The sequence below is a fragment of the Cavia porcellus genome, unplaced genomic scaffold (assembly GCF_034190915.1).
Source record: "Cavia porcellus strain 051 isolate PalLab524CR breed Dunkin Hartley unplaced genomic scaffold, mCavPor4.1 scaffold_22, whole genome shotgun sequence".
Classification (NCBI taxonomy): Eukaryota; Metazoa; Chordata; class Mammalia; order Rodentia; family Caviidae; genus Cavia; species Cavia porcellus.
Window position 1 is genome coordinate 23,221,441 of NW_026947505.1, and position 63,023 is coordinate 23,284,463.

General features: G+C 35.2%; 1 protein-coding gene across 1 annotated transcript; it reads left to right on the top strand.

Annotated features, from left to right (window-relative positions):
• The first annotated feature begins 1,483 nt into the window (after window positions 1-1,483).
• Oprm1 (opioid receptor mu 1) lies at window positions 1,484-60,324 on the top strand. The gene is given in 4 exon segments (NM_001172738.2): window positions 1,484-1,860; window positions 42,396-42,748; window positions 43,545-44,065; window positions 59,922-60,324. Coding segments are annotated over 4 exon segments (1,203 nt in total). The 5' UTR covers window positions 1,484-1,570; the 3' UTR covers window positions 59,961-60,324.
• The last annotated feature ends 2,699 nt before the right edge of the window (window positions 60,325-63,023 follow it).

Consider the following 63,023-nt stretch of genomic DNA (forward strand, 5'->3'; position numbering starts at 1 on the left):
CCACATCAAATTGACAATATGCATTTTAAATATTTGTGTTTAAAAAGTAAAGATATTCACAAACACGTACATGCAAAGGAATGAGAATTACTTGATAATTAATATTAACTATTTAAAAGCATTGCATTTACGAATTGGTTTGTAAAACAGAAGCATTTGTAAACTTAGAAATTAAATATACAGTTTTTAAATGTATCAGTGTCCCCCCAAGGACCACTTCAACCAGAGATACAAAGTCCTCTAAGAATTCTACACACTCTTCAGCGGTTTACTATGCTAATAAATGTATGAAAGATAATACCCACCACTTTGAATACTTCTTGTAACTGTACAAGCCAAAGTTAACTTGTATTAATCTTATGATGTCTCAATAAATTTAGTATTAAAATATTTACTCATTTTTCTTTTTTTCCTGAGTTCTGGGGGCAATATTGGTGATTTTTAGTGTAGAAATTCCAAGAGAAACTACATATAAAAATCAGACTAAAATGATGCAAGTTGTGTTTGGTTTTAGCAGCGTTCTTCTCAGAAACATGTGTCTATCTAGGAAATTAGAAGATAAAAAAGGTAAATAATTCCAACCAGGTCTATGAGGTTTAAGTTATGGAGGAATAATGTTATATTTAGGTGGTTTTACTGGATGTCAAAATCTGCTAATTTCTGCAATCAGTTCTTATGTTCTACTTAAGATAAGGTCAAATGGAAACAGACCTTTTACTTTAAGAGAAAATGGGGAAAGGAATAAAGAAAACAGGTTTATCTTACAAAGTTTGTTTCTTTTTCTTTCCTTTTTTTTTACAGAAAAAGAATTATTTTTCTTTTCAGACAGATCGTAAAGAATTTGAAAAATCTCTCTCTCTCTCTCACTCCCTCCCTTCTTCCCTCCCTCTCTTTGATGTAGAGAATTGAGGGAAAGAGGGCTACAAAAGAAGGGTCCCATGCCTCCAACTAATTGCAGTTGGCAATTGAAACGGAAGAATGTCTGAAGTTTCAGGATCCTTAGGGTTGTATCAGGACAATGTCTTTCCTGACAGATCACGAAGAAAAGGGAGCTGGAAAAATGAGATGATGCCAGTCCCCTTTGTAATGCTTTACTGCTTCCCAAGAAACTAACTCTATTTTTCTCCACTCTGGCTTCCAGACTACCCTCCCCATTGGGTCCTTACACACCCCCCTCCCTCCCCTCCCGGAGAGATGTGTTGCACAGAAGAGTGTAAGTGAGGAGATGGACTCCTTGAATTGCTTTGCGCAAAATCCACCCTTTCTCTCTCCTCCCCCCTCTCCAGACTCCCGCACAGCCCTGTCTCCTCCCCTCCCACAGCGTGGGGTTGGAAATGTGCCTCTGTGAACTATTAGGGTGGGAGGGGGGTACAGGCTGAGGATAATGTCAGATGCTCAGCTCCCCCTTCTGCCGGACGCTCCTCTCTGACTCCTCCAGGGTTGGTTTTTGTGAGAAATAGCTGGGGCTGGGGCTGTGACAAGCGGAAGCGGCTGAGGCGCTTGGAACCTGAAAAGTCGCGATCCTCTCTCAGTTACCTCGCATCTTGGTGCCCAGCAGGCCGTCAGCACCATGGACAGCGGTGCCGTGCCCGGGAATGCCAGCGACTGCACTGATCCCTTTGCGCAATCCACTTGCTCCCCAGCACCTAGCCCCGGTTCCTGGACCAACTTATCACACTTAGATGGCAATCTGTCCGACCCATGCGGTCCGAACCGCACCGATCTGGTAGGGAGCGACAGCCTATGCCCTCCGACCGGCAGCCCCTCCATGATCACAGCTATCACCATCATGGCCCTCTACTCCATCGTGTGCGTGGTGGGGCTCTTCGGAAACTTCCTGGTCATGTATGTGATCGTCAGGTAAGGACAGACGGCGCCAGAGTTCAGTGGCTAAATAGGGTGACAAGGGAACACCATGCCAAAAAGTGGAAGGAGGGCAAGAGGGAGATAAATGGGAAAACGGGGTGATAGTGGACAGATGGTTGTTTGTGTTTGAAAAACTATTTTCCATTTTCTCTTCCTTTGATAAAGAAAGAATCCCAAATTCCAAAAACAGGGAAATTTCTTTGATAAAAAGCCCTAAAGGTCTGGAAGGGAGGAGGAGCTGTTTCTCGGAGCTGTCTCTTATTCTGAGTCAAGAAAACTCTGGGTATCCTGCTACAGTGTGCTACACTCTGTTTCTCTGGATGAGCTATGGAAGCAATAAGTTATGGATGGGGGTAGCTATTTTCCCTAATTGATGGTCCAAGTCTTCTCTCTGAAGAGATGAGCCTTGTAACTTTCCTCCACCTGCTGGTTTAGGCTGTACCACAGCCCCACCCCTTCTCTTCCCTTGACATAGCAGCCTCTACTCTACTCCTCCTTCCTTCCCCAGGCCACACTAACCATAGAGAGTTTTCCTGGCATCTTCCCTGGAAGTGCTATTTGCTGTTGCAAACATGTTCACTGTGCCTCCCAGAATTGTTTGCCATTGGTAGCTGCAGATTTTGAGTTTCACATACTGCATCTGGAAAAGATATAGTGCTTCAGGGACTCTACAGGACACGACTATGTTGTAATGCCTTCAAAAGTTATACTCAACTAGGAGTAACTAAAAGCAACATAATTCTGTATTAGAACTATTATTTGGAAAGTTGTAACCAGTGCTGTGCAAGGAGATAGAGGGGAGAGACAGGGACAGAGAGAGAGAGGGACAGAGAGAGAGAGGGACAGAGAGAGAGAGAGAGAGAGAGAGAGAGAGAGAGAGAGAGAGAGATGAAAACTGAGCGTTTGGTCTACTTTCTGTTTACCCAGATGTTCCAGATGTATTTGGTCAAGAGTGTGCAAGCTCTCAATTTTGTAACTGAAATTAATTGTATGACACTGATGGGTGTGTTCAAATACTAGGTGTGAATGCATAGTGCTATATATTCATTTTTTATTAAAGCAGGTAAATATTTTAGTCCTCAATCAGATTATATGTGCACTAGGAGCTTTTTCTTCAATAGTGTTATATGTACATTGTGAACATGACATTTTCATATTTAGTTACAATATTTGCTTCATCTATTCAGCAAATATTACAGGTTTTGATAGATCTGAATAATTTGACAATCATTCTCCCTTTTATGTTTTTATTAGCAAGGTGCTACAAATTGCTCATGATCAAATCTTTTTAATTTCATGTCTGTTTCTTTAATTAATGATTTAAAAGAGTAAAGTTAATGTCTCTGATCTTTTTCATAAAGAGTAAAATCAGTAATGTCTCTGAGAAAAAAGCACCATCTATTGTGAGGAAGGCTAATAACAGAAGGAAAGATACAGGAAGGAAATCAATGAAAGAATTTATATTTGGGACTGTACACTTTCTGTAACTCAACACATAGATTCATTTCACAGATATAAAACAAATCTCATTCTGCAGCTACAACAATATCAAGCAGAATTAAGAGGCCTGCCTTGTAAAGGGAAAATATGTATCTCATTTTTCCTGGGGAAAAATTAGAGAGTCACAAACTTATAGAACTATAAGAGACTGGACATTATCTATAGTGGATGAATGAGATGAAGTACAGAAAACATAAATTATTTGCCTGAAAACAAATAGTTCATTAGTTCAATATGAACGAACCTCCTATTTTTTGCTTATTAAAGTGGCAAGTTGTGAATGACTTAATTCAACTACAAGACTGACAATGTAGGTTTAAATTTCAGTAATTATGTGGAAATAAAATGTTACCGTAAAATTTATACATAGTATCCTGGATTTTAAAAGCTTGTGTTAGAAAAATCCAAAGCCTCTAGAAATCCTGCTTTCTGAAACTATTTTTATTCCTTTTATTACTTCTCTTTAGCATTTTTCTTCCTAATTTCTCTCTCCTTCTGTTTACATTTTTCTATAAAGAGTCAGTTCGGCAGACAAATAGCAGCCTGATGTTGTCCCAGTGTTTAAGAGGGTATCCGTTGGATAAGTTTAAAGGTCTTACTTCCCAACTATTGTTCACTTGAAAAAGCATGGTGACATTACATCTCACTGAGAACATATTATGCTTCACTCTCTGCAATGAAAGTTCTGGAAATGTGCAGTACTATTTGAAAGGTCAGCTCAAACATCTACTTGTTCAGGTCAGCTGTTTAATTCCAAGGTTGGAGAACCCTCTAGGAATGTGACTGTGAAAGAGATAGAAAGTTCCATGACAGATGAAGTGATGGGGGAAGAACTTGAGGATTGCAGAGACTATATCTCTTTAGGTGGGGCTATGTAACTGGCTGCCTCCGAGCTGGAGTGATTCACCTACAAAATAATCAGCTCAAGAACATTGTTTCTCTGTTAATAAGATGGCATAAGTCTGTGTCTATTAAATGATAAAAAGCGATTCTTACTTATTAATGCTATTTAAAACTCAGCAAATATATTGAAGGGCCAAGCAATTACAACTTTCTGGCCAGATGAAGGTAGTGTCTGTTAGAATGTCTTAGTACACTGAGGGAATAGTGAAGCTCAGATGACTATGGCAACAACCAAATTAACTGGTACCACAGATTCCATTGTCAATGTTTCTCTGCTCTTTGCCTCCTAACACCATCATCACACCTTCATCAGCACAGTTAAACAATAGTCTACTTGACATTCTTACACAGTGCCCTTTTAAGGAATGTGAGAGAGGATGGGATACTGTCATTATGATATAAAGACTTAAAATCCAAATATTGAACAACAGAAACGTTACAAGCTTCATCTCCAGCAAATATTCTTGGTTATAAAGAAGAAAAAAAGTTTTCAGAGTAATAATATTATAAAAATCATAACAAATATTCTGGAAAATATAACTATAAGCATATTTCAAAAGGCAATGATTATTTGAAATGGAACAGCATTTTGTTCTTTAGAATCTTACAGAGTAAAAACCAAAATAATGCACAAAGCTTTGATGTTTCACTAACTTAAAATATTTGACCAATATGTAGAATGAATCATAACTGTAAAAACTAATAGAATACAAATGTACTTGTCTTATGAGATTTCTTTGGTTCCTCAAAATTTGTTTACACAAAATAATACTTTATGTGCAGACATTGTTGAAAAGTGGAGGTCTCAAAACTTTTAGAGTCCTGCAGGCTGTGTAAAGGGCTGTTCTGATAAAGCTCTAGTCAAGAGTGCCATACGAGGCCTGGGTATGGCTCAAAGGAAGAGCACTTGTGTATCCTTGGTAAGGGCCTGGGTTGGGAAGAAAAGATTGCCAAATGATGTGCCTTCATTTTTAAGATTATTAGTAACTTGATTGAATTCTCGATGTGACTAAATAGCAGAAAAGAGTATTAAGAATATGTATGATTTTTCTTTCCCAAAAACATATTTGTGATTTTAGCAAAAGCTTTTTTATTTGCTCCATATTCCAAATTTTTTCTCAGTTTTAAATTATACAATGATCAGTTAAGCATGACTGGGACAGAAATACAAGGTTCAGACTTGATAAAGATTTATATAGGTGAGAATATAGGATTATAATGTTTTTCCTAATCTAAAGATAGGTGATAGACAGATGATAGATATAGAAACATGTGCCTATACATGTTTACAGATACATGTTTATCTGTAAACATGTAAATGTATATTTAAGTTCATTTAAAAATACAGATGTTACTGAATATGGCCACTAATAATGTTAATTAAATAAAAAGACAATAGCATTTATAAATTAAATAAAAAGACAATAATATTTATAAAAGCAATATGAAAGATGTTTACTTTTATGTTTTAGATGATGAATTTTAAAGGGAAAAAACCCCTAAATCATATTTTATCCTTAATAGAATGGTTTACATCAAAATATACTAACTTAATTCCTATTTTATTTAGCAATGGACACCTTCTGCTACCTATTACACTTTAAACTCTGTTATTTCTCAAGAAGATGCTAGTGCTGTGGGTAACACCTCTTTGTATGTATCTCCTGAAAACACTGAACAGCTTTTACTCTTCTGGGCTGGAAACTGTGACTGTTATCTGCATGGAATTGTTACTGAGTTTTTAAAGTACTGTTCTCTCTCTTTTCTTCCTCGAAAATATGATCTCATATTTAATGAACAGTTTCCACCATAAATGAAAGTCTAATTGTATAATAATTTTTCTCTATTAAAATTTATGCATTTTTGAAGCGGAGGCCATAGCTCAGTGGTAAATGCATAAGGGCCTGGGCCCCCAAAAATTACATATAATTTTAATAAATTATGCATAAAGCTACTATTTATATTTTCATATATATTTATATATATGTTGTGCACACAAGAATGAATCTTAGAGAGTTTAAATCTATTCTCTGTTCCCATTACCCTCTTTCCTCCAACACTATCACTATTATGATTTTGTTGTTTATAAATTTTTACTGTATATGTGCATTGTTACAAATGAAATGTCTTTTTCCATGTTCTTATAACTTCTTATAGTTAGTATTACATTATATATTAAAGTTAATAAATGTAATCACTATTTACCACAAATTGTTCTATTTCCATTAGGGCAGTGATAGAAGCTACATGTCAAAACAAACATAAACACAAACCAATGAGCAAATATTTTGGTTACTTTCCTCAGTATTCTTAACTGTTGTAAGAGAAAAAAGTTTACAAAGGTTTGTTTGATTAAGTCTTGTAGTCTCTGTAGATTTGGTCCTCTTTTTTAGTTCAGCCAATTGGTATACAGTGGTTTGTGCAGGGATAACAGGATGCCACAACTACCTGGCACAGATTTTGCTGGCCGATTTTTCCTACATGGTGAGGCCCTGCATTCTGGTTCACAGGTAGCTTTCTTCTCAGTAGGGTTTTACAGGGAAAATGTGGTAAAAGATTCCAGGGCCTCTTTTCTAAAAGCCCTTTTTCAAAGCAGGAGAGCACCACTCTCACGATCTTATTACTTCCCAAAGCAACTACTTTCAAAAAAATAGCTGGAGCATTTAGTTTTAGCATTTCTACTCTGAGGGGACATATATTCTGTCCAGAGTAATAGTTGTCCTAAAGTGGTTACAACAGTAGTCTTTCATATAGACTAAAAAATATTGTCATAGCTTAGTGTATAACCAATAAGATCCTTTCTAATAAATTTCATGTTTATCTTTTCTATAGTTTTTCTCACTCTGTGTCAACCTTCTCATCTCTTTGCTTCTTTTTCTATCAGAATTCTTGTTTGTCAAGTCTTGGTGTAACCTCACTCCTTACATATCTTCCCCAAAGTACTCCTATAATCACTTTCCTACTGTACACCCTAAAATACATACAGCTACTGTGAAAAAAAAATCTATCTGTAAAATGTTACTTGATAGTGTCCCAAGATTTGAACATCTGTCACCTCATTTCAGCTAAGAAATTCAATAAATTGACCAACAGAATTTTACAGCTTTAAAAATAAGTGTAATTCAATTTTATTCTCCCAAATAACCTCTTTGTTCATAGATATTAAACTTTTTCACTTATCACAGCAAACAAGGGATACCACACAATATCAGCAAATTATTGTTATAAACACACACCTATCTATCTATCTATCTATCTATCTATCTATCTATCTATCTATCATCTATCTCCATAAACTTTGAATAGGTATTATTAGAGTGTTATTGTTACTTGAAAAAATAAAACTTGCAGCCTTTGCAGCAACTAATTAATGCATACACTTGTTTTACATGCATGTGTTTAATTATGCTTTATTTAATAAGTAGTAGATTCAGTAACACTGAACCCACATTGAATAGTTCATGTCTGAATTTATGCTTGAACAAAGCTTATCACTCAGGCTTTCTATGCACATACACCATAACTTTCTCATGCTTAGGGACACTAAATAGCACTTTAGCATTATGCAAAAGTAGAGAGAATGCTTTTGAAACAGTGAAATCACAGTGAAAAAGTGGAAAATTGAAAGCAAAGAAAAAATAGATTGCAGAAGGAGATTCATTCACAGCATGAGGTGAAAGTGGAAGACAGAGCATCATCTGGCCTGGCTTCACAGAGAGCACTTCAAACTTTTTAGGACTCTCATTCCATTCAGAGCCTTTGACTGAATACAAAAATCCTTAAGTATTATTTTAGAAGTTAGAAATAATTTTAGTCATGTCAAATTAAGAATTTTCATTATACAAGGACAATAATAAACAAACAAATAGATTTACATGTCTTTATCCATGGAGGAATGGTTCCAAAACCCCTGTGCATACTAAACTTCTCAAGTATTCAAGTTCTTTACATGAAATTATATTACATTTGTATATAATTTACATATATCCTCCTGTATATAGTAAATTATCTCTACAATACTTACTATATACTCAGTATGATATAAATACCATGCATTTGTTACACTACACTATTTAGAGAATAATAGCAAGAAAATGTATGTACATTTTCTGTATAGATATAATTTTTAATTATTGTTTCATAAGTTTATTTTCAAACTGTCAATTGCTAGTGCATGAATAACTGATTTTTGAAAGTCTAATTTATTGGTACATTTTATATGCACATAATATCACACTCATCCTAGGGAACTGGTACCTGTACATGATGGATCTTAATTCTTTTCTTCCTCATTCCCCGACCCTCCTTCAACCCCCTCCCCCTCCCATTTACAAAAGTTTTGTTTCCTTATTTTATTGTTTTACTTTTCCTTTCCTTCTTTTCCCTCTCCCTCTCCCTACTTCCTCTTCCCATTTGAGAATTTTCTCCCTATTTCATAATATATAGCACACATTTTGGTTCTTCTTCATACTTTCAATTTCTCACACCAAAGGAACAATGTGATATTTATACATGTGTATTTGATTTTTTTCACTTATGAGTATTGTCTGGAGGTGCATTCACTTAACTAGAAATGCCTCAAGTTTGTCCGTTGTGGTTGAATAATATAAAAATAAACCACATTTTTTTATCCATTCATTTTTGTTCCATTGAGTTATCCATTCATTTTTGTTCATTGGGTATTTGGGTTGTTTCCAAGATTTATCTATTCCAAACTGCTGCTGTAAACATGTATCTGCATATATTGCTGCAATCTTAATCAAAATGCAAATAGCATGACACACAGAATTAAGAAAAACAATCCTAAAATATATTTGGAACCAGAGGAGATCTAGAATAGCAAAAACAATTCTGGACAACAAAGGCAAGGGAGGAAATACCACAATCCTTGACTTTAAATCATACTACAAAGATATTGTAATAAAAACAGCATGGTACTAGCCAAAAAAAATCATGCCTGAGGATCAGTGAAACAAATTAGAAGATGCAGATACAACCCACTCAGCTACCTTGTCTTTGACAAAGGGCAAAACATGCTCACTATAAGCCTTTTTAATAAATGATGCAAGAAAATCTGGGTTTCCACATTCCAGAGATTAAAACCAGATCTTTGTCTCTCATTATGCACTAAACTTTAATCAAAACAAATCAAAGATCTCAATATTAAAACAGAAATACTAAGTCTACTGGAAAAGAGAACAGATAGAACTCTTGAAAACATAGAAAAGTAAAGATTTTATGACCAAGCCCCAACTAAAGAAAGAATCAACAATGGAGATCTCATATTACTAAAAAGTTTTTATACAAACAAAGAAATCATCAACAGAGAAAAAAATGCAATCCCCAGAATGCAAAATATCTTTGCCAGTTGTTCCTCAGACAAAGGACTAATATCTAGAGTATATAAAGAACTAAAAACAATCATATTCCCCAAACTTAAAGACTCAGTCCAAAAATGGGCATCTGAAATACGTAGGTAAATAAGTATATGAAAAAAATGTTCGACATCACTGGTCATTCAAGAGAGGCTAATTAAAATAATGCTAAGATTCCATCTCACTATAGAGACAATGGCTTTGATCAAGAATTCAACAAGGAACAAATGCTGGCAATGCTGTGGGGGGAAAAGGATCCTCTACTGTTGCTGGATGCATAAACTGCTGAAGCCACTATGGAAATCAGTGTGGAGAATCCTTAAAAGTCTAAAACTAGAGGTTCTGTTTGACACAACCATTCCTTTTTTGGTATCTTCTTGAAAGAATTAAAAGCATAATACCACAATGAAATGTACAGTTATAATTTTGTTCCAAGAAGTTTTGGTCCACAGTTTGATCTGCAGATGTGGAGGAACCCTTGGATATGAAAGTCTGACTTCATTTTAAGGACACAGCAAAAGAAAATCAAGAAGCAATGTTTGATATTAAATATAGCCAGAAGTTCATATATAAAGACAAGGCTTGTGTTTTTCTTGTCATTTGTTACAATTAGTCGAAATAGTTTGAAAACAAAATGAATTTTCATATAATTCACTCATCAGTTTGTAACCAACACATACTCAAGCACACCAAACAAATTTAGAAAACATAGAGGACATATTTTATTTTACATATGAAAGTCAAATTATCAAAATAAGGTGTATTCCTTGTATTTATAAAGCTAGAAGTTTAAATAAAATGATAATTATACAATGTTAGTATGTGAATATCTGGATTATATTGTACTTACAATTTCAGAATCAGTTGGTTGTTTTAAGTCTTAATCTCTAATTTTTCATAAAGTTCTAAACTATACAAAGTAAAATTTTGCCTAATAAATAATAGCTTTACTATTGCTATAGAATCACAATCACTTGAAACTTACATTTAGCAAATTTTGAAATAAGTTTTAAACAACAAAATCTTTACTCCAGTTTTCATATTATATCAAAAAGGATTCTACCTACAAGTAATGGCCCAGATAATTCTGGAATACTAAAAACTATTTTATATCCAAAATGCTTTTATTAGTTCAAATAAAGTTTGGATTTAGGTTTTTCCTGGATTCCTGCCCCATTTTACTACTCTTTGATGTATACATACCTGATATTCATTAGGTTGAGTTCTCAGTTTTCTCCATCTTTCCAACAAAAGATCAGAAAGCTACATATTTCAGGTTTTTGAAACCACATTATCTTGTTAGAACAACTGAACACTGGCATGGTAGTGCACAGGTAGCCAAGTTTATCGTGTAAGTAAGCAGGCACAACTATATTGCAATAAAAATTATGGACCTAGAAATTTGAATTTCCACATAATTTTCATGTCTCGAAATATTTTCTTTGTATTCTCTTTTTAACCACCTAAGGTTCTAAAAGTGTGCTGATCTGGAAAGCCATAGGAAGAAATGATGAGCTAGATTTGGCCCACAAACTCTCATTTGTCAAATGCTGGTACAGAGTACACTAAATAAAATTTATAATCTTGCATCATACATGAAATAAGAACACAACTGTGTTTTTGTTTCAAATTTTTGTTGCAAATTTAATGGATAGAGACAGAGAATTTTGCTAAAACAATCACATAACAACTTGCAGTATTTTTCAGCCTCAGAAAATAAATGTGATGTTAATAGAAACCAGCACAGTTGCCACAGACTGACAAAGGTTATCATTTTTTCTGGAGCTGATATTGAACTATGGCTCTAATACTAATCACACAAGACTTTCTCTCTATGTCTCCTGGTCCTCATCTCTACCCCCAAACTCTTTATTTGCCCACTTGACCAGCAATGTTCATTATCACTCTTGGAAAAAACTTTCAAAAGGGCATTTATGAAGAATTTTTCTCTTTCAATATGCTTGATGGTTACCTTGATTCTGTGTAATTTTCTAGACTTTCTCATAGTATTTTCAGCTTCAATCATTTGGAAGCTTTTAGAAGAAAAATGAACTGTGATGCTGTTTGTATTTGCTTCTTAGCAAATATGAGATGCCCTCAAAGCCACCTCCGTCCACATAGTGGTCAAGTTGCTCCATCACATGAATCTGGATGGTGAATAGTAAGTGGCAGCTTCATTTTGCTTAATCTCTTCTTTTTAAAATGCCATTTCAAAGCCAAAAGTGCATTGCCCAGGAAGTTTTGTTTTGTTTTGTTTTTCCTTTCTGGCTTACATAAAAGTAGTCCTCAAAGTTGCTTTGAAAAATGTTGTTACTGCCTTTTAGCGCTCAGATTGTCCAGGTGGAGAAAAAAAGTAGCACCAGAGTAGAGCAAGGTAAACAGAATGCATGAGTTCACAGCTTTCATCTATGGTTGTGTTCATCAGCTTCCTAAAGACACTGAAATCCCCTATCTGACTCCTTATCATAATACAGTCACCACCTATGCATTACTTCTTCTGTGATCAGTTGTGCTCAGGGAAAACCTTCTGGCATGTACAGGAATTCTTTAGATTAGACAGATGGCCATGAGGCAGAAGATTTCAAGAAAAATCAAGCTGAAGCAGAGATTTAATTGACTATCCACTGAAAAATTCTATTTTTTCCCAGACTCTTTTAAGCAATACTTGAATCTAAATTCTAGCAAGGAACTCACTCTTGGTTGCCTTTCCTTCCAATGAACTCATGGAATTTTTGAGCTATTGTATAAATCCTGTGGCATGCTTCAGATCAACGGTGAGGCTCTCCCAACTTTCTAGAATGGTGATTCTCCTGGATGTATATCAGCATTATCTTGGAAGGTTTTATAAAAAAGGAAGCCTACCTCAGCATATTAGGTCAGCCTCTCTAGGAACAGCTGCTGGATTTAGGAAGGTATAAGAGCTCACTGCTGATTCTAACATGCCAACAGGATCTTGAAATATAGGTCTGGCCTACCAGTATCCATTTCATGGATGAACACACTAAATCCATTTGTCAAGGAAGTTTAAAAGATCTAACAGTATGTTTTACTTCTCTGAGCTTTAAGAAGTTGTTTAGAGAACACATAGTAAAATTATCTTCCACAAAAGCTAAAACTCAAAATGTTTCTAAAATTTCCCCAATGTGATCCATTGACTGTCTCATAATAGGCAGCACAGAGTGAAAAAAAACATAAAACTAACATGAAAAGACGTTTGGATTTCTGCCCATGAATAACTTGTAATACTAGTCAACTAAGCTATGCAAAGCCCTTACTCAAGCCTTAATAAAGGAGTAATAACCATATTTGATCTCACCTGTGTCTTTTGGATTCAAATTAAGATGTGCAAAAATCTGTAGCAATTCAAAAATATTTTATAAAAGGAAAGAATTTGTTATTTGCTCCCAAATTGTCTTCCCTCCAGCTGAATTCACATCATCACAATCAGCATTTAAACATTCACCAAGAATCATTGCCTCCTCTGGATCAGGTTTATCACCTATTATAATAGTTTTATCTTTTCAGGGTCACAATTTCTACAAAGACAAAGCTCTGCCTTTTGTCATTTTTCTCCTCTTTCCTGCCAATTCTTCTCCTAATGCACTGGAATATTTGAAAACTACCATATTGGTGAACATGATGAAATGAATTAATTCTAAAGATGAACAACTAAAATTTATTTGATTCTTTATTGATGTTTTTTATATTGTTGGATAATTCATGAAGGAAAGATAATAATTATTTTGGGGCAAAGTATCTACTTTTTAACTTAACTGTTTCACCATGTGTATGTGTGTGCATGCATGTGTGTGTGTGCGTGCGTGTGTGTGTGTGTGTGTGTGTGTGTGTGTGTGTGTGTGTGTATGCATCTGTGTGTGGTACTGGGGACTGATTCCATGACCCTCACAGTAACCTACATCCCTACTTCTTTTTCGCTTCGTATTTTAAGACAAGGTCTTACCAAATCACTAATTTCCAAGTACTAAATTAATTATACTTTTAAATTGGCATTATGGTCAAAGAGTGTAAAGCAGAATCTAAATCTAAGAGTTGACAGTGTGGGATAAAAGTCCTATTCACCAACAGTACTATTCAAATCAGAAAAAAAATACTACAATGCCATCCTCTGAACTCTGGATTTGGAAATTTAAAATGTGTGTCAGAGAAGACTCATTTGAACCCTTGTTAAGTGTGATTTTCTAATCAAAATAAAATTGTCCAAAAGATGGAGTTCTTCGTGAAGGATTCATTAGAGGTGACTTAGTAAGTCTCTGTGTGTGTGTCTGACCATCTCTAAGCCTCATAATAGAATTTTCCCAGAGTTATAAAGCAATATCTATCAACTTCCAAAATCAGAGCAATGAACTCTACAGATAAAGCACACACAGGGTATAGTAGAGAATAATACCCTTGAGGCTTACAGTGCCCTCTAAGAACTAAAACTCTTCCAAGTACAGAAGCTGTGAGCAGTAAGAGATCAATGTAAGACAGGGCCTTCTTTATTTTCCAAAATTTTTCACTGAAATGCTGAGTTCACTCCCAGTGAGAGGCTAAGCATTTTGTGAGGGAAGAATAAATATTAGTTTAAAAATGTTGCCAGAGTATAACCTGAACATCAGAACCTGAACGTTCTTACCAAGAAGAGAAGGGAAATTATTAAAGACATTAGAATTTCATATTTAGCCCCTCTCAGTTCTGGGGAGAAAATCACATGACTTGAATGATATTAAACACAAGTTTGTTTCTTATGATGATGGTGTTTGAAGACCACTAAAATAAGTGATCTTATTAAAAGTAGACAACACTAATTGAGAGCCTTCAAAATAACCTTCCCTTTTAATGACAAAGGAACTTTAATTAACTTCTTCACAAAATAACAAAGCCTTTTTCCAGGGACTAAAAATTCTGTCTTCAAATTTTATAAGCCTTTAAATTTTTGATTATGTTGAATAATTTGATTCTCATAAAAAATTTTGTGACTATACTCAGGGAAGAAAATGTTAATCAGAGTAACATTAAAAAAACAAATACATTTACTACATTTGTTGAGCACTAGCTATATATGGACCACTCTCCTATGAACCCCAGACACAGCTAAAAGCAGACCAGCTACAGTGCTTTCTAAAAGTTCAGCTTAGTGAAAATGGTTAAACTATTTCATCACTTAACAGATGCCAAAAATAAGACTCTAATGAGCCTTGTCTTCTTTCAACCATACTGTCAGGAAAGCCCTGTTCTCAGTGTTTATTATAATTAATTACCATACTTCCTGTATAACCAAATTAATATAATGAATTACCATCTTACTTTACAGCCAAACTCATCAACAGTACAACTCCTGGCTTAAGTCTTTGCTACATTTTCCAAATTTTGTTAAAGATATTACTTCAATGTTCGAGACAAAGTAGAGAAAAATAAATAGAAAAGGCCTTTGTTTTTATAAAAGAATGAGAGTAAATATGTCAACCATAATTTATATTTTCTCAAAGTAGCTATCATAAACATATTAAATTGGATATTTAATAAAATAATAGAGTTCTGAATACATGGTATTCATAAGAAACAAACCCAAGAATCATTCTTATATAATCATTAATATGTCAGCCTATTGAAATAATGAGCGGCCTACTTATGAACAACTTGGAAGTCAGATATGAAATTCCTGCTTTTTATCAGTATTATAAAATTTAAAAGCTGAGAATTTTTAAGGAAAAATGAAAATATCTTTCTATAAAGGATTAGTGTTCTTAACAAAGGAGGAATGTCCCCTATGTAAATAAATATAGCATATTTCCAAAAGCATTGTGTAATAGTGTCACAAATGATACTCAAAGCATAATGATTATTTCCGTAAGATTATTGTTTTATAGGCAAGAAACCCCAAATTATATTTGGAATGAAGGAATTAACATGCCCTCTACACATCCGTGCTTTTAGGTACCTTTAAAATATATTTGATATAAAGATACATGGTATACTTTATCAAAAATTATATAACTATAGTACAATGATTTTAAAAAGCATACATTGGTGTAGCTGACATGACTTGTTCACACAGTTATTTGAAGTAAAGTTGGTTTTTACAAAGCAAAATGTTTATTAACATTCCAACTGAAATAAATGAAATCATGGAATTCAAAAATTTAAAGTATCTTTGGAAAGATGAAAAAATATTTTGAAAACAGCTGTGTTTTCAAACAATCAGAAGTTAGGATGCATCATTATCTTTCACACACATGACAACATCTAGTAACAATGTGCAATTGAAGCAAAAGCAATGCTAAATGTAAATTCTTTACCTTGACCCATATTCTAAACACAAGTATAAATAAAACAGAAAGATTTCCTAGCCATTTTTATTGAAGAACTATTGTCTATCTTATTAAACTTAAATCCTATTGCTAGCATCATAATTAACATCATCATTACCATTACCATTTATTGGAAGTTACTACATCTCACACTCTGTAATAACAATGCTCATAAAACTATTGTTTTAGAATTTTTCATCCATACAATTAAGGAAAGTACTAATATTTTCCAGTATTTGTAGATGGGCAAAATGGGATTAAGGAAATTTAAGAAACAATTCAATATCTGCCTGGCTAGTAAGTGACAGAACTAATATTTTAATCAAAAATATATATGATAATTAAATCTGCTGTATTCAATTAAATCAAGGAGTTATTTTCAAAGCAACTAAAAAAGCTCAGCTGCATAGCTGCTTCTAAATGTTATAAGGATATCTTCTATCCCTTATCTATATCTTATTCTCCAGAGTGTTCCTTAATAAGCAACCTATTCATAACTTTTCCTTTATTGATAGATTCTGCTTCATAGACATGAGAATCAGTCTCCATAAGTCTCAGTCTGGGCCTCCACCTGCTGGGCACTGCCACTGGAGTGCCCCTTCCTGTGGGCAGTCAGTGCTGGCAGAGAAAACCAGCAGGTCCACCTCTGCCTGTGGGGCACCACCACTGAGGGCTCATTCCTGCAGGCAGCCAGAGTGGGCAGCGAGAGCCAGAAGATCTGCCTTTGCTTAATGGCCCCCAGTACTGGAAGGCCCCTTCCAGTGGACAGCCAGTCCAGGCAAAGAAAACCAACAGATCTGCCTCTGCCTGCTTGGTGCCACAACTGCAAGGCCACTTCATGTGGGCAGCCAGCAGGAGAGGTAAGCCCCATGAACCTGTAGATCATGATTGGAGCACCTTGGTTCCTTTGGGCAGGCATCACCCACCACGAGAATCAGACAAACACACCCCTGCTGCTACCATCACAGGAATCCTAGTGTAGACATTCAGGCTGAGATAAGCAGCCCCACTTCAATGACCCCTGATCATCTGGGAAGCCCCAGTGTAGTTACTTAGGTCTGGAGAAGCCCGCCCCACATCCTGCTACCTCACTGTAAATCTGGGGTCAGAGGAACCCAGGTCCCTGTCCATTCCCTTACACTCCAAAAGGGCAGCCAACATGGGAAATGCCTGGGGCACTACAACCAGCTTGGTGAGAGGAACTCAGGAAAATATCAAGACAAAGGAGCAAAAGGCAATCTGAGACCTCCAGTCCACACAGAACAAGTCTGAGAGATATAGTCAGGGAAGAAAATGGAAGGAACACACTTGAAATAGCTGAGAGCTTAGCAACTGAAGTAAAAGAACAACATCATGATATTGTAAAAGCAATTAAGTCAAAAATAGTGTCTCAGTAAAAGGGGAAATCACAAACATACTGACAGAATTGCTCAGCATGCCCAAAGAAGACATAGATAAAAAAGAGGAGCATAAGAAAATGATAGAAACCTTGAATGAATATAAAAATGAATTACAATGCATGAAGCAGACTCAAAGAGAAATCCAGGAAATTAAAAATTCAATCAAAAGATGGCAAAACTGCGTGATAGATCCTGAAGATCTGAAGATCCTGAAGATCCTGAAGATCCTGAAGACAGACTTTCAAATCTTGAAGATAGGATTGCAACTAATGATTGTGAAAGGAAAGATCTCTTAAAAATAGCAATAATCAGGAAATGAGAATTCAATGGCAGCAAGATGATGCAAAGAAGCATAATTTAAGAGTAATAGGTGTCAGGTAAGAAGCAGGAGGCAACACAAATGAAATTAAAAGGTTATTTACAGAAGTAGTAGTAGAAAACTTCCCAGACTGGAACAAAAGAAGTGACATTGCAGACAAGTGAGGCATATAGAACTCCAACTAGCCATAACTGAAGTAAATCTAAACCTAGGCATGTAATAATCAAGATCCCAGAACTTCAGCCCAAGAACAGAATACTAAAAGCTGTTAGAGAAGGGAAACCAATCAAAATCATGTCAGATTTATCAACACCTGCCATTAAGTCAAAAAGAGTTTGAAGTGCAGCGTTTCAAACTCTGAAAGAAAACAACTTCCAACCCAGATTGATGTACCCTGCCGACAAAACTGTCTTTTTTTTTTTTTTTTTTTTTTGTCTTTTTCCTTTTTACCGGTACCAGGGATCGAACTCACGACTGCCTGCTTGCAAGGCAGGCGCTTATGCTGCTGAGCTAAATCCCCAGCCCCCAAAATTGTCTTTCAAAATTGATGGAAAAATAAGATACTTTCATGATGAAGAACGACTAAAGGAATCCATGACTACCAAACCAACCCTACAGCGAGTGCTTCAAGATACTCTAGAAAGAGATAAAGATGACCATGGTTCCAGGACCAGCAGCAGGGGAAGATTGCCAAACAAGGCAACTGAGTGAAAGGGAAAAGTGGAAGGCTAGCAGGGCAGAGACAAACCAATGTATGTGGGTTGTAACCATTAATGTAGATGGCCTCAGGTCAGCAATGAAAATAAACACAGGGAGAGTGTATCAAGAAACAAGACCCATTACTGAACACTAACCTAAGAAACAGAAGGAGTCAATGAGATCCAAAAACAAAACAGTTATTGTAAGAGTAGTACTGGAAAAAACACCCAGGAGAAAAATGTAGTAACTACTGTTAATTTCTTATTGTCTTCTCTTGAACTCTTATATTGTTTTCACAATTTTGTTAGGTTTGGTTTTGTTCTGTCTTGCTTTGTGAGATTTTTACTTTGTCTGGTAGTATGGGCAGCTATTTTGAACATAATGGGGTGTGTTATGTTAATCATGGTTGGTTTCCTTTTGTATTGTTTTGAAGTCTTATAAGCTCTCATTCGTTTAATTGTTTTTTATTGTTTTGTTTTAGTACATGTGATGGTATGAGCAGCTACTTTGAAGAAAATGAGACATTTATGATAGCCATTGCTGATTTCCTGTCATTTTTTTTGAAGTCTTATCTTGTTTTTGTTCTTTTGTTTTGGTTGGCTCTATTCTGTTGTGTTTTATTTGATTTTATTGTGTGTGGTGCTATGGACAACTTTTTAGAGGGAAATGAGATATTATAGTAGCCATTGTTCATTTCCTGTTATCTGGTTTTGAAGTCCTGTAATGCTTTCATTAGTTTAGTTTTGTACTATTTTGTTATGTTTGATATTATTGTATGTGAAGGTATGTTCAACTGCTTCAAAGCAAACAAGAGACATTATGGTAGCCACTGCTGATGTCCTGTTACCTTGTTGTGAGGTCCTGTGTTGCTTGCATCGTTCTGATTTGCTTTATACTGTTTTGTCCTGTTTTCTTTTGTTTTACTCTCTTTAAAAAAAATTAGCTATTTAAAAAGTCTCAGTCTAGAATATTTTTATAGGGCTCATATTAGGCTAAAACATTTTAACTGATCTTTTGTCCTGTGTGTTTAACTAGATCTCAGCCTCAATTAGAGCCTGCCTTTTTACCAAGATAGATATAATCCATTTGTAGAACTTCTGATTCCAAAAGTTCACTTGCGATCTAAACATGCTCTCATATACTATATCCACCAACCCTGTTTCTTTTGCTGTGATTGGTGAGTGCTAATAATCTATGGCAAATGACTTTAAAACAAAATACAAGGAAATTAATAATGGCTATCATAGTGCCTCTGTTATGTTCAAAAGAATTGCCCATACCATCAGACATAATAAAATCAAACAAAATACTACAGAATAAAACCAATAAAAACAAAACAATTGAAGCAGTACAGGACTTCAAAACAAGATAATAGTAAAACTACAATGGGTACCATAATGCATCTTGCTATCATCAAAGTAATTGCCTATATGATTGACTCTATTTTGTTTTATTTCATTTGCTTTTATTATCTTCAAGATAAAAAAGAGGAAAAAGAGATTTATCCAGATTTATCACAACGTTTCTAAAGTGGACAATTAAGAAACTTAGAGAAAAAAATAATAATCTATGGTAATAAAGTGATCAGGGGACAATCTCTGTGCCAAGATCAAAGCTGGGAGCTGTAGCTCTTGTTAGCATTTCTGGATCTATTATTCAGCCAAGCACCATGACAATTTCATATTTCCATTTATATCAATGATTTCTTTGTATATTTTTGGTAAAAGAAAATTTCCAGTTTAAAGAATATAAGCTCCTTAAATAAAGACATTTTTTCTTCTCATGCTTGTATCCAGAACCCAACAGATAAACAAATAGTCATGCCACCTACAGCAGCTGAACTGTTTTAGTACACTGTGTTGTTTATAATGTTGCTTGAATGTTACATTTATTTCAGCCTTTTGTATTTCGTTGGTTGAGGAAGTCACATATTTCTGGTTTGCAAAGATAACAGTGCTTAGCTCTCTGTAACTCTTGAGATAATGGCTAAAATAAACCTGAAATTCCAGACAGTAAAATTTTATAAAACATACTGCTATTGCTTAATTGGGAGAAAAATTACCTTCAAGGTTATTAGTCACATTCAATTTGAAAGGAAAATCTGAGCCCATGAACTCTCTAGTCCTTTCCTTCTCCCATTTCACTGTCCCATGGAATCCCAACGAAAGTGGGGCTATAAAGAAACCAGTGATTGATAAGAAGTAAATAGGAAAGAAAAGCAAATCTGCAAAAATCTAAGAAGAGTCAGACTGAAAGAAGAGGAATAACTTTGCTCCAGGGTTCCTCTAGAGCATCCACCTAATAAAAGAGAAAGACATTCTTTTCCATTTCCTTGTCTCCACTGAGCAAAAGACCGGATGGACAGGCTGAGAGCAAGTTAGCTGGAATTAACTGCCAAGAGGAAGTAACCAGGCATGGCACTGTTACTCCTAGCAGCCTAAATTAAGTATATACCAACAGTACCAGAAATCCTCCCTCTTCATTGGTGAGACTTACCCATAACTCTTCTATTGTCCTGAAATTGTCACTCATAAAGAATATGGTAACACACCCTCTTCAACTGCCAGGCCAATACTTCCTATAGAACATTCCAGCTAATTTCACATTCCGGGCTTCAGAAGCAGATTGGAGACAATGAGGTATCTGAAAAGATTTTCAGTAGACGGAATTCAGATTTATTGCATCAGTATGACAGACCAAGATCTGTCACACATTAAGGGAAGAGTCCTGAGTTAGGAATTTTACACTCTGAAAAAATAGTGGGCTTGTGGAGAATAGAGTGGGATTTTGCCCCCAGAGAATGAAATCACGTGATAAAATGTGCCTAAGGAATCTGGGTTCATCTGAGAGATGATGGATCATGCAAAATATTACACCAAGTGACCAAAGCAATTTCTGGCCTCTGCTATGCCACATCCCATTTCATAAACATCATGATGTGCAAAGTTTAGGACAAGAAAATGAAAGTTTATTTCACTGAGTAGAAAATACACTAGCTATAAAATTTATCAGAATCTCATTATTTGTAAAATGGGTAACAACACTTGTGAATTTAAATATACTTAACAGAGATTACTGTTCGCTCCTGAAAAACAGATGACAGGCTGATTAAAAAAAAAATTTATAGGGGCTGGAGATTTAGCTCAGCGGCATAAGCGCCTGCCTTGCAAGCAGGCAGTCATGAGTTTGATCCCCGGTACCGATAAAAAGGAAAAAGCTGAAAAAAAATTATAATTGTTTCTGGAAAATGTCAATAAATAGGCTTACTTGTAGTTAACCCTAAACTTATGGCTGACCAAATGGGCCAAACAGATGATTCTGAAAAGAAAATTCAGTATTTTTGTGGTCTTTTTCCATCCAATAAAGCAAATTTTTATTTTAAAGAAAATAGAAAAATAAAACGATTCAGAATTTCAAAATAAGATGATAGGAAATTAACAATGGCAATTATATTGCACATTATTATCTTTAAAATAGTAACTCAGATTACCAGATATAGGCATGCCGTATTGAGGAAACAATATGAGCACTATTTTTGTTTCCAATGAAGTAATAAAATGAGTAGCAAAATTATTTTAGCTCTCCTGTATATAAATATTTTTTCATGCCCTCTTTTTTCCTTTCCCCCATCCCAGTTGTTCTTTCTTTTTGAGCAGTTTCTTTTCCTGATACAATAACTATTGTTCCTTTTGGATCTTATTCTTTCAGATTCTCACACTAGGGAGACAATATGATGTTTATGTAAGTCTGATTTATTTCACTTATTAGTATGGCCTCGAATTGTATCTATTTACCTATAAAAACATTGAGTTTATCTTTCTTGATAGCTGAGTAGTACTCCATTGTATAAAAATACCATACATTTTTTATACATTCCTCTACTAATGGGCATTTGGATTGCTTCCAAAGTTAGCTGTTACAAAATGTTCTGCTGTAAAAACAGGTGCACATATATTGCGGTGGTATGATGTTTTCAATTCTTCTGAGAAAATACCCAAAAGGGGAACAGCTCGATCAAAAGACATCACCAATAGAGTGAAAAGAAAACCTACAAATTGGGAAAAAATTTTAGATAATTGTCTCTCAGATGAAGGACTTCTTTCTAGAACATCTAAAGAATTGAAAAAATCAGGCCCCAAATTCAAAGACCCAATCCAAAACTGGGCAGCTGAGATGAATACACACTTGTCAGATAAAGAAATACAAATGACAAACAAATATATGACAAAAATGTTCAAAAGTATTGGTTATTCAAGAAATACAAACAAAAACAACACTGAGATTCCATCTCACCCCAGAAAGAGTGGCTACTGTCAAAAAATCATCTTATAACAAATGCTGGCAAGGCTGAGGAGAAAAAGGAACAATTTTCCACTGTTGATGGGAGTGTAGACTGGTGCAACCACTGTGGAAATCAGTGGGGACATTCTTCAAAACACTAGGAAACAAATTTTTATTCAGTGCCACATTCCTGCTACATAAATGAAGTTGTGATACTTTTTCAACGTTCATAAACCTCCTTCAACTTGCTACAGTATTTTAGATGCTATCCTCAAATAACTGCTGTAGTAGCTCAATAGACTGAAAATTCTTGTAAGACAGGAGAGATATGTCTCATTTGAGCAACAGTACCTACCCAAAATAAAATTTAAAACAGTGTTACATAAATGTTTGCCAGCTCAGTGTTGATGTTAAGCAGATTTCATGGTTGAATGAGAGTAGCTATAAAACTATACATTTTATGAAAATTAAAAACTTGCCTACAATTCTTAAAATTAAAAACTGCCTACTGTTCTTAAACATATACAAAGCCCAATGAAAGTTCTTATTGTTAGCTAGTAGAAATTATGATATATTGTATTAAGTATAACAAAACGTATCAAACTGCTCTCAGAAGTTTTCTGTTCATAATAGTGATTTATATCTTTGTTTTTGTATGTTTCAGTATCCTTTAGACTTAAAAATGAATGTACAACAGTGTAATAAGGAAAAATCAAAATTAATACTATGAAAATAAATAAAAGAAGGATTTCAGAAATATAAGATGCTCCTAAAGGCAATAAACATCATAGTTGAGACATTTTCAGTAAAATGTGAATCACGGTCATATTTGTACTTTTCCTATTTAAAACATGGCGCATACTTTTATTTGTGGACTGAAAACATTGTCAGTGCCAAATGAGGCCATTGTAAATTGGAAGAGAGCTCTATATTGATTTAATGACACTTATTGCACTATAATACTAAAATCTCTGTCTTTAAATTCTAATGAGATTTGCTTTGCCAAATTACTACTTTATTCATGAATCATATTTTCTCCTAACAAGTGCCATTCAATCCTCCATAGGGGAAGGAAAATACCTCATAAAAAATCTCTGTGCCTGAAAATACTTAGAAAAATAATCTCAGTAAGCCTCTTCCTATTTCCTAGAAAAATCCCAGGTCAGCACGATAGTTAAGCCATAAAGATTGCGTAATTATTAGATGGAAAACAGTTATTACAAATGCATAATTTTATATAAATCAAGATCTGTGGGAACCAGCTGTATTACCTTTACTTTTCTCCTCAAAGATTTTGGAAAGCTGCTTTTACAGGCATTAATCAAATGCCAAAATGTTTAGCTCAGCAGGTACTTTAGTATACTAGAAAGCGTTATCAGGGAATTCTCAATAGTTTTGGAAAATTGAATTTTAGGTTAAGTCTTTATGGTTTTTAATTAAATCTCTTTGCAAAACTTAGCAGCAATTATAACAACTTTATTTCAATTTCAACTCTTGGACAAGGAATACAGCTCAGCAGCGTGAGCACCTGCCTGGTGAGTGCAAGGTCGTGAGTTCAATCCCTGGTACCAAAGCAAACAAACAAACAAACAAAAAAACTAAATCAATTTCAACTCCTTTGATCACATATATTGATACAAAATACATCATTCTTGTACCATGTTTTGCTATTATTAAACTACACATGGTTATAACACCAAGGCTTTCATGCTTATTCATACATGTACATGTGTGCATGTGCACACACACACGCACACACACACACACACACACACATACACACAGAAAACCACAAATAAAATATATATCTTAATTATCTATACATTTTGCCTGTATAGCAAATGTATAATGTTAAACAGTTTTTTCTTTGATAATTCTTCTAAGCCTCGGATTTTTTTCTTTACAATAGGGAGAGTAATCACCATTGTCTTAGCTGTTACTAGGGTTTTTATGAATATCAATCTATAAAAACATAAAATTGTTTGCAAACTTTAATATATTTCCTTAAAACAAATATTATATGAATAACTTAAGTTTCTTGGTTCTTTCATTCTGAAAGCAGTTTACACTACTTTGATAACACCCTTTGCCTTTTATGAAGTCCAATTTGTGTCTATTTTTGCTTTAATGTCATTGCCTTTGAAATCATATCCAAGAAATATTTGTAAAATCCAATGTCAGGAAATTTTTCCCTATGTGTTATTCAATAAATATTTTAGTTTTAGCTCTTACAATGAGGTCTTTAGTACATTTTGAGTTAATTTCTGTATCTCACATTAAGTCAGCATATAAAGCTACCTTTTACATACAAGTATTCAGCTTTCCATCGGCTTAAAAATATTCTTTCCGTATTAAATGCTTTTGGTGCTGTTGTTGAAAATCATTTGGCAAGATATCAAAAGCTTATTGTTAGGGGCTGGCAATTTAGCTCAGCAGTATAAGCACCTGCCTTGTAAGCAGGCGGTCATGAGTTCGATCCCCGGTACCAGAAAAAAAAAAACCACTTATTGTTGTTATCTCTGTTCTATCCCATTAGGTTATGTGTCTGTTCATACTACTATCACTCTATTTTGACTGTTATAGCTTTGAAATAAGTTTTTATTTTAAAGAAAAAAATCAATAAAAAACAATAGAGAAAACTTTCAAAATAAGATTGTAAGAGAATAACAATTTTTAGTACATTGTGCATTATTATTTTCAAAGTAGTTCCTCCCATCACAAGCGATAGGCATGAAAAATTGATCAAACATTATAAGCACACACATTTCTTTTGAATGACCTAATATCAATTAGTACTATAACTGTCTTAACTGTTTACGTGTTTTATTTTTCCTTTTCCCTTCCTCCTTTTCTCCTTTCCCTCATCCCAGTTTCTCTTCCCTTTTGATCAACTTTCTTCCACTTCACAGTATCTATTTGACATTCTGGATCCTATTTACTTTTTCAGCTTCTTATACTAGAGAAACAGTACGATGCTTACACAAGTGAGTATGATTTATTTCACTTATGAACATGGTCTCAATTTGCCTCCATTTACCTATGAAAGCCTCGAGTAAATCTTCTTTAAAGTTGAGTAATATTTCATTATATAAAAATACAACATCTTTTTTATTCATTCCTCTGTTGATAGGCTTTTGGGTTGTCTCCAAGATTTAGGTATTACAGATTGTGTTTTTATAAACATGGGCACACATACATTGCTTTGGTATGATGTTTTTAGTTCTGGAAAATACGCAGAAGTGGAATAGGTGAGTTGAAACCTCTAATCCTAGTTTTTTTCAGGAATCTCTACACTGATTTCCATAGTGGTTGCCCCAGTAAAGAAATATTCCTTTTTCCCCAAAGCCTCTCTAACATTTGTTGTTGGCTGATTTCTGAATAATAGCCATTCTTACTGAGGTGAGATGAAATCTCAGTGCTCTTTTAATTTACATCTCTCAGATGGCCATTTTTTCGTTTATTTATATGCCATTTGTATTTCTTCATCTGAAAAGTATATATTCATTTCAAGTGCCCATTTTTGGATTAAGTCTTTGAATTTGGAGGTCTCTTTTTAATTCTTTGTATTTTTAAATAGAAGTCCTTTGTCTGAGGGACAGTTAGCTAATTTTTCCCCTTCTTTGGGGAAAAAAAATCTGTTGGTGGTTTCTTTTGATGTGCAAACGCTTTTTTAATGAAATGACATCCCAGTTGTTTATTCTTTGAAGTATTTCCCATTCTGTTTTGGTTTTATCCATGGACATTCTGCCTATCCTGCCTATCCTGTGTCTTTAAGATTTTTACCTACTTTCTCTTCCCATAGATTTAGTGTTTCTGGTTTAATATTTAGATCTTTTTTCCATTTTGACTTTATTTTAGTGCATGGTGATAAGCACAGATCTAGTTTTAGTCTTCGACATGTAAAAAGCCAGTTTTTCCAGTACCATTTATTGAAGAGGCTATCTTTCTTCCTGTGAACATGTTTGACCTCTTTGTCAAACATAAGGTGAATGAGTGTCTTTGTGGTTGTGTCTGAATCTTCTAATCTGTTCCACTGGTCTGCAGGTCTAATTTTTTCCAAGTATTATGTTCATTTTACCACAATAGCTTAGTAGTATAATTTATGATGCCGCCTGCCTTGCCTTTGTTGGCCAGGACTGCTTTTGCTATTCTAGGACTCTTTAAAAAAAATACTTGGGAATCAATCTAACAAAGGAAGTAAAGGATTCACATACTGAAAATTATAGTACTTTGAAAAAGGAAATTGAAAAGAATATCAGAAAATGGAAAGATGTCTCTTGCTCATGGATAGAAAAAACCAACGTAGTGAAAATGATTATACTCCCAAAATTGTAATACAAATTTAATGCAATCCCAATCAAAATACCATTAACATACCTCATAAAGCTGGAGAAAACATTCCTAAAATTCATCTGGAAACAGAAAAGAACTGAAATAAGTTTTCAAACAGGAAGTATGAGTCCTTCAACTTTGTTCTTCAACTTTGTTCTTCAACTTTGTTCTTTAACTTTGTTCTTAAAATTCTTTAAGCTACCTTGGGAACATCAAGACTCCTTATAAATCCCTATGTCCATTTCTGTAAAAATGTTACTGAGTTTTGGTTACAGATTGCATTGAATCTTTAGATGGCTTTGGGTGGCATTGGCCAATATTAAATTTCCTATCCATGAACATGCGTTGTCTTCCCATGTGCGTATACCTTCCTTAAGTTCCTTCAGCAGTGTTTTAAATGTTTGATTACACATGCCTTATACATTCTTGCTTAATTCCTAAGTTTCATTCATTTTCATGTTATTTTAAATGCAATTGATTTCCTATTTTCCTTCTCAAATTGTACAGTGTTAAAGAAAAGTAGATAATTTTATATTGATTTTATAACCTGCTGATTTCATGAATTGTTTTATTGTTTCTATCAGGATTTTGTGGAATTTTTAGTGTTTCTGCATATGACATATAACCTTCAAGCAAAATCATTTTATTTTTATTTACAATTGGATATATTTAATTTCTTTATTGTGCCTATTCCTTCTGACTGTTACTTTCCATGTTATACTGAATAGAAATGGGAAAATCAGATATGCCTATTTTATTCCTGATTTTAGGAGAAAAGTTTTCACTATTCCAGCACTGAGTCTGATATTTATTGTGGGTTTTTCATACAGAGTTTTTCATATTTTGAAGTGTTTTTTATCTACTCTTACTGTCTTAAGTGTTTTTATAATAAAAGTATGTTGAATTTTGTCAAGTGTATTTTGTGCATCAAATGAGATTATCATTTTTCTTTCATTCTGTCAAAGTAGTGTGTTGGGATGCTCAATTGTCATATATTTAACCACTTTTGAATTCCAGAAATAAATTCCACCTGTTCATGATGTATAATATTACTAACATGCTAGGAAATTCAAATTGATCATACATTATTGAGGATTTCTATATTAACTTTCACAAAGAGTATTGGCAATAGTTTCTTGCAATATCTTTGCCTGGCTTTGGAGTCAGGATATCCAGAACAAGTCTTTCCACTTCAATATCTTAGAAAACTTTGTAATGTTTGAGTATTAAGTCTTTTTTAGATAGTAAAATTTGCTAGTGAATCTATCACTTTTGGGCTTTTGCTTCACTGGCAAATTTTTCTTGCAGATTTAATTTCTCAGTTGTACATTGATTCAAGAATTTATGTTTTGCTAATATATTATCCTCTTAAATTATATAGAAAAACGTGGAATTGCAAAACAAACATTCAATAATACTAACTTTTGTGTAAATAAAATTTTGATGTATCAATGCCATAGTTTAGCTCATATTTATTCTGTTTCTATATTGATATTCTCATTTTGTCCATACATTGTTTTCATGAATTTCTCAGAATGTTCCTTTAGTTCTTTGAACAACTTTAAGACAGCTCTTTCCATATTTTTAAAGTAGTTCCATCATCTGGTTTCTGTGAGTAACAATTTCTTTCGGATTGTTTTTCTTGAGGACATACATTCCTGTTCTTTTATATGTCTCATGATCATTTTTAAAAACTAAATCTGGTTCAAATGCCATAATATGTTAACTCTGGAAATCAAATTCTTCCCTTTCTTTGAGGGTTGATTTGTTATTTCTTGTTTCATTTCATTTCATTTTATTTTGTTTGGCTTTTTTTTAAAGGTTGTCTCCATGCCAAGGATCAGTCATAACTTTAAACTTAGTCTTTTTTCAGAATTTTCTGAGTTTGTACCTTTCCCTAGGTGTGTATAATGACTGTTTTATTTTCTTTGTATATGTAATTGCTTTTGAGTTTCCTAGTCTCTCAAAAGGGAGGTAAAAAACTATAACAAGTAAAGTTGAGGGAGAGGTTCTGGCCTTCGAATGCCTGAAAATTGCTTAACCTGTGCAAGGAATTTGCAGCACTGGAGAGCAGCATTGATGTTGCCTCTTTGCACCTCTGAAACAGAAGCAGAATTCAGTAATGAGAACATGAATCACGACATTTGGAAAGCAGGCATGACCTACTCTGCCCTCACAAGCTATGTTCAAGCTGATCCTACAGCTCATGCATTTCCTGCCACCAGGCTAGGGGTGGAAATTGGGAAGCTGCTAGCTAGGAGCTGAAACTAACCAAAATCAACTGCAGTTAACTGTTCATGCCTTCTAGAGGTTTTATTCCTTTAATGCACTCCAAGTTCTAAAATATTTACAATGCGATCGCTATGTAGGTAGAGGGGACAAATTCTTGTTGCCTCCTACTCAGCCATCTGCTTAGATTCCTTGCCATAGCATTGCGGATGAAGCTTTTTAGTAAGTCTGCTGTATAAATGAAGTTATATTATCCAAGTAAGCTCCTTAAAACAATGCTTAGTAAAAATGTAAGCAGTTAGTAAGTGTTGACTATGATTATAATCTCAAAATTAGAATCTATCTCCATTGTTGATTAATTCATTTTAATGGTAATTTTTAGTGGTAATATCACCTCTTTCCCATACTAGAAATTAAGGTTTGGGGATTTGGTTAAAGTTACAGATACAGGCCTGTGTATTCTAATTTCAAACTCAATGTCCTTCCCACTAGCTTTTGATGGAGTGTTTTTTTTTTATTATTATTATTTCATTACTAAGCCTACCTACAAGTAACTGACAAAGTCAAGGTAGTTTTGTTACTCACTGATTTGTGAGTTCACAACACTTTAATAGAATTGACCTTACTCTTAAGATACAGTATACATTTGCTATGAAGACCGCTATCATTAAAAGTAATTATTTGCTCTTAAGTCTCATAAGGGAACATTGGATAGTAGTTGTAAGACATGAAGTATCTTTAGAAGTTCTTACAATACATATTTTAGTCTCTCTCTTGTCACTAACACACCAACTCTGACACTTTAAAGAATGAGAAGTCAATTTTGGCTCACAGTTTCAGAAGTTTTAGTCCATGGTCAACAGGATTCACCCCAGAAAGAAAATGGTGGAACAGTCAGGAAGGAGGAAAGTTGCTCATATTTTAGGATTCAGGAAGCAGAGAAGAAAGGGAGGAGCTGTGAAGAAAGATATTCCCTCCCTGGCACTAATGCTGCCCCATCTCCTAAGAGCACATCAGCTATAACTGCACCCCTCCATCATCTATTCATCTTTGAAAAGTTCCACCTCTGAGTGTGTAAGAGTTTGGGAATCATTCTTCACACAACAACGCAAATAAACTAGTTGGCTATAATTTAGCAAATTAATTTTCACTTTGATGTCTTCTAGAACTAAAGCTTGTTTATTTCATATGTGAAGAAGGATTACATTGTAGAGCAAGCATTAACTTAAAATATGGTAAGGATCTAGCTGAAGGCACACTACATAGTAATCATCTCTAAAAAATGGGAGCAGCTCTGAAGGAAGAGTGAGATAGTATGTGATACGAGATTCCATAATCCCCCAGGCCTACTTATAATGAGTTTTCATGCTTTGTATAAACAGAATGTGAGGATGTATCCCAAGTTCCAGTGGGCAGCTCTACAGCCACCATGCCCTCTATGTAGCCAGTAGACATCTGTGTACATACTGCAAATCCCTAACAGTTCCTTCTCTGCTAATTGTGCAGGCTTAGTGAATATTTTATTACTTCATATAATCTCCTCTTCATCGTTGTCTCCAAGGATACCTTACCATTGGTGCTCACTATCTAAAACTTATTAGCAAAAATATCTGTTGTCAACTTAAAAAAAAAAAACTGGCTTACTGACGTTGTTGTGGCAAAGGAAAGAAAACATCACAGAAATTTCAGGTTGTATTTGGTGATTTGAAAAACAATTAAAGCAAAATAGCATCTGTAAAGTTGTTATCTCAAAATAAAAGTAACTTGATGAATCAATAACTTCTTTTATTTAGAAGGCATAGTTAAGTGGGCAGGACTGGAACCATCATTGACTAAGAATAGTCACATTAAATTAATCAACAGAGAGAGATGTTTGGCATTGCTATGGTTGCAGGAGTTTTTGTTTTATCTCTGTTAGAGACATACAGATAGATCAAATTTGTTTTTGTCTTGTTGTGTCATTGACATTTTATTCCATGAAAGCAATACCACAACCTGCTAGCAATTAAGTTAGCTCGCTGAAAGCTGTCCGGAACTTTTTCCTTTTCACTGTTACTTAATATTTATACTATTATATTTCATCCCTTCTTCTCCTCTAGCTATAAGAGATAAAAATTTTAAATATGCAGTTATCAAGAAAGAGTATCAGAGATGGAAAGAGAGAGAGAGAGAAAGAATGAAAGAGAGACAGAATAGAGAAACTGAGCGTTTGGATCAGGAAAAGTCATTATACTGTTCAGGTAACAATGCAAGCAGTAGTGTGTAGACTGAAGATAGTTATGGAATTAATATAGCAGAAGTTTCCAGACTAGTATACATTATGACACAATGGTTATAATTGTGTAACCATTATATCTGGTACACAATATTAAGGTTTCATATATAAGGATATAAAAGTTTAAAGCTAGTCTTAAGTTCATTAATAGCATAATATTTGTCTTTCCAGTATTGACATTACACAGTTGCTTAAAGTTAATATAATCTTTCATTTTCAGGATGATTCACTAAAAAAAAAACCCCAATGAGTCACGTTTAGCCCTTAAAATTCAGAATATCTTAGAAATTACTTCAGAAAGAACATAAAACAAAAAATCAATAGATACTTATTTTATAACTATATAAATTTATATAAATGATAGAGACAGGGTGACAATGTATAAGTATAAAAAGAACTATTAATTGCTATTCCTATTTTCCTCACCAGCAATTGAACCAAGTAAGGAATGAGAAAATAAATTAGCAGATAGACAAGAAATATTAACCTTCTTATTGGTAAATATTTATCTGGTTTATATAAATTAATTTTTCACTGACAATGGTTTTCTAATTGTAACCTCAGAGTAAGGCACAACAACACAGATTATCACAAAACTGAGTCATTAATGATCTCATATCTTAAAAACCAACCCCTCAAATCTTTACAAAATAGAGTCGTGGAAAAAATTAGATGTTCCTTTAGAAAACTGATATCAAACCAGGGGAGAAAAGCTGTATATATCCAAATCCTTATGCTGAACATGTGAACTAGATAATTCATTTCTCCTTCTTTGGAAAAGAGTGGGTAATATGGGAATAAGGAGGTTAGAAATTGCTCTTATAAAATATGAAGTCAGAAGAAACAAAATCTCCCACTCAGTCTTGACTGTCAACTTGTATGGCTTGAGAGGTACCTACGAAATTAGTAAACTCACTTTTGGATATGACTGCATGGGTCACGAGAGTGTAAACCTAAAAACTATTTCTGGTCACTAGTGCTTTCTTTTCTAGCTCTGCTTCATGGATGCCATAAGCATAGTAGCTTTCCTCCTCTGTGTCCTTCTCTCATGATGTTTCTACCTTAGAGCGGGACAATAATGGACCGAATCATATACAATCCTGAGCCAAAAAAAAAAAAAAAAAAACTTTTTTCCTTTAAGTTGCATATTTTAGACATTTTGTCTCTGCAACAGACAGCTGATAACACATTGGATAAACTAAAACTTGGAAAGACTTCCTATGACTGAGAACAGACAATGTTAAGTTTCAGGTAACCTCAATATTGTACCATCATGAGATGAATTGCTATAGCAGGAGCAACTGGTGGTTTGCTCTCATGCATTGTCCAGTCTGCAGGTTGTACAGAGCAAGTGCATCTATCGCAAAACTGGTGCAGTGCTTGGGGCATAGACCTAGTTGTTTCTGGAAAACCATCAAAGTCTCCGGAGGAGTAAAAGGTAGTCAGAATCTTAATATGAACCACCAGCATACATGTACTTCTCAAGTCTATCTCATTCTCCATTCCTCAAAATTCAGAATGAGGAAAATCAAACAACCTATAAATAGCTGAAACCCTGCAGTATAAAGAGATATAAAGGGAGTATATGAAAAGAATACATGATATTTCAGAAGGATAGACAACAAAATGTTGTCTATTAATTATACGGAGAATAGAGGGAAGGAAACAGAGGTAATATTTGAAGAAATAATTTTTTATTGTTCTAAATATCCCATCACTAAGGAAAATTTTGCTTTTGGAATGGAGGTCCCTCTGAATGCTGAACATAATAAAGCTTTTTTAATTACCATATTTTAGTGAAGTTTAAGAATATAAGTGTTAGGAGACTGGAAATACTACAGGAGGGAAAACTGATAATTTACAGTGGAATACAATCAGAGCTTCTTCCACCAAATATTGGGAGGATGTGAGAACCAGAAATGATCATGTATTACAAGTACACGTACAAAGACTTTTCTGGGAAATTTGGGAAGCCCTTTCTAAATAGAAAATGCACACGCCCTGTGATCTATTATGTGATCCAAACAAAGACTTGCATGTAGCACCCAGAAACAAATACAGCAACATCATTTCAGTGCTGTTAGTAACATTAATAAGAGAACAACGTAAATACCAATCAGCAAAACCAAACATATGAATTTAGGCATATTCAAGTAAAATTTTACCATATAGCTATTAAAAAGGATGAATCAGATCTACTGGCATTAAAATGAAAAGCCTACAAAATTATATTGCTCACTAAAATATTAAAGAATTTCAAAAATCACGTATAGAATATGATACTAATTGAGTAAAAATAATCCATGTAGCACTGTGTATTTCTAAGTATACATATGCCTATAGTTATTTTTAAAGGCAAAGTAACAAACTAAACTCATTTAAGAGTGTGTGTGTGTGTGTGTGTGTGTGTGTGTGTGTGTAGGAAAACAAACATATTGTTAGTTGGGCTTATGAAGGATCGTTATCTTCATTTTCATCCAAACTTCCATACACTTATCTTAGATCTAGTCATCATCAAGAATTCAAAAATCAGATCTTTGAGAACTAACTACTTCCTTTTAGATGAGCAACTTCTCCTTTCCAGACCCCTATCTGATACCTCCTCAGACCTGAACTCTCCAGTACAGCATCATAAACACTGGGTTTGTAACCTGTGAATCTCAAATAAGCCTGTAGTGCTAAAAAGAAAATATTTGTGTGTGTTAGCTTGAATTTTTCAGTTCTTCTCTCTTCTAAAACTCCCATACTACTTAATCTTTCTTCTCTTTTTGTTGATTCTAAAAGGATTTACTTTATTTAGTCATTTGATTATTTATTATGTGCTTCCCCAGTGGAATAAAGACATTTAGTATGAATTTTTTCCTAAATTACTTCCTAGGGGAAAAAAGAAAGAAAGAAAGAAAGAAAGAAAGAAAGAAAGAAAGAAAGAAAGAAAGAAAGAAAGAAAGAAAGAGCAATGGAGATCACAAAGTGTAAAATGAGGTCAACAGAGAGCATTCAATGAAAAAATATAAACTGATCAAAAGTGCTAAGGAAATCTAAAAGTCTTTTCTGTAATTGTACTCATATTTTAAGCCTTGTTGCCAATGAAAATCAACAATGACTAACCAGTCACACCATACATACTCTGAATCTTATCTCTATTTTCTCAAGGATAAACTCGTCGTGGTCTATCCTCTATCCCTGCTTTGTCAAGTTCACATTATTGCAACATTATTCAATGGCATAAAACATTCTCTTGTATATGAAATCACGCTTTAGAAAAATCTTTCTTAAAATCATATTCCTCCCTGTCTCTCTTCATGCCAAAATACCTCAAGAGGTTTTATAATCTTCAGTCCCCATTTAATTTTTATCTCTGTCTATCACCCTGCTCCGCCACTCAATGGAACTTGTTTAAGATATCAATGTTGCCTGTTCTGCGAAAGTCCATAGACATAGCTCTGTACTTGTGTTACTCAGTCTCTGTGATAATTAGCAAATCTGTCCAATTGACTTTCTCTTTCCCCTACATATGTTTTCTTTCACTGTTCTTCCATTATGTCATCCTTTAAAAAGAGATATTGCTCAAAATTTCCAGGATACTTAAGCACAGTCACCTTCGTAAAGAAAGTAAAAACACTTTTCATATTTACCTTGATTTACCTATACAGTGGGCCAAGTTGTGCTGACAAAAACTACTTTATATTATCAGAAAGCACTCCCAAAAATATACATCATTCACAGTACAAAATGCTTGTTTCAGTTTTAGATGAAAACAAGACAAAGGAAAGAAAAGGGAAAGAAATTCACAAGTACATGTAGCTTTTGTGCCTCCAGTTGTGTTTTTAAATGTCTCTTTTAGATATTACTTTTTCTCATTCCACAACTTTCTATAACCAAGGTAGGTTATTATTGTTGTTGCTGCTGCTGATTTTAAAATTTTACAGTTTGATAAAGCAAAAGGAAGTATTCTCTCTTCACTTATACTTCTAAAAGTTACTGACTCTCCAAGCAACTTTTTTAATCTTGCAGCAAAATGAAGTAAACTAAATATTTTTTATTCAATTTCATTCAATAATTTCTGGTGCCAATCTTTCTCTAGGTTTTGAATGAATAAATAATTTTCCTCTATTTTTATTTCTTTTAACATTCCATTTCTGTTACTGCTCATATCTTACTTATATTGACTGAGCAAAACTCGTTCATAACCAAAAGTGATATAGGTCCAGTCAATTGTATTATTGTATTATTAAATTCAAAAGAAAACAACTACACTGTCTAAAAAATTACAGTCTATAGTATATAATTGAGCTTTAAAAATTTCCACAAAAAGTTTTCTAATACATATCTTGATATTTTTCCAAAATGCTATTAATATTGGTAGCATTGTTTTATCATATTTCAAAATTCTGTATTGTTTCCTCAATGCTAAAGAAACGTATAAGGCTGTATCTTGTTACTGGTAATGCTTACTTGGTTGTATTTTATGTATATCACTCTGAAATCCTAAAATGTGAGATACTTCCTATTCTCTTTTAAGTCCTAACTTTGAAAGCTATTTCTTAAAATACTGCGGGTGTTTAAAAGAAAAGCAAAACATTGTTTTCCATGAAGCCAAAACTGCTAGCTCCTGAAATGGATGCTCTGATGTTTTTAGAGTTATTTCGTTCAAAAGAATATCTTAGGGGAAGAAGGGTTGAGGGAAAAGAAAACATTTTAAAAAAAAGAATCAAAATGCATCATATATAGGTACAAATTCCCTATGATGAATATGATATTTATGTATATCTAAATTGTGCCAATAAGCTTAATTTAAAAGAATAAATATCATATATTTACAAGCAAAAATCTGACACTTCTTCCAATTATAACTGCTTGTGTGCATCAAAGAAATAGCAAACTAATGTTTTCTGCATACATAAATATTATCACAGAATATGGAAATTAAAAATTCAAAATATGATTTTTTTCACATAAATTGTGATGAGGAAAATACAATTTATGTCTGATATGAAATTTTCAGAAACTAAATAAATCAGGAAAAAAACATACTTCCAAAACAACATAATTCAAAAGCAAGCAAGGCCTTTTGGGTATAAATGAAGAGCCTCCTCTCACCTCCTTTCCTACGTGAGAGGAGACATGTCATCATGAGCTTACCCCATCCTGCTCTCAGTTTCCAATAACAGAAAGAGGATTTGAAGAAACCTACAAAAGTACACAGTGAAAGAGGAATGAAGAAAACAGACAATAAGAACCAAAAGAGAATAAAATGATGACATCAGTAGAAGTTAGTACAAAAAGTAAGCCATTAGAGTCTACACAACCATTCAGAGGATGAACTTTCATTTTGATTGTTCCAAGCACCAAATGCAAAAATGAAAATATAATTTTAGCACGTTCCATGTATAAAGCTCATCATTGCTCTGAGAAAGCAAAACTTTCCCTCATTCTGCCTAAAAAGCATTTCTCACATTATTTGGCAATATAGAGCAAAAGGACAAAAAAACTTGAGAGCATAAAGAGAGACAAAAAGGTGAAGAGCATGTGAATAAAGAGAGTAACACTCAACCAGAAAGACTGGTATTCGTCCTACTCTGGGGACACAGAGAGAACAGTGAGTTGACCTCTGGAAGGCAACGCTTCTTAAGTCTTTGGAAGATTCTGTTTTTCTTTTGACAGTCCAACAAACAATCATCACTTTCTTTCTGCAGGGCTCTAATATCTGAGTTCATTATTCTCACTTTTTGCTAAAATTAGCTCTTTGGAAATGATGTCAGTGGCACATGGCATCACTTTGATAAAACTATCCACGAAATTAAATATCTTAGGACATTTTACAGCAAAGTAAGAGATTTCCTGCTCCCCATTCATTAAGATAGTGAAAAGCATAACAGAAAGTAATAAACTAATATATGGCCTCTTTTTAAGGTAATAAAAAATGAGACTAATCATTAATTTCCTTTTAGTCTTTGTTAGTTTTAGAATCTTTCCCCCTTCCCTCCTCTCTCTCTTTCTCTCTCTCTCTGCTTCTCTCTCTTTTTCTCTCTGCCTCTCTCTCTTTTTCTCTCTCCTCTCTTTTTTTTTCCACCCCCAAGATACCACCATGAAATAAAGGAGGAACTTAGGCAGATGTTCATGTGAATACTTTTTTTCACCTATTAATAATCTGAAATATGGGACCATCACCAGTCTTTCATTTGATTTACCCAATTAACCATGAAAATTAAAAGATGATAGTCTCAGGAGTTTTTCTTTATTAGAAATCTAAATCTCTGTGTGAAGGTTAGTGGACATAAAAGTCATAGCAAATGTAAATGTACCTTTACAACAACTGTGCTGAAAAAGGGCTTACTGAATCCTTACTGAATTAAGTGTATGTCCTCCTCTTCACTCAATTTGGTAAAAATGTGCAATGACAGAACAAGCCCAAGAAGACACAATTCTCTGCATACTCCCACTGTCTCTATTATAAGCTCTTAATAAAATTAAGTTCAGTAACAAAAGTCATGATGTGGTACTAAACCAACAAACTGGGTTCTAAAATATATTCTTCCTTGTTTTATGCTCTAATCGGTTTCATTTCTGAACTGAGATACATAACCCCTATATATGTAAATGACTCAGCATGGCTTCAGGTAGCACAAGTGTATCAAAATCAACAAACTTTTGGAAAGACACAATAGTGGGGGAAATGGGCTGAAGAATGGGTCTGAAGATAGATGGGAATATGACTTTATAACAACAAAAAATGGACATTTACAAGCAAAATTGCAACACAGAAAATGATGAGCTGTCAACCAAACAGCTTTCATAATCTCTTGCCCAATACATTACCTTGACTCCCTATAAAACCATTCTGACCAGTGGAACATTGAAGATCCTAAGAACACAATTTTTTTTTAAAAAACTGCATGGTAATTCTTTTGAGTTCATAGAACGATAAAGCTATTCAGTAATCTAGAACAAAGCTAAAGAACATCTACTATGAAAATTCCAATGAGACAAATAGAATGGAAACTATGGCTGAGGCCATTGCTTACAAGAGAAGACTCAGGTCAGGGGTTACATTAGGTGCAGCTAATACCAAGAAGGCCCTGAAGGTCTAGATGAGATTCTTTGAAGACATGACCTATATCTCAGCCAGTTCATTTTACCTATTTAGTTGCTAAAGGCAATCATGGCACAATAGCATGCAATAGGATCAAAAAAGGAAAAGGATTGTGTCTTGGTATTCAGCAGTTCTACACAAATCCATTCAAGAAAATTAAAGAGCAAAGATGACTCTTCTTTCAACTCATCTGTTTGACTCAGCTTTCTCTGGTTTGGATCTTCCCATGTGTGCCTCATAATGTGTCTGATCATTCATTCAAGTTTCCTGGGGTGGTAATCATACCACCACAGAAGAACAGAGATAAATCTTGCATAAGTCAAGTAACATTACGCTTTTTATGACCAGACCATCTCTTCATATTAAAATCTTTGCATGTGTGCTGAAGGCAGTTGCAATTCCCACACCTTGATTCTTCTAAAGTTTCTTACATGTATTTAGAAAATTGATGAAAAAAGCATGAGCACTTGAGATCAGAATGCCAGCTATTTGTGCAAAAAGGTTTTGTGGATAATTTGAAAAAAACTAGCCAGTATTGTTTCTGTAAAATGCTCATGGAAATAGATCTTATAGATATTCGCATTTTATTGATTTATTTTAAATTTTTGGTAAAATTATATAAGTCAAATACAGTATAAGAATTTGAAGTACATGTGTTTTGTGGAATGGCTAAATTAAACCTTGCCTTAGTTTTCCTTTTATGACAGACCACAACCTAATTTTGTCTTACAAACATCTCATTCCTAGAGAGGAAATGACTTTTTAAAAATTGAAATAAGCCTACATTGTAAATATTTAGAGCTTAGATAATCCTAAAGTAAAGGTTGCCAGAATGATGAGTCAGAAAAACTGACCTCAAGAACCCGAGTATTTAACACAAAGCACTCTATTAAAAATAAGATGTGAGATGTAAGGTGGATCGGATGTGACTAATGCATTGAAGCACGATTTCAGATCCCACAAGTCAGTGGCATATCTACCAGAGGTTACGTTTCTGCTTTGAGGAAGAAGTTTCGGTGTATAAAAAGCATCAAGAATATTTAAACTTCTTGAACATCAAGAAAAAATCTATTAAAAGTTTAAAATCTTGCTTTCAATTTTGTTTTGTTTGTTTTTGGGCCCAAGAGAAAACTATTAACTATTATACATTTTCTCCAGATGTCATCCCCTTTAACAAACTTCACTGCCTGTTGGGTTACCTGTTTATCATTACTATTAGGAAATAACTGAGGATGAATAATATATGAAAAAGAGGTTTACTTAGCCTTCAATGTTGAAGGTTTAAATTCTAAACAGAATGGTGGTACCTACTCTGTTGGGATCCTCTCACCGAATCACATGATGAAAATGGCCGTATGATGGAGTGCATGCAAGAGGGAAATACTGCATGACCAGAAGAAGCTAAGAGACACCAGGCAGGGTTCAGTCACCCTTCTCTCAAGAATTCCTCTCATGCTCAGTTAAAAAATATCCTTACCACTTACCCTGGCCCACAAATACGTTCAAGAAAATTATTTTTTTTTAATTTTATTTAAAAGGAAAAAGAGAAAAACACAAAACAAAACAAAGCGGTGTAAGGGTACAAGTAATACAGAACTACAAAAAAAAAAAGTAAGAAATCACCAGTTAATAGATTACACATTATCATCTTAGAGATAGTTGCTCAAATCATGGTATCAAAGCATACAAAGTGGACATTCAAACAGTGAGACTGCAAACAGTTGTGTTCAATGATCCAACCAAAAACATTAATATGGTCAGCTATTTAACACCCCTAAACACACTTGCTGTTGTATCCTTTAGAGCTCTTTTTTTTCCTCTCAACATTCAAGAAAATTAAAGAGCAAAGATGACTCTTCTTTCAGCTCTGAAACAGCTTCATAGCCTCAACATGTAATAGAGCCATTTGAAAAGCACTAGGCTGAAAAATGGGAAGTTAGTGTTTCTCCAGACTGCTGAGGTACTGGTAATGAATGATGTATATAGATTCTAAGTATAAAAAAGGGAGGGGGATGCTCAATATTTTCAAGGTACATCCCACTAACAGATAGAATGCCTTATTAGGAATATAGCTGCTTCTTTTTCATTTAGTAATTTACTTTCTGTAGACCTTGAAGACAGAACTCCTACATACTTAGGAAGAGCAAAAGCATATGTCTCTATAAAGATTTCAAAGGGTTAATATATAATAGCCAAAACTGTAACTTAGTTGCCTTAATTGATGAGTGGAGAAAGAAATCATGGTGTAATCATATAATGGAGGACTTCTTGGAAAGTACAATGAATTATTGATGTATACAATAGCATGTATAAATGTCAAAATGTGAAAAAGCTAGACAAAATTACACATATGGAATGATTCATTTTTTGCATAAATTTTGGAAAATGCAAACTAATTTATAGTTACAGAAAGCATACCAACAGTAGTGTTTGCCTAGGAAACAGCAAGATGAAGTTTGTGGAAAGGAGGGACAAGAAGAAAGATAAGAAGAAAGTTTTCTAGGTGATTGATAATTAATTAATTTGACTGGATAAGCCTTTGTTTTTCTGCAAAGGACAAGACAGTAAATACACCCTTTTTAGAGTATATAATTACCCTTGCAACTACTCAAACCTGCCACTGTAGTGTTAAAATAGCTATAGATAAAATGATATGAGATGAGGTGTTACCTCCATTGTAAAGCATTTGCCTATCCAGGATGTGTGAGGCCCTGGCATCCATCCCTATCCCTGTGGAAAAAAAAATACCACACAACAAAAACTTCTAATAGCATGTAGGTGTGGGTTTTTTCTAATAAGCAACATACAAAAAGGTGCAGTGGTCCAAGTGAGTCTACAGACCAGAGTTTACCAATCTTTGATCTTATGGTGATTTTGTGGGTGTATACATATGTCAAAACTTACCAAAATGTGTATTTTTTGTATCTCACTTGTTGCATGTCAACTACATCTCATAGAGTATTAAGAATGAGAGAAAACAACAAACTTAGTTTTTCCAACCTCTGCTAGATAACGTCTAATCTTGTTGCCCCTGCATACACACTCCTCTGCAGTCTGCCCTCTACAATCTCACCATCTCAGACCCACTGCCACTTCGGAACACTTTTACCTTCAGCAGTGCCAAACACACAGCAGGCCATTCAGTTCTGTCCCTTTGTTGGGATTCTCATTATTCTCCCTCTTCCCGGGATGACTCGAGCCTTCGATCAAATGTCCATGTCATATTCTTATTTACCCTGTAAGATTCAACTTTGGAGTGTGCACTTCTAAGATATCTTCAGTCTCACTCATCCTGTTCCCCTGTTACATGCTTTGTCTAGGTCCCCATCGTGGCCTGTGCATTTGTGTGTGTTTGCATGTATATATATATATGTATATACACACATATATATAATCTTGCATTAATATAGTGTTCAATAATTATGACAATATCAACATGGAGTCCATAAAATGTTCTCTTATCCACTTAGAATTATTATAGTGCCTTAAAGTTTCTCTTGTATGTTTAGAATTATTATCCCCTCTTCTTTTTTCACTCAGTGGGAAGCTCTTGATGTTAATTACACCTGTCACATAGAACACTGAAAACAAAAAGAAAGTCCTCAGTAAATCAGGATTTTACATATAAGAAACATAATAGAGATTTTATATACTTAACCATATATTTATAAATAGCCAAGCTAGTGCTTTAAAAGAATACCATATTTAATCTCGATTTTTCCCATTAATTTACATAGTTTTCTTATTGGAAGCTTATTTTTATTTCAAGTCTGTGTCTTTACTCACTCTCACTGCTCTTCCTCCACTCACAGATACACCAAAATGAAGACTGCCACCAATATCTACATTTTCAACCTTGCTCTGGCAGATGCCTTAGCTACCAGTACTCTGCCATTTCAGAGTGTAAATTACCTAATGGGAACATGGCCATTTGGAACCATCCTGTGCAAGATTGTGATCTCCATAGACTACTACAATATGTTCACCAGCATATTCACTCTCTGCACCATGAGTGTGGATCGTTATATTGCAGTCTGCCACCCCGTGAAGGCCCTGGATTTTCGTACTCCTCGAAATGCCAAAATTGTCAATGTCTGCAACTGGATCCTATCTTCTGCCATTGGTCTGCCTGTAATGTTCATGGCAACCACAAAATACAGGAATGGTAAGTGACATTGTAGGCTCGAGAAATGAATGGTGTACTTGAAATGTTGCTGTCATGAGCCATGTAGAATTTATAGAGCAGTCCATTATCTTGACCACATTAATTAGTCTTTCTAAAAAAATGCCTTTGGAGATATTGAAACAGGAAGTTTTCCTGTAAGTGGAAGTCTACTAAATATTTTAAAAGGAATATAATACATTTTCCTGATTTTTCTTTATTTAATTTATCAAAAGGATGATTAAATAAGCATAATTCTCTTTAAAATGATTGAGTTTAAACCAAACAATATTAAATTGTGCTTTCTTCAGCAGCAAACATACCAAAGAATATCAAATTTAGGCTTTTTAAAAAAATGTCAAATGGCTACTACATGACAAATTTATCTTTTTAGACCTAGTAACAGAATAATGAATTACTCGTTCAAAAGTAAAGACATTAACTAGCTGAAAACTCCGAGAGATTTTGGACAATGGTTATATTTTTCACATAAACACAAATTTCACAAAGTGTCTAGCTTATGGTGGTAAATCCATAATTGTTCACTTAAAAAGACTTGATGTGATCAAAGGAAACAGAAAAATGAAAAATTAAGAGGAATTTTTTAAAAATAAATTTCTCTGAAAAGCAATAAAGTTGAGTTTTTTCCATAATTTAACATTTTTTTCCTACTGTGTTACGTAGTTATAACTTTAATTTAAACCTGGTCAAGCCTATAAATTAATTTTTAAAAATGGCAATATTAATATCTAACGTAATAATCTGTTGTTGATATTTTTTTTAAATTATTTTCTTCTAGGTTCCATAGATTGTACTTTAACATTTTCTCATCCAACCTGGTACTGGGAGAACCTACTGAAGATTTGTGTCTTCATCTTTGCCTTCATCATGCCTGTCCTCATAATCACGGTGTGTTACGGACTGATGATCTTACGTCTCAAGAGTGTCCGCATGCTCTCGGGCTCCAAAGAAAAGGACAGGAATCTACGAAGGATCACCAGGATGGTGCTGGTGGTTGTGGCTGTGTTCATTGTCTGCTGGACTCCCATTCACATTTATGTCATTATTAAAGCCTTGATCACGATTCCAGAAACTACTTTCCAGACAGTTTCATGGCACTTCTGCATTGCCCTAGGTTACACAAACAGCTGCCTGAACCCAGTCCTGTATGCATTTCTGGATGAAAACTTCAAACGATGCTTCAGAGAATTCTGTATCCCAACCTCCTCAACCATTGAGCAACAAAACTCCACCAGAATTCGCCAGAACACTAGAGACCACCCTTCCACGGCCAATACAGTAGACAGAACGAACCATCAGGTATGCAGTTTCTAGAAGTAGATGTGCCTACTGGAAATGATATAAGAAGTCATAGCAGTTGATTTCAATCCCTTAGAAGAGAGCAGTAACATAACTAGGGGATTGAGGTTCTGGCTGAGAATGGAGGGCAAAGATAGTAAATTATGATCCCAGGGTCAGAGAGGAGTTTATTTTTCATAAATGTGCTACATATATGTGTACATGTTATAAAGAGGTGTAAAGGTATAAAGAGATGCCAGCTAGAAATCCCTTTGCTAAAATCACTATCATCACAGTCTTCCATGCAAAAGTCCATGACATTAGCATGTTTCTAAATCCTGAGTTGAAATCCCTCTCATCTTCCCCAGAAATAGTCTATGTTTCAAAGATATCACTCCAATGGCCCTCTGCAAGAGCTGGTCTTGTGCTGATTCTATGGTTAAAAAGTCTTGTTCACTGTGGCCACAAGTACAAAATATTCCAGAACATCAGAGTCACAGCAAAGCAGAAAATAGAAGAAAAAAAAAAAAACATCCAAAAACAAAAATGTCATCTCTAACTCACATTAAGCCATTGCTTCTTAAATGTTGATATCTGAACTCTAGAGCAAATACCAAATTTCTCATCTAACTATTAGAATTGATTTTATTTTATAACATCATACCAGCAGGAATGATACAAATACTGACTGCATTTTTGGACTCTTATTCCTCTACTCAAAAGAGTACAAGATGGGGGCCTCACATAAAATTCAGTGTTGATACACAAGATTGTGGCACACAAGAAATAAATAAGGAGGAAAGAAAATGTTTTCCCTATTTTGATATTGCCTTAAGTTAACCTTTTGCAAAATCTGACATCTAGCCTATCAAGTCAATCAAGCATAAGACTTAATTATTCATATTAATTGAAATAAGTAAAATTTCCAGCAATGGTTTAGAAATTGTATCACTTAGAAATCACAGTATATATAATTTTATAACAAATATATGCTAATAAAAAGAAACAAAAAGTTATGGCTAACCTAGGAAAAAAAAAACCATGTTCAAACTTCTTGATAAATGCTCAAATCAGAACTTTAGATAAAGTTCCTAGATCCAAGGGGCAAGGCTGCATGAACAGGCTTCAAATGAAAAAGAAGTCAGGTGGAGGAGGGACCCAAGAGAGACCCTGGGTATGACAGGTGGCAGCTGCTCACTCTTGGTGCCTCTTCAAGATGTCTCATCTTTCATTGTCCCCTCCTACCCCACTATTGCCACCCGAGCTAATCCAGGCTCACCTTTTCTAAGTGACGACAGGAATTTTATGATAGGGCCCAGATGGGTCTCCTTTAAGGGACATTAATTCTCATTCCCCAATATGAAATGATGCCAAGAAGAACACGGGAACTGGTACCCCTAGGGAGCATGCCACAATGATGGCAGATCCACTTCCAGTCAAAAGGAAATTATGCAGTAATTATATCTCACTTCTGCTTCCATCTCAGAAATAAAAGCCAGGCAGAGATGGTTTTCTATGCTGCTTCCTTTCTCTATTTTTTGCCACATAAAGACAACTAAAAGTCCTCTTTTTACTAAAAGTCCTCTTTTTACTAAGCAGCTTTCCATTTTAGTGGCTAACAAACCCTGGTGAGTCATTTTAAAATGGTAAGGATTTAAATAGATTATTTGCTGACCTGATAGCATATTAAAGGATGTAGTTTAACACTCTCATTCCTAACTAGGGTTAAAAAATTCACGTTGGCGTAAAACATTTCTATTGGATAGAAATAGTGGTCATTAAAAAATGTGGGCTCCCTTCCTCCATGCTCACCTATGTATTTTCTCTCGTCCGGACTCCTTATGTGTGACTCCTTGATGGTGTACCATGGCCACCCTTGGGGCCTCTTGTCATATCTCACTCTCTGAGTCATTGTCACTGGCTTCCTTCTCAAGGAAACACAGTTCCCAGCCCGTCCAGTAGACCATTTCTCCTGAGTTAAGCATGATTTTCCTTCAGTTGCTCCCACAGTCTTTGATTCCTTTCCAAATCCAGCATCTTCACATTTATATGACTCCTGTACAACCAGATAGGGCAAAAAGAAAGTTAACCGAAGAAATTCTCTTCTAAGTAACTAAAAGATTCATTTCAAAAATACATCCACTTAAGTCCTGTCTTCATTGCTGTGTCTATGAAGCACCAGTGTCAGAAAAGAGCAGAAACACATTAGCTCTGGAACTGGCCACTTCCCAAATGTTCAGTTTGAGAGCTGGATAGAAGAGATAGTCTGCCAGGAAAACAGAAAAAGATACTCTGACATATTTGAAAATCAAAATACATCAAGGATCCCTTTCATTAATCTCTACTTGAAGTGGCATCATTAGAATTAAGGCGGTTGCACAGAGACAACTGGAAGAATATTTGAGCCTGGGGTTGATCTTTTTATTAACACATCAACATAATTAGATCTGAAGGAAAAATCAGATGTTGTCTATGCATCTATAGGATTTATTTGGCCATTGGTACAAATCTTGAATCTGATAAACAGGTTTTTGCTTGTTGGAGGCTTTTTTTACTGGTTTGTTTATTTGTTTGTTTAATACTGTGAGTCATCATTTTAGGAAACAAAGCTAAGTGGATTTGCATTAATGTTACAACTGCTTATTAGAAGCTTGTGATGCTTGTGGATGTTTATGGCTCTTCTAAATCTTTACATTTTCTCCGAGAATTATACTATGCATGTCTTGTTACAAGCACATTAGTCAACTTCATATTTTGCAAATCAGAAATCCAAAATCAAACCTTCCCATGGTGTCTGTATTCTGACAACTATAGACTAGACTATGCCCATGCTGTGCAAAGTGAAGTGATGATATGGCAGTTATCAAAGTAGTTTGATAACCTTTATGTAAAATTCTATAATCAAAATAAACTTTGAGTCATACTCACATAGTTAGAAACATCTCCATCAGCTTTTCCTACATAATGAACCTTTCCAAAATTTAGTGACTTGAAACAAACATGTGTTTAGCTTACAACTGTATACCTCAGAAATTTGGGCCAGGCTTACCTAGATTGTGCTACCTATCTTAGCTGGGCTTGTTCTACAGTCAGCCACCAGCTGGCCCATCAGGCAGCCCATGTAGGATGTCCTTAGCAAGAATGGCTGCATCCACAGGGACTCTCATTCTCCACATGTTAACCGCAGACTGTTCTCATGGTGGCCACGTGTTCTCCAATAAATAAATAAATAAACAAATCTTCTGGAAGCCCAGGATCAGAACTGGTGCAATGTGCCCCTGCCATGATTTGTGTAAGTAAAGTCCCCATATCAACTTAGATTCAAAACTGTAGGAAGACAGACTTCACCTCCTGGTAAAGGGAGCTGCAGTCACATTGCAAAGAGTTGTGAATCTGGAGGGGTTTGAGTAATTTGTCCACTTTCGCTAACAACCTATAAGAGACACATGCCTCAGAGGACAGTCAAGCCACAGCTTCCTCAGGCAAGAACATGTGAGTTTTGTACTCCCCCGATCTACCCAGTGTGGTGCCTGGCACACTGAAAACTAAACTACCTATTAAAATAATGAATAGTGAGAGCCCTCAAAATATTTCAGATGTAAAAGATTTGAAAATGACCTCTTTCTTGTGCAATTATTAATAACCTAAGTGACAGTGTCATGCTCTGACATGATTTTGGGTTCATTTTTCAGTGGCAGCAAAGTATTCACAGGAGGCCCTTTTAGTTTTCTCCTCCCTAACCTTTAGTATTCTGATCAAAACAGATACAACAAAAACGTGGCTATGTTCATTTTTAACACATGGTTTTGATAAGACCTGGAACTGGAATTCAGTGCCCTACCGTTCCTTGTTCTTCCTAGGGGATCAACTTACTACCCCAGTGGTAGCATCCATGCCTGATTTATGTTCAGTTTATTATCTTCATTTTTAAAAAATCTTTTTTAGGTAGACTCTGGCATAGGCATTCATTTCCCATCTGTTCTCGGTATAATTTAATTTCTTTACCCACATCCCATATTACTGTTGATTTACTGAACTCCACTTTGCTTCCTCCATGTACTCTGGCCAATTCCGGTCCAACTCAGACCTGAAATACTAGTTACCACTAACCTGCCTTCTCCACTTGTTTCCTACCTGACCATCTTCCACAATGCATTTTTTATTTTGACACCTAAGTGATGTGTGAAAATTTTTAACATTATGTAAGAAAAGAAACTCTTTGATCATTTGGATTATTAAACAGTATACCTATAGTCATAGTCATAATATTAATATATTGTGTCTTACACTGGTATGACAGCATGCAGATAAAAAATGCTTTTAAGTACTGTACTGTAACATCTGTTCACTAAAACAGTCCGATAGGTAAGCATGAAAAAATAAATGTTCCTGGAGGTTAAAAGATTATACAGGATCAAACAAGCAGTAAGAGACAGAATCCAGACAAGTATCCTAGGCTGCTAAAATCAATCCAAAGATTGATACTGTACTATACTGCGGCCAATTAGCATTAAGTAAGCTCAGCATTATGTGAGATTCTCAAACTTTACTTACTATGAGCTCCAAAATGTGTAAGTCCTTAAGAATGTCCCTATAAAATTAGTGTTCATTGTGTGAAAAGAGAGTCCAAAATGTATATTTTAAATAAATCACTATACTAAAAATTCTGATTTAAACTTTATTTCCAAACACTACCAATTTGGCTATGTTTTTGAACCTGGGTAGCCATTTCAGGACAGCTGATTTGTATGAATGTTTTTTACCAAATACACGATGATTTTTGCAAAATAATGTAACAATATTTTTAAAAAACTTTAACCTTCTACTATGACTTTCTAATACATAGGATAAAGTTATTTAGCAGTAACAACACTATCATTATGCTAATTCTTTTTCATTGATACACTAAATCTTTTCAATATAACCTTGTGGTTGCCATTTTAAAACGCTTTCTTGACATCTCAAAGCAATGGGTCAAAAAACCAGGAGATAATTGCATTTGAATTTACAATAAAGCTACATTATGCCTATCTAAACTAAAAGTAGCAGCCTGATTTTTAAAACATCACTCTCTAAAGCTGGATCTTGGCTTTTTACAAGACATCTGTAGAGCATTAATCTGAAAAGAAAATTAGTTCAGTGCTATGATAGAAATTTCAATGTTCACAAAATTACAGGACTGGACCATATTAGATCATATTTTGTGAATTAAATCAAAGTGGCTACTCTGAATTCACTGGTTTAAGAGGAAAATAGTTCCAGGTATGCATATGTGTGTGTGTGTGTGTGTGTGTGTGTGTGTGTGTGTGTGTGTGTGTGATTGGTGTGCCACTTTATGTCTGGCTTTCATCAGAGTGTATGGGGGCTTCAAATGAAGAGTGTGTCATAAATTTCAGGAGAACCTGGTTTGTTTCTATTAATTAGCTATAATACAGAAGGGTAAATGATGTATAATTAAACTGTTCATCCTCAGAAACATTTGACTGTAAGACTATTAATAACTATATTGACCAGCTTATAACTGGAAGGTATACATTAGTAAGTCATATGAGACATATATTATAATCTCTACAGTTGAAAAAGGTAATGTTAACAGAAGTTCTCCAAAATCACAGTTAAAAAGTAGTGGCTGAAGAATAACTAAAGTTAAATTCGATTTTATAACCTAAACTTTTAATTAATGTGCCCTGCTAAACCTCAGAGTGCTTTGCCCTTTTTACAGAGTATTTTTTGATCTCTGATCTTTTAGAGAGGTTTAGTTTTGAAGATTGGATTTACATAATTAGTGAAATTTTTTCATGTGCTTACTGTTCCAATTAATGCAAGTGATTAAATTAGCAGTGTACTTTCTTTAAAAATCAATTAAAATGAGCTGTCATCTTATTTGGCTAAACATAAATGAGGTACTGCTATTTTGTGGCTGTCTATGATAAAAAATACTCTTATTTATTGAGACAGCATGTTCAAATGTTCATTTTATTTTCTATCTCACCGAGTTATAGGAGCTAATGTGAAAGGTAGATACTTTCCTTTTTTCTGCAATACATTTGGTTTTACTTCTACCTCTAAGAATTTGAAATGTGGTTTCCTGACACATTTTTAGCATTTGCATTTTTCTGTTACACTAAACAAAGTGGCATTTGATGAAAAGTGATTAACCAGTTCTTAACTTTAGGAAGTTTGATCACTGTGTCTTCTGGTACAGTGAAATAAATATTTATTTACAAATTACTACAATTTTATAAAACTTACAGAATTATTTTTGGATGACATTAAAATTTCTGAAACAAAATATGTCTTACTGGTAATTTCTCTTTCAGACTCATAGCTTTTTACAACCTTTCACAATCACAGATTTCTTTCATTTATAATAGATTTCATGGCCTTGAAGTAAATAGAAACTTCCATATAGTCTGGGACTTTAATTTGCTGAGAAATAGTAGAGGTGTGTGTGTGTGTGTGTGTGTGTGTGTGTGTGTGTGTGTGTGTGTGTCTGTGTGTGTGTGTGTGTGTGTCTGTGTGTCTCTGTGTGTGTGTGTCTGTGTGTGTCTGTGTGTGAAAAGGCTAAAATCAGGACGAATTTCAAATGGTATATAGCTGTAACTATACTTTTCAAACATAAATAATACTCACAATATATATCTAAAATTCAAAAGCTCTCAAGACCCTGGTCTTTACTCACTAAATATGCATAGCATCCACCCACCCACAGTTGGGACAACCAAAATGTCTCCAGATATTGTCAAATATCTAGGATGGAGTAGGAGAGATTTGAGAGCTTCATATCAAACCTGATCACCTCTGTTAATAGATTAAAAGGCATCAAGGTCCAAATTAGTCATGCTGTCTTTAAAGAAGTACCCGGAAGAGTTGGAGCATGACCCCTAGGGTCCTGACATTATTCTAACCCTCCTCTGAAACGTCACACTGACATTTTTTAAAAAGTATCATCTGCTTTGAAAGGAAAAGGACTCAGAATTAGTGAAAGACAAGGGGAAGGCACAGTTTTTAGTCATATATTACTTTAAGCTTGTCTTTCCGAGAAAATGATCTTCAACTTGAAACATTATTAAGAAAGAATTAGAGACCAAAGCAGGTGAAGATATTAGAGAATGCTAGGAGTCTGTGAATGTCAGAACTCTGAACAGGCTAAAATATTAAATGAACTCATAGATGAAGCAAAATTAAACACAAATTCTAATCTCTGAAGCAAAGTAGGATGAGAGCAATCCTGGCAAACTCAAGTAAAACATAACTGAGTCTCAAAATTAATGGGAGCATCATAGGAACTAAAATCCACAGCTAGTGTATATTCACCTATGTGTGTTTCTGACTTTGTGCAGATTGTCTTTAGAACCTAGATCAGATTTTCATACTGGGACCACGTAGGTAGGAAGCAACTAACTTCTAAGAAGCAAGGTAAAGTTAGTTATAGCAAAATAATTTTATTTTCTTGAATATTTACTGAATAGAAAAACCAGGTGAACTGAACATCAGTATTTATAATAAAAGATTTGATAAGCTTTTATTAATTTCAGTAATATTATGTGTGTGAATGAATGAAAGCATAAATATTGAGACCATAATATTAAGTTAAATAAGCCAGACACAGAAAGTTAAAAGTTGTATGGTTTCTTCTATATGAGAAATGGAAAAATTAATAAACTAGTGATAGCAGTTATGTTTTTAAAGTCTTGGATTTAATCTTATGGCTAACAATATGGCAGAGGTGATCATAACTGTTGGAATTATTGATCACATCAACAGGGTTCTAGTGTCTAAACCCAACGATGTCTCACTGACTTCACACTTCAAGAGTTACATAGCCAAAGTCAGATTATGTTCAAAGATGATCAAGACAGATAACAACAGGAGTCCAATACCGGCACATGGTTTGAGTCGTGGGGATCCATGCCATGTATTAATATTCTCAAGGCATTAAAGTGTGTATGTGCATCTGTGTGTCTACTTCAGACACATACATTTCATATTTTATGTCAAAGTCCTCACATTTACCTGAATTTCAGGCCCAGATTTTCATAACCTCTCACAGGATGAGCACTTTCAAACACCCCACTCTGAATCATCAGTTCAGTTGTCTACGAATCTACTCAAAGTTCAATATTTCACTGGAAAAATAGCAATGCTTCAAAATTCCAGGCATTAATCAGAATCCTAAAACTGTTGAAATCCTATTCCCACTTATTTAAAAATAAGTGGTCCAAACACTTCAGAACACAAATAAAATGCTAAAATTGTATTTCTCTGGAAACAGAGCAGGTTGTGTTTTATTTGGGTTTTCACTTTTTGTTTTGCTTTGCTTTCAAGCTTGGCACTTTATGGTTATAATTACAAGAAAAAGTATGTGGCTCTGGGATATATTTTTATGAACTAAATTACACATTGCCAAGAGTCGCTTTATAATTGGCATATCCTTTTGTTTTGAATAAAACATCTTTGCAGAAAATAGAATTATGTTGAAACGCATTTTTATTCTATTCTGATAAGCATATTTTCTTGTGAAAGAATATGAGTTTGGAAGCCAGGGATCCTGGGTTCTGATGGCAACCCTACTGATGACCACCTGTGTCAGTCTAGCCTCCTCTGTCAGTGGGGGCATAAGGGATCTCTTCACAAGTGGGAATTTCCCAGCCTTTTTTGACTTCCCAGGAATTAGGACTGTGATCTGGATTTGATTGCTTTTTCCACTTAGATCCTGAGTACCACTTTCCCTTATTGGATTCCAACAGGGATCACTAAAGGGATCACTCTTTCTTTCAAAGCAAGATTTATTATATTAAGCAAAATAAGTCCACATTAAAAAAAGCAAGAGAACATATATGGCTAGTCAAATCTGGGTTCTTTGAACACACAGGTTATTCAATCTCTCCTTGAGTTCTCTTATATGAATCTGAGCTCTTACACCTGAGATCTTCAAATGTCTGATACAGACAGGGGAGCTAGAAAGAACAAGTCTCCTTACTGGTGTACCTGGGGACCTTTGCCTATGAGTCACCAACTCCAAAGAACCTCTCTTCATCTCTGTTCTTCCAAATTCTAGAATGAACTTCTGAAGGCTATGACTAACTGTATCTTTGATCAATTTCAAAAGTACCCAGTTCTGTCTGTCATTTATGCTCAGTGGCAAATATGGGGATGGAATCACAAATATGAAAAAAAGAGAAATTGCGAAGAATTACTTAAAAACAAAAATATTAAGCAAGTTTTTTTTATTCAATGCACTTGGGGCATGTCAGTCACTTCTCAAGTTTTCTGTTTCCTTCCACAAGATTGATGAAGTTGAAAAGCATAATCTCTTAAATCTTCTCCAGCTTTAAAATAGCAGGAAATATATATCAATCTTTGTATATAGGGAGACTAAAAGAACCTTAAATAAGCTACAGCTGAAACCTTAAAAGCTTTTCAAACATTTGGTTTTTATATAGGCTAAAAGACAAGAGGGATTTGTTAGTTGACTTCCTTGAAAAACTAGTTTTAAAAACTAACAAGAATAATATACTGATGGTAAAAGATTGAATTACATCTACATCTCAAATGTATGTATCTAAGTATTATGTCTAATGTCAAATGTCAGATCTACTGAAACATGTAACTATACTTTGATTTTTGTTAGGGAAGAAGCCGAGCCATAGAAAATGGGACAGTTCCAAGACTCGAAAGGCAATACCTCAAAAAGCAAGCAGGTCAGATTGTCACAACTCTATGGGTGACAAAAGTAGACAATGTGTCTCAATAGCCAGAGAAAAAATTATACTACAAAGCAGCAAGCAACAAGACCACCAGCATGTCAGTAGTGCCCGTTTCCTTGAGCCAAGCCTCTTGCTGTAGCATAATGAACCCAGATGCCTGCTATATACTCAGCAATGTACAACTACTGATAGGTTAAGAGTTTGGCATCTTTTATAGTGAGCAGTAAGAAAACCAATTCTCCTCCCTCGAGAGCAAGACATACAAAACAGTGTTTACGTGTTAGTGCTCATAAATTTGGGCAGTAAGTCTCTAAGTTGACTATGGGACTAGCTATAAAAATAAGCTGGATATGTTGGCAGAGTGTCATCACTCCTGGATGTTGAGGCAGGATGATCACAAGTTCAAGTCCTGCCAGGGTAATTTAGTGAGATCCTGTTCCCCAAAAAATAAAAAAAAGGGATGGAGACATAGCTCAGTGGTGAAGTCCCCCTGCATTTGATCTCTAGTATGATGGGGAGAAAGAAGGAAAAAAGAGAAGAGAGACAAAAGAGAAACAAAGAGATAGAGACAGAGATATAGAGCGAGAGTTAAGACAACACAACATCAAAAGATAATAGGCTCTTGCAGTTCACTTAAGTCAACTAGAATGTATAGGTATGCTCATTAAACTATCTCTTAGTAATTCACCTGTTAGGAATTTTATTGGTTGAAATTAAATTTTTATATAATTATACCACCCTATCAAGCATTTAGGTTAGACACATTTGTAAGAACTAAGACCAAAGTTGTGCCATTTTTTTCAATCAATACTGATTGGAGTTATTATCAATAGACCCCCTAACCACAGGATATGATAGATTTTCAGTGTAAATCTTAGCCATACACTCTAGGATTCCGGAGTCAACTAAATCACAGAAAAAACTAATAGGTCTTATTTCATATAATTGAATAACTTCCTTACTTATGGTAAACATGGATTGTTCTACCACACTGCCAGTATTTATCCAAACACAACAGAAGCAACAGAAGCAGTTGGCAACCATACAAACCCTTTCCTTTCAGCCAAAATATAATTTAAACCTAAGCAATGCTGGGAGTTGAGACAGACCTATTGATTTTCTATGCCTGGTTTTATCTCACTGGCTATGCTAATTACATTTAAAGCCTATTTATAGAATGTTGGTAATAGGGCCAGGGATCTTGCTCAGTGGCATAAGCACCTGCCTGGCAAGCACAAGTTCATGAGTTCGATCCCTGGTTTTAAAAAAATGTGGGTAATGTTGCCAGAGAAAAATGGTCACACTTCTGTGAAACAGAAAACCATGCCTCCCTCACGTGGAACATCTCTCTGTAAAGGAGATGGGCTCCAAAGAGTACAGTCATTGTCAATCATTGTAGGGAGTCAAAGATGAGCCAAATAGCAAACGAAAACAGACTCCCAGAGATACCTGGAAGTATCCTGGGTCTACCACCTCCCACAGGTAAGAATGTAACTAAAAGGGACAGGTTACTATTGTTTAGAATTCAGTGACAAATGTGATGCGGATTACCATTATATTAATTTGGTTAAGCTACATGGTCACAATAGTTGTAGCTGGACAACCATACAAGGCATAACCCAAGGGCATTTAGATGCAAGAGCAGCATATGAATTGGTATGAGTATCTTTAAAACAAGTTTTAATCAATGTATGTGTTTGCATATGTAAAGAGGAGCTCATTTTCAGGATCTATTTTTGATAACATCAGGCACTTGCGACTAATTCAGGCCAAGTAGACCTACAGGAGTTTCTCTGCTCCCACAACTAACAGGCAGGGATAAAGCCAGTGATAGGACAGGGTGACAGGTGAAGCTGCTGCTTATCTCTGATGAATCATGGAATTATTTTGCCAAATGGAAATGCTGAAATTCAAGAAAAACAAAGACTGTTAGTTATGCCCGCTTCCTAGAATTTCCTGTATGTAAGGTATCTCTTTCTTCTATGAAGTGGGTGGTGGTACAAGGAAAACAATGAGTCCAGAACCCCCAGAGGTATTCCAAGGAGAGGCTGACACCCTTTCCAAGAACCCGAAGTTCAAAAGGCCCAATGGACAAGCCCACTGAGACAGCCTGCTGCACTGGCTCTGGGCTCTCTGCTGCTTAGGTCCCCAGTCAGAAGGGGCAAATTTTCTGATGTGCATACAACTCAACAGGATGGATGCATAAACAGGGTACACATTGTCCCTAATATCTCAATACTACAATCTAGTGCCAGGCTTCCTTTCTGGTACTGAGGAACCACAGGGAAAAGAACATTTACCTCACTGTCTCTGGGTTCAGATCACAGCGTTTGCAGGATTTTGACTTGGAAGGCTGTTCTGTTTGTCTTATCAGAATTTAGGATATGCTCTATGCCTTCATGTGATTTAGTATCTGCTAGATGTATTACAGTTTATCAACATCATAGTAAGACCAGCTCTCCTGCAGAAAAAGAGGAAACCTTGACCTACGTTCTGACATACCCATTGGCGACAAATAACAGGAGAATTCAAGTTAAGAAAGATAGGACACGTTTTAGAGTCTGTCAGAAGAAAGATCTCCACCGTTGAGTAGAAGGGGAAATTAAGAGAAAAACATGACCTAAGTCCAAGCAGGTCTTACCATGGGTGATTGATTCTTCTCTAGTCATAATGTCTGAACACCTAGGACTACCTACTATGGTCCAGCATAGCCAGTACTGCATCCAGTTGGCAATCATCCATGACAAGTCTCCAGATCGTATTAGCTCTTTTCATTGGCCACATAGGACAATTATATTGAAACATCGCATTTCTCATTAGTCCCATCACATTTAGGCTCTTAATCAAGGTTAAGGCTACCTTCTTCTCCTCCTAGAATTCTAAACCATTTCTTTTCAAAACACAGAAGGGAACTAACAGCTGAGTTATGATCTGTCATGCATGTGTCTACCATCACCTTTCCTTCAGAACAGAAAAGTCTTCCATGGGTATAATGAGCACTCATGGAATAAGCAAGTACATGCTCAGTAACACAGTTGGCCTTCGGAGCAGCCAAAGTGGAGCACAAGGGATCCAATCATTCCTACCCCGTGGTCACAGTTACTTTGTTCGTACTTAATTCTGTTTCATATCTGGCTGATTAAATGTGTGGCCTTTACTCTTCAAGAGAAACTAGTACACAGTCATTTAATCAAGGATTTTAAAAATAGACATAAAAGCTTATGAAGTGGTCATGGAGAGTAGCTCACATTCGTAATCACAGCACTCTGAGGAGGTTGTGGCAAGAAGACCCCAAGCTGGAATCCTAACAGAGGCAACTTACAAAGAGATAATTGTGAAATTTTGAAACAGAAAATAAAAAAGGCAGAAAATGACATTCAATGGTTTAGTACCCAGTACCACACATGGGCACACACATACATCTACACAAGCTAGTTCACCTCACCCCTACCTCTCTTTGCTTCCCTGCTATCCCCTCCAGAGGATCAAGCAACAGAAGTTCTGAGCAAACATGTTCTCTGAAGCATCCAAGTAACTCCCTTAGATGTTCATTGAGAGGACAGTAACCCCAACGAAGGAATTTGGTTCCACTAAGGCATGAAGAATTTCATTTGTGTGAACAAACTGCCTCTTTATGGCCCATCATAACCTGAAATCTGGTCTGAGTTTCTCCTGTGATAAAACCATCAGCTCTCCTATGTGAACCCTATTTTCATAGGCAGAGCCATATTGCCTTCTAATTGGCTCCCTTTGGAGATGCTTGATTTCTCTCTGCCTGACATTTACTGAAGATTGTAGAGGTATCACCTGCCTTAAGGAGTCTTATTTCTTTCCTGCACATCAAATGGCTCAGTCAGTACACCTGAGATCTCTTATCAGAAAAGGATGGGGGAGAATCTGCCCACTTGCAAGAAGGAAGACAACCCTAACTCATCATTCAGGCTCTGGGTAAGGAGTTTTCTGTCCCAACAGATTGAATTTTGAGCAACATCATCATCCACCAGGCTTTTCATGGGTATCTCCATGGCATCCAATTTTACTGACTTCAAGGACATCTTCTTGGACTGACCATGATGTTGATAGTCAGATAGAATGCAGAGTAGCAAATTCATTGTGGTATGAATCCTACCCAATGAAACAATCTTCATAGTGCCTATGACCCTGTTAAAAGCCACTTCAGCACATGGAAATAGCAGCCAAATATCTAATGACTCCTCAGTCAACTGATCAAAGCATCCTTTCCCTCTCACTGTAGATACTTTATGTGGGGACACTTTGCTAACCCTGTATTTCTTGTTTAGCTTAAAACTCATGTTACTTGCATCCTCTAGTCAGATATCCTATAGGAGAGCAGATATTGACCATGGAAGCTCATTACATTGTCATCTTTCAGCCTCCATCCATTAACCAACTTATGATCTTCAACAGGTGAGACATAAGTGAACCACTGACTTCTATCACTTGAGGTAAAATATATGCTACCAGTCCCACAGAATTTCCAAAGATCCCCAGACCCATCCCATGATCTTGTGCCATTTTTAAGTTCGAAGGTACCTATGCATCTTTCCAATCCTGAAATTTATAATACTATTGCACTATTTAAAACTCCAGAGGAAATGATTAAGCAAGCAGGTAGGCTACTTTACCACAACACTACAGATTATGACAAGAAGACTCCAGTCATTAATGCACAGCAAACAGAAGTTTGCATGGGTGGTGCTAGTTTCTCTACCCTCAAATTCCATAGGGTCATGTAATGGAGCCAGATAGCAACTACACAAACAATGAGTTCTGTAACAGTCAAAAGATCCAGAGCCAGCCTCAGCATCTGGGGAACAGTAAACAAGACCTTGGCAGCAGTGACCCTTCATACAGTGGGCTGTGCAGTGCTGACCTGTATCAGCTTAATTTTGGACTTCTGGACTGACTCAGTTGCCTATGTGACTAACTACAGAGGTGTCCAAATTGGACAAGGATGCTTCCTGGCACACTCAATAAAGGTGTGCAGGGGCAATCCAGGTCCATGGTGACTTGACTTTTCTGATGTCGGTGGTGACCTGATCACCTTGTCTTTGAGAAATACTGAAATATTTACAGGTAAAGGGTTTAGTATCAAATTACTAAAAACATTGATAATTTGGTTGTATGTGTATGTGTGTGCACACGTGTACTCCAGTGTGTATAAGGAGGATAAGCGGGGGAGAGAGATAGAAATATACAGAGTAAATGGCAAAGCTACAGCCTAAAATTAAGTGAATCTGTACAGCAGATACATATGTTCTTTGTACCACTGAATTCCTGCAGCTTCCTGAATTTTGTAAGTTGCAAAAATAGAGTTTTAAACAAGCCTTGCATCCCTTTACATTTTCATGCCTACACTTCCTTTTCTTTTTTACCAAAATTATAGTAACAGCAACAGTTACTAATTAATATAGTTAATCCATTTCAAGTGCTCTCTTCCCTTATTTGAAAATAGCAAGGCATGGTTTCATGTTTCTGAACAAATGTCATGTTCTTACCTTTGCATTTGTCTTTACAGTGAAGGTAGGGTGAGGATAGTCTTCAAATCAGCTACTTTAGGGAAAAATACATTAATTTTGAAAATTGGTCTAGAAAAAAATCTCTCCACCTAGAAATAAAGAATACAAAATTATTACAAAGAATATAAAATTAGGGGCTGGGAATTTAGCTCAGAGCATAAGCACCTACCTTGCAAGCAGGCGGTTGTGAATTCGATCCCCGGTACTGGAAAAAAGGAAAAAGAAAAAAGAAGAATATAAAATTATTACAAAGAAAGGCATTGATTTTCCTTTTGATATTTTGGTTGAGTCATAAATGATTTGAGTATAAGGAGAAGGAAGAAAGTAAAAAATGGAGAAAAAAGAGCAACTTAAACTGTGTTTTATCAATATCTCTATGATGACCTGTGTATAATTTGACTTCAGTAATGTATACAAGTGCCAAAGCAAATTCATAATGACCCAGGAAATATTCATGATGACTACAAAGATTAATTAATGCCTTGACATTTGGAAATCTCTGAGTTGCACACTAAAGCAATACATGAATGTCCTCAATGCAGTTATTACATATAGAAGATGCTCAGTTATGATGTGCTGCCCCCAGATCTGAAATGCTCACTGTCTTTGCCCTCTTTCTCGTTTCAGCTGGAAAACCTGGAAGCAGAGACAGCTCCATTGCCCTAACTGGGTCTCACACCATTCAGACCCTCAGTGAGATTAGGAGCCACCATCTAATGTGGAGGCAGGTCGCCAGGCGAATGTGTAGCAGGCTCTAGTTTCCTAAAACCGTGCTTGCTTCTGGGTCATCAAAAGTGTGTCCTCTCTGACTACTCCACTATACACCTTAGAGGGACATTCAGACCATATCAAGCTCCTGTAAGAAAAAGAGTATGTCACACTCAGAATGTGATTTGTGTACATAGCATGAGTAAGATGCTCAATGGGACCAAAGTATGCCATGATATACAATCGGTGTCATCACAGAAGGTGACCCTTCTGTATGTTATATGCTGTTTTCTAGCAAATATTTATAGCCTCGTCAAAAAAATGATTGTTAAATTTACTAAAGTAATGTGTAAAGTAAATGCTACCTCTGAGCATACTGTGTAGCAAATCCCAGGCTCCCTAGTTTTGTAAAAGAATACAATGTTCTCCTTTTGACCTATAATGTTCAACTTTCAATTTTCATCTGGTTCAGACATCAGTTGTACTTTCACTTCTTGGCTTTGTACAGTTGAAAAGGACATCTCTTCTTCTAGCTCCAAAATCTTAAAAACGATGGCTATGAATGGTAATCTTCAACCCTGTGATGGGCCTGTCACCTGCTGACAGATTCATTCTTCTTCACTACAAGTACATTCTGGAGTCACAATGGGGGAAGGTCATTCTCAAGCTTTGGAGGCTTCTTCCCACTGTTAACTGCGACGTTCCCTTGCTCCTGTTCACAGAAGGTAAAACGAACCTAAACCTAAGTGTCACAGAAGGGGAGAGTTGGTCCAAGTGCTCATCTTTGTGTCCATACAGGAAGTCAGACATTAAAACACACCCTCGCTTCCCACAAGTTTCTTCACTTTGCTCTCTTCATACATGACTTTCCTCTTTTTATTTCAGCTCAAAATACTGACATTTTTTGAATCAGTGTGGTCAGATGATAGATGTGTTTGTTGAATGCCAAAACAGTTTGAACTTTTTTTTAAATAGAGAGCCAATAAACTTACCCTCAAAACAGAATCACTCAAACCATCATATAGAAAATGAGTTGATCTACTTTCAGTCATGTGTAGTTACTTGGACACTGAATATTAACAATGGCCCAACACTATAGCCCTGAAGGTTGCACCACCAATATTTTTGTCTTTTTGAGTTCTGTTAAATGCTAAGATCTCCTAGGTAAATGCCTTTCTTTTAAGTAGTCGCTCTGAGACAATTCTCTTTGACTAGTTGTCCTTGTTATGACATTCAGTGGATATTTGGAAATCTTCTATTTTATATGCTGTTTGTAAGCAGTAAGGTTAGATGGCCTGCACCAAGAAGCTGTCCTCTCTGAACTGATGTCATCATTGATTAAATAAATCAACCACATTGTATTCACTATGGAGGTATATATATAAAACAGGGTCCCCACTTCCCTTGTAAATATTCCTGAGTTTACAAGCTGCCAACTGACTGAACTATAAAATGTGCATCCTTTCATCAGTCTAACAAGGCACAAATAGGAATCAGGCATCCAAAAACATACTTCTGGGAGACAGCTGTTGCAAACCACAATAACGAATTTACTGTCTCAGATCCAATCAGTTGTAATTATATGACCCAACTCATGTATCCATTAGAGGAGAAAAAAGATAAACATTTTAATGTTTCCTTCTGATGATGTCTGATGTTTGCTGCTAAAACCTCCAGTTCTCAAATATTATGTCTCAGGATAGATGCTCATTGTGTTTAATTTTTTTAAATTTTCTGATCAATGTAATTAAAATCAGAGCCTCAGAAAGATTTAGTACTTTAAAATGGCTAATGCAAATAAAACACATTACGGGAGAATGAAATATTTGTAGGTAAGTACTGGAGAGAAAATTCTTCCTTTTAATATGCCAGGATAATATGAGTTCTCTCAAGAGATGACATAATATTGCTTTCTATTCATAAGGCCGTTTCTCAGTACTTATTGCTGCTGCTAATCACCTACTCAGAATGAATTATCTACCATGTGGTTGAGAGTAACATAGTCTTGAGGTTGGACTCTCTTTCTGAAAATATTGCATTTGTACACAAGGTTCTTTCATAGCATCTTTTAAGCTACAAAGAATATACAATACATGGGTTCACTTACAAATTAAGCATTCTAAAGAAAATCCTATGATATTAACCCATTGTACAGAAAGCCATTTTTATTATAAACTGGCAGAACTGTCCTATAATTCCGTGCCAAGTAGAGATAACAGCACTGTCTCAGTCAAGTAGGCTAAAGATTCTCATGAAATCTGAAGATAAAGAAAATGTAGGTTTCTGCTTTGTTCTTCCTTCTGATTTCAGTCTTCCTGGTATGAGTGGGAATGATTTCCCAGGAATGCAGACTGTAGCATGGAGGAAAAGCTTTACTGCTATGTCTGATCCTTGCTAATTATTGTGTCCGTGGTAGTTATGACCATTTCTGTCAGTCTCTCCCTTCACTGCTATTTTGTTCCTACATCCTTCCCTTACCAACCACTAGAAATCAAAGAAGATGAGTGATGAGAGCTACTAAGCAAAGTGATTACCAGGACGCACGGGGAGAAGGAGCAGAGGGTGACTGAAAAGGATTAAATTATATTTATGTTTTAAATGCGTTGCTGTAATATTCTGGATCCACAATAATTTGATAACATCAAATAAAAAGTGAAGATACTAAAAGCTTGGGTTTTAAGATTTTACAGATTTGTGTCTGAATACGTATTGTGAAATGTTTTAGGTTTGTGGGTTTTACCAAATAGCTCTTGGCTTCCAGCTTCTCTTGAGAATGTGCACAATAATGTGATCATTTTGGTGCAGTGGTCAGGCAGAGTGAAATAATGTACATAAAATAGTTGACCTACTAAGCACCAAATGCTTCCTATCTGTAGTGAAAATTATAATGAAAATGATTGATGTCCAAAAAGCAGAGAAAACTTGGGAAACTCACTAGCAAACATCTATGATTGGCTTTGGCACAAAACTCTTGTAGGACCTCTTTTCCTCACAGTTTAAGATGGTACCATCCAGTAAGAG